At 38.2% G+C, this 72,089-nt stretch overlaps 1 protein-coding gene across 1 annotated transcript; it reads right to left on the bottom strand.

The window, feature by feature from the left end:
* Positions 1-3,653: 3,653 nt before the first annotated feature.
* On the bottom strand, positions 3,654-57,400 carry LOC127659159 (DNA-binding protein SATB2-like). The gene is made up of 13 exons (XM_052148830.1): positions 56,787-57,400; positions 39,671-39,886; positions 35,782-35,964; positions 26,007-26,133; positions 25,146-25,269; positions 24,418-24,520; positions 23,519-23,560; positions 22,779-23,356; positions 21,927-22,139; positions 21,311-21,397; positions 20,356-20,508; positions 17,700-17,894; positions 3,654-8,508 (listed from the first exon to the last, which is right to left on the bottom strand). Exons 2-13 carry the CDS (start codon positions 39,840-39,842, stop codon positions 7,888-7,890), a joined length of 2,598 nt encoding a protein of 865 aa, XP_052004790.1. The 5' UTR covers positions 39,843-39,886; positions 56,787-57,400; the 3' UTR covers positions 3,654-7,887.
* Positions 57,401-72,089: the final 14,689 nt, after the last annotated feature.

Consider the following 72,089-nt stretch of genomic DNA (forward strand, 5'->3'; position numbering starts at 1 on the left):
AGACCACAGGTGTGTGTTTGCGCTTTACCCCACTGAATTCTGGGTAATAACAGGCATTGGTGCACCTGCGTCCCATGCCGCCCCCTCTCTCTCACCTCTAATGGCCCCTAATCATGCTGCCATCAGGCCCTAATACCCCAGCAGCAGTGTCCTGGCAGCTGCCCCCTCTCCCCTGGCAGAGGACTGTCAATCTCTGTTCATCTGTTCTCTGTCTATCATTCTCCACACTGTGTCTAACAGCTCACAACACATCTAAAACACACTACATCACTCTATAACTCTCCTGAGCTGAACTGAAAATAGATACGTATTTGATGTCATGCGATTCTGAAGTGTTTCGAACCATTGTTTTTAGGCTGTTTTTGTCACTTAATCAGGAAATACTGTCCCTGGCACAATTTAAAAAAGCATTAACAAGGGCTGATACAACAAACAGAATCCAGCTATTTGTCAAAAAGGCCACACACAGATCTGCTCACAGACACATTGATGTAAACAGAAAGCTACACAGGGAAACCGCACACAGCCACAGCCTCACAACTCTATGTCACACGCAGTGCTACATCTAAACCTTTCCCACAGAAACAATGATGCCTTTTATTGTGTCCGCTTAAAGCCCTTGGCCACATGGGCCCCTTGAGCTTCCTCGCATGCACTTTTCTGTGGTTTGATAATTAAAAACAGACAGCACAGTGTTAGAAAGTTTGGGTTGTGCTTTGGTGGGCCAATATTTATTCAGGGGTGTGTGCTTCACTCATGCCCAAGTAATGCCCGCTTACTCAGAGGCCCTTACCTAATTTCCAAACGTATCTATCAAGCTGAAGACATTTCCATCATCACCTCTATAAAGTGCTAATTTGAGTTTATAGAATTTACAGCAGGTTATAGGTTATGTAGAAATGTATTCAAGACCCTCTAGGCATGTATTTCATTTGTTCAAGCCACTCTGTCAGTCACTCAAGATGGCTTCATCAGTTGTAGGATGGTCCTGACTATGGTATAGAATCTAGTCAAAATTTAATTTTATTCTGGACAAGAACTGACAACGGCAGTTTTTTTTTTTTTTTGTTGTTGTGTACAAACGGGTTTATCTAAAATAAACTATACCACAATAACAGATCACAGTGGAAAAAAATGTATTCAAATTATTGTACCGCAGTCTCTGTGAACAGTTGTACAGAAAACACTGAAAATATAGTAGAAATTGTTTATAAGCTTTTTAATTGCAATTTCTGATTTTCAAATAAATAAATAAAAATTATTTGACATTATTCCATTAACCTGACAAACTTTGACAAATCCAGTGATTAGTTTTTCCTCAAAAGCTCTTGTTATATCAGTTTGTTACCTGGTAAACAGGTCTTTAGTTGCTTTTCCAGCATTGGGCAAAATGGTACCCATTCAGAGCCATTCCGATCCGTGCTCGTTGACACAATTATGGTTTATTTTTCCACTGTAGTGCTGCGAAATCAAGATTAGAATGGACTGCCTATGCACATGACCAATCGCGAATCGATCACTTTAGACTTTCCGCCAGCATGGTTCTCTGCTCTGAGTATGGTTAGATAACCATGTTGAGAATTGTGAGCCAAGAATTAAGTGCAAATGCTATTGGAACTATTACTCACTGAATCTGTTCTGCACAATCGGTGTTAAAGTGCCTTTTGTTTCCAGGTGGACTGATCAAACAAACCTATGTGTCCTTACTCCTGGAAGTTGAGTAAGCCAGCCAATCACATCAGTCAGTGAACGGACTCTGTGGGCTTTCTGTGAGCATGACGTCTGAGGTTGATACTATCTCATTACAAACTGTAATGGAAGGCCCATTCACGGTATCTATATGTTTTCAAGGTTTGCTTCTCAGGATTGTCTTCCTTTTCCCTGGACTTTAAGATGTTTTACATTCTTTTCACTGGGTGATGTAGTGTTTTGATTACTCCTAGAATATGTTCTCAAAGAGCAGGTGCTGGTCTTTGGCTGCGTTTTCTGAAACTTCAATGCCACTTACAATGCCACATTTTCACCTCTACCGTATCATTTGGCTTAGTATTTGGTTTAAATGATATCCATACATTTACGGAAACAACCACATCACATGGCTGTTCAAATGTTTTATAAAGATTTTAGTTCATATCAGAGGGGAAGAGACAGAGAATGAACAAACAGAGAGTGACCCAGGTCGCCAAAGTTATCAGCTGGGACTACAACTCAGCCAGAAATCAAACTGAGCCACACATCCCTCTCTGGGTGGTCCGGCTTCGCAGCTCTCTTAGAAAGAGCGTTGACTCTCTTCCAGCGGATGTAGCAGCAAATCCTGCCAGGGACCACGATTTTATTGCTACACCCCTCCAGCTCCTGATGCTCTGTGACTGAAAAATCCTTTGGCTAATGACATCCAGCCTTGGACCTGGAAGGGGAGAAAGGGTTAATGCATGCAAATTGAGCGAATAATAAGTTCAATTAGGAGATTGGAGGGCTGGTGTGGAATAAAAACCAGAGGACACCATTGCAAGCTGTTATTGGAGACAAGGGAAACATGGAAAGGAGGGAGGCCTGGCAAGTGGTCAAAGACCGGAGTTGTGGGGTGGCTTTATTGATGTGAGGTCAATCATTTTAATTTGTACAGTGCTTTTCACAACACACATCATTTCAAAGTAGCTTTACAAAAAATTATGCTCTAACAGATGTACCAACTTCTCTGGCTGGAGGACTACGTGAGGTCAAGGGACTGAAGGGCAGCTGATGGAAACATTTATATTGTTTTAACACTAAGAAAAATGTCAAAAGATACCCTGGTTCTACCTTCTTTTACATGTTACCAGTACTTTTTTGTAAGGGAACTCATTCAGTTTATTGAGGGCAAATGGAGTATTTAAATAAATCCAGTTGGACAGAATAATAAATAATAAAAAATAATAAAAAAAACAACTGTCATTTGCTGTGGCAATTCAATGGAGTTAATGGCAGTGAACATTTTTTATCGCTTGTATGCAAATGCACTAATCATAACCCACAATAAGCCCAAGACAGCACACAACAGAATGAAAGCAAAGAAGACTGCAGCAATATCAGGCTGTAAAATGCAATAAGGTGTTGGATTAGATGCAGGGAAGTCTTCCTCAATGTAGATCTTGTTTACTGTGTTGAAATGAAAGTCAGGTTTCTGATTTCAGTAGGGACTAAATTGCCATTTTGAAAACGGTTGATTCTAAAGAATTTACTTCTGTGAGTGTGATTTATATAGACACTACTGACAAAAGAAAATTGTTCATTACTCTCTATATAGCAGGACAGTGATTTATTCAAATCTTCATAATTGGATAAGTATGGAAAGCTACATTGTCGTTTCTGTTAACAGTCTTGCTATTATGGTTTGTTTGGTTGCTTTTATGTATGAATGAAACTGTATTGTGTTCCTTTGGACACATCACAAATGTGTCTCCATGTCTAATCCCTCTACTAATCATAGCTTTTTGAAGTAGTCACCCACTGATTTCTTTGACCTTCTGGAACTGTATTTCTTGACAAAAGGATAAATTGACTTGAGCCACCAACTTTTGGTACTGCCTGGTCTAGTTTTAGCATTTAGTCAATATGCAACTGACATTTTGCTGGTAGATCAAACACACAGACAATAGTTCAATTTTCCTTAAATGTACTTTATTTAAACAACAGCATTTGAAAAACAAATAAAAAAAACCAAAACATTGTCATACAAACAAGAAGCCAGTTGATGCACATAAGTTAATTATCACTTAGTGATAATGACAATGCATTCAATTGACAAAGAAAGTACCAATTCAGGAGTGGCAATCCTGATTCACATTGTAGGCTTTAATGAGTACAAAAACAATGAAAACAATTATACAAATTATGAGATCATCAAATTTTGCCATCTCCAAAGCAAATAACAGGAGCATTGTGCTTAGTTCAGAGGCACTGTTAGATAAACTGAAGTATTAGGCCTAGATACAAGGGCAAGAATATCCTTTCTCAGAAATATGTGGGGTAGGGGAATTATGGTAAAGCAGGCTTTTGCTTATAACATGTTTCTGCCAGATTTGGTCTTTTTCTTGTGTTCATGTACATTTCATTTCCAAGTCATACATTTATATCTAATTGTTTTTACAGTAATTATGTCTAAATAATGGGAAAGTGTTCATTAAAACAAATAAACGGAGGCCTTCAGCTTTTGAATTTTGTACCTAAATCATTCAAAATCATCCTAATGGTAGAATGGCTTTGTAGACGATCAGATACAGAGCAAATGACTGAAATCGGGCTACAAGATTCTAACCAAGCCTTTGTCTTAACCGCAATTTCACTTCTCAGACATGCCAATCTGTCTCTTAAGGAACTACTCCACAAGGAGACATATTCACCTCCACTTAACCTTGACACCACAGCGAGGGAGAGAATGATTACATTCCTGCCTAGAGAATGAGAAAATGAGGGAACAGAGAGATGGTATAGAGATCTGAAAAGACAGAATGAAATTGAAAGACATGGATAATTGGGAAGTGACCTTGACCGAGTGCTCATCAGGGACTCTTGGAATCTTCTTTGTTTTCTCTTCAGCTCCTCTATCTCCTCTAACTCTAACAAAGACAGAGAGGAGGAGGTGATGGAGGAGAGAACTGCGTGGTGTTCACTCATGCTGAGTGGGATGCCACCCCCACAGCAGGTTAAACACCAGTCTAGGACACACAGATACAACCCTGTACATGCTCTCATCATTTATGAGGGTTATTTGAGAAGTATACAGGGATGGACTCAAAAATGCTCCAGCTGATATAGGCTTGGCAGCGTGGCAGAATCTGAGAAGATGCTAGTAGAATTATAAAAGGGGTGGGACAGGCCTTGAAAAGTGACAGCTTGACAGCTTTAAGTAAGGTGTAGCTCAAGCAGGCAATCACTACCATATTACTAAAGACCTTTTGCAAAACCAGCAGGTATCCAAAATTTCATGACTCCATTATCGAAAGCAATAAGTGTGTCAGATTTGAAGTCTGCTGCATTTGTTCCATTTAAAACAAAGAAGAGATATGGAGGTGTTTTTGTGACTGTTTGAAATCTGAGAATTTCAACTATATGCCCAATATATGATGAATATGTTGGGTCAAAATAAACGATCCTGTGACTGTTGTTTTGGTATGATATTCAAGAAAACAGTCTCTACACATGATAATGAGACACATATTCACAGATTTTAGGGAGGCTGAAACGAAGATAAAAGTTGAGATGAAAGTCATAGGGTGTAAAATCACCAATGATTGAGTATAAAGTTTGCTTCGATTGATTAGGGTAAAAGGGACTACATTATATTGACATAAGAAAGCTACTTGATGCAGATGGGTGAGTTGGACAGAAAATTACTTGGAAAATTAAATCTTTCTGGGGAGGTGAGCAGCAGAGAACCGCATAATCTGAGGTTTGCAAGGTGTCAGTACTTGCTGGGTTTGAAACGCAGCAGGCTTTTGTGCAACAGCTTGACTGCTCTGTTAGCACAAGCACTTCAATGTGAATTATTGTCACTCCTGCATGCCTTGTAAAAGAGCTCCAGTCTTTGAGACTTTACACTGGTGTTTAATTAATTAGAAGTGAGGGTGGCGGCCTGTCCAAAGTCACACATCTTGGCCTCTGCTGGGTGCCAGAGAATTCATATTAATGTATAAATGATCCAGGATGACATGTTAAGATTTTATACTTACAAAACAACCACATAGACAACAGAAACCACATAGACAACAGAGAGAGAGGAGTTTGTCATTGTATTTGGGATGCCATCTTCTATTACTGTCTGATAGAAATATGTGGAAACCCATTTTAAAATAATACTCTGCTGGAATTCATTGATATTTATAGACATGTGCAGGTGTGGACAATGTCTATTTGAAGGATTCAGGATGCTCAAAATAATTTTAAGAACCACATAATTTTGCACATTAAAGACTCTAAATAAAACATTTCCATTTGTAATACACAAAATCTGAACATAGACCACAATTATCACTGAAATAAAAATTGTTTAAGGAATAGCATTAACAACAATATTTTTTTCTATTATCTGTGAAAGAGCAGGTAGCAGCTGATTCTCAAAAGCAAAATCAGAACCCTGGATCCAAGTGTTGCCATGGTGTCATGGACTTTTTGCAACAGGTGGCCATGTTGCCTCATGTCATATTAAGTTCATTATCATTTCAATCAGAATATGGCGTTCATGCTTGCTGAGTTCTGATTGGCTCAATAGAAGGATTGTCATTTTATGCACAATACGATCATAAATTCCAATGATTCTTTTTCTCTCTCTTTTTAATATTCATATTCTCATCTGCTAAGTGCTGTTCTCTTTGGAAAAGTACATAATGTTTATAGAATTGGCAGCATATATCACATGATTCACTCAGTAACTTCAGTAACTGCTTCCAATTCTTTCCGCTCTATTTTGGCAGTGTTCCTTTCTTTCAAAACGTCTCTCATTACCAAAACAACTGCTGCAAGCTAAAAGCTGATATTAGACCATGAACATAGAACTAAAAATAAAAGCAAGGACAACCATAATAACAATAATAAAAATAACAACAATAATAATTGTGGGTGAAGATAGCAATAAATAGTGCTGGAGGTCAGGACATTGTGGGCGCCAGTCTGTACGAAAGAGAAATGTGGGAGGTGACGGAAGAGAGAAGGACTACCACACTTCCACACAAGTGCCTGATTGTTGACAGTTGCTGGAAATCATTTGCATTTTCCACTAGATCAGAGGTAGGCTGATGCAGTTAGACTGCATCCTCACCATTGTCCTTTACTCTGTCCAAAGCAGTCTGTCCTCCTGCCAATATGTTATATTTTCTTCTCGCTGTCTTTTTAAGTGCTGAGAGAGCACAACTGGGACAAAACTCTATGATCTAAATGCATTTTCATAAAGCAAGCACTCAACCACTGGATAGGAGTGACAGATCGGGAGGTTTCAAGGAGTTTGAGTTGGGTGTGCATGGGTGGCGGGGTAAAGGGAATTATTTATTTAATGTGGGAATGCTTGGAATAATGTGGTTGGTTGTGGGAGGGATGGTGCAATCTTCAAAAGTGATATTGGGCTAACTGTGGACCTTTCAGCACACCACATGTGTTTATAGTAGGATTCATGGGCTGGGTTTATGTGTTCACCCAAGATTTCATCTGCACCTTCAACCCAACCAACCACTTTAGCAGTCAAGCACAGCCCCCAGTTGGTGACAGTCAGAATGCCCCATCATGGAGGGGAAGATGAGGATAGCCACAGCCACCCACTTAGCTCCCTGATCAGGCAAGAGTGAAGATGTTGGTGTAATGGAAAACCACGTCTCATCTAAAGCTCTGTCCCTGTCTTTCACCTTGTAGAGGTAAAGTGGAAGCATGGACAGTGGTCTCATGAAAAAAGCCCCTCAGGTCTCCATGTCAGATTATAAAGAATTTTGTGACTTGTTCTAAAAATGTATCATTAAGAACTTATTAAAAGACTGGCCACATTGGCAATGCTAGTTTGATTGCTTTCTTGATAATAAAAACCTGCCTTCACTGTAAATTTGAGTTTCTTTTAAATAACCAAATTATTTCCTTGTATTATGATATAGGGACTTCTTTTGGACCCTCTCATTCCCATAAGTAACTTGTGATCTACTCCTGTCACACTTGGCTCATACCTCACAGCTAATATTTCTACAGCAACAATGTGTGTGCCAACTTAAACAATATTCAAATCTTGTCTGGTTTGGTAGACAGGTCCTCAAAAAACACTGTCTCTTTGTCAGTACGTTTCTAAGCTGTCCGCTACTCACTCTCCTCTACAGAATAATTGTAAGTGCTCACTCCTACCCTTCACCACCTACTGTCTCTGCTGAGGCTCTTTTATCTATGATATTCTACTTGATCTCGGGGACTGGCGGATGAACCACATGGGGACAGGGAGTTGGACCTGGTTATCCCCAGAGGCAGCCCTTTGTCTTTACTCTCATCTTGGCCAGAAGAAGGAGCTGGAGTTGAGGCAGGGTTGGCTGCTCCGGCTGATAAACTCTCATGCCCAGTATAGATCTCCTCGTGACCATCTTCACTGGACTCTGCATCCTCTGAACTGGAGAGCAGCTCTTCGTCACGATATTCTGCCACATCTACGCCACTTCCTTCAGCTCCCAGCTCCTTCAGCCGACCATGATGCTTGACATGATAGCGCTGGTTCTGGAAGAACTTCACAATGGTGTGTTTGGGAAGATCCAACTGGGCTGAAAGTGTGTGGATTGCTTCCTGGTCAGGGTAGAGGCCCACATCTTGGATAAAGCTTTGTAAGATGCCTAGAGCCTCCAATGAGATCTTGGTGCGGGAGCGAGGCTTCTTGGTGACACTGCTAACCCCTCCACTGTTGCCTGAACCTGCACAAGACTGAGGGTTCTCTTCTGCACCAGAACTGGGCACGGGGTCTTCTTGAATTGGAGAGTGGTCCCTCAGTGGCTGCATAGGTTGTCTGTGAAGTGCCTGATGAGAAAGATAAAAGGTTTTTATTAGTAGGGCACAGTGATCTCTTACCTAAAGCGGTACTCAAGGGTTATCAGTAAGGAATAAGTGAAGAACTGCATAAAAGTTCAAAGTGTCCCTTCAATGAATGTCCTTTGGAGTTAATGTCCTCAGTGGACTTGAGTATGTAATTGCCTCTGGTAAAAATCCAACCAAACTGCCCCAGGCTATGATTGTTTAACTATGTATATTGTACACATATTCCACAAGATTAAATCTTTTGTCATTCCATCGTGCATTGAGACCATCAAGACAAGTAACAGCATCTGAATTAACATATCCATATGCAGCAATAAGAGAAGCCACATGAGGCTATCAAATACACACAAAACCAAAGTGCTCCAAATTACATCAAAATAATCTGTTATTAGGAAATATGTTTTGATTCTTGACATAAAGTGACAATTTTGGTTTTCATTTCTGTCATATTGACAGAACTTAATTTCATCCCTGTAAGCAGGGCAGAGTATTTTACTTTTCATTTACTGCTTAATTTAACAGAAAACGCAACCAAACACAAATATAGACAGCCAGATGTTGACACTTTTGACTCTTACATGAGATGAGCATAGGCTGTTGGCTTGTACAAGCCATTCCCATTTGTTTGAATTATTTTGCAGGCTTACAGAGCAATGCTATTGATTTTACAGGGGTCCCAAGACCCTCCATATGCCTGTCTCAATAAATCCGCCATTTTCTTCTACAGTTAGTGTGGGCGTCAAAAGAGGGGAAGTGGGAAGTGGAAGGGTTGACGAGCTCTGACACAAGGGAAGGTGCAGCATGTCACAGCTAAACTATCGAAATCTGTGGCCCTGTCCTGCTGGGTTTATGACCAGGGTGGGGTGCCCAGTGCCTCCACACTGGAATGCTAAGCTATAAATCTGTGGTGCATTAAAATTAAAGGACCAACATAAAGATAATAGTCTCTCTCATGCTCTCTCTTTATTCCCTCAATAATAACAGGGTATTTTTTTAAATAATATTGAGGGCAGGCCAGACCATGAAATTACTTTGGTTTCACTTGTGGGGGCTGTTTTGGGCTGGCGCTTTATAGGAAGTGTCTAGGTTTGTCCTTTTTTCTTTTCTATTTCTTCATAATGTATTACTTTCCATGTCTCAGAGAAACAAACAGAGGCCACAAGAAAGGATGGGAAAAACAAATGACAAAGTATTTTTAAGATGGTGAATAATTAGATTGACCAGAAAGAATAACACTGCAAAATATCAATTACCCCATCTAAAGAGACCACACACACATTCACAACCCATTCATCCTGTATATATTTGCTGCATATGTACAGCACATATCGTGTTCATGTTCTTTTGTATCATTGTTTTGGCAACCTTGTTGTAGAGCTGAGAGGATATACTGTAACTCATTTTAAAATTACTGTACTGTATGTACACACATCTGCACTCAAGCACACACACACTTTCTCAAGTATACCAGGTCTGCTTCTCAGACTAATGATTACATCCATGTGTCTTATCTAAGATGGAGAGTGAGTCCTCCAAGAGCTCATCCAGAGTACTCTGCTGAAAAGACCAGCCTTGCTGGTAACCAGTATATGTGCCATGGTCTCGATGAGTCAGCTGATTTGTTCCAGTTTGTGTTTACATTTTTCCTCTGAGGATTCAGGTGCCGCTGTCTCGCGTAATCAGCATTGCCATGGGAAACCTGATTGTTTACATGGGAACGCTGATCGTTCCAACTTTCAGCGAGCGAGTGGCACCTGATCGCTATTAGTTCCCTGTCTATATTTACCTCATTGTTTTGTTTTGTTTTTTGCTTGATTGTTGTTACTTACCACTCTCTCCCTCTGCCCTAGTCAGTCCAGTATAATATTTTCTGTATTGGTTGCCAGTCTTTGCTGTTTGTGCCTGGAATATGGTTACATTCCAGCCTGTTGCTTCGCTTTCCTATGCGCTTCTCCTTTGTTTCCCTCAGCAGTTACCTCTCTGCACTGGATCTGCTTCTCACATTACCATGACACACACAGACGTACAGACACACTACTCTCCAGAGGATTCCTCACGGATCTGTGCTCTACACTTCTACTAGGCACACAAGCCTACAAACACACTCTCCATCTCCATGCTGCAGTTAAGGTCACGTTTGTTATCACGCTCCTGACTGGGAGGGCCAGCCAGTGGGGAACCGCCACACTTGCTGCTTGTCTTTCCAGGAGTTCATGGTCATGAAGTTACTAGGATTCTGTCTGGTTTGTCTCAGGGTAACTGTTCTGTCACAGACTATGCCATTGAGTTCCGCACCCTCGCTGCATCCGAAATATGGAGCTCATTGGAGTCCCCTGGATGGCTTGTCAGATACGATCCAGGATGAGATTTACACCCTGGACTTTCATCCCCATTTTGACGACCTGGTCAATCTGGACATTAGAGTTGACCAGTGGCTCACGCGTCGACACAGCCAAAGTCGCTCTTCAATCCCTAAGTCGACTGACTGTTAACTTCCTCCCACTCCTGCGGCCAGAGCAACGGAACAGCAGTTTAAGGCGGAACTCATGCAGATCGGGAGAACACGCTTGTCACTTGAAGCGAGACAGCGTCACATGTCCAAGGGTCTTTGTCTCTATTGTGTTGTCCTGATCCAATTGCCCAGTAAAAGCCCACCCTCGTCTGTAGGAAAGGGGTTACTGGTCACAGCACAACTCCACTGAGCAAAAGCCCTGCACAATGACATCTTTTCCCAACCTGGCTGCAGCATGGAACAACCAGTAACTCTGTCTCTGCCTTGGTGGACTCGGGAGAGAGGGAAATTTCCTGGATGCCGCCACGGCTTCCAGATGGTGGATTCTGGTGGTGAAAATGGCCGTGCCGATCACAGCTTATTCCACCAGCGGCATGCCCCTGGCCATCATCACCCATTATACTAAGCCGCTTACCCTTATCATGGACCACCGCTCTGAACAGCTGTCCTTTCTGCTGGTGCGCTCTTCCGGTGGTACTAGGGCATCCATGGTTGGTAATGCACAATCCACAATTTGACTGGTCAACCAACTCTGTTCTTTCCTGGAGTCATTATTGTCTTTCCCATTGTCTTAACACTGCTGTTTTCCCTGTCCAGTCTTGTGTGTCTCATGATCTGAGGGTGGTGTTCAGTCGGTCCTGCGCCACGACCCTTCCTCCTCATTGCACATACGATTGTGCAATCGATCTGCTCCCTGGTACTTCTCCTCCACGAGGTCAGTTATATTCGCTCTCTGCTCCTGAGAGGCAAATTTTTACCATTGTTTCATTACATACTACAGCCAGCTTGCCACACCCCTGACGGATCTCACCTCCACCCGTACCAAGTTTTGTTGGTCCTTGCGGGCAGAAACAGTGTTTTCTAAATTGAAGGAGAAATTTACCACTGCTACCTTTCTTAATACTCTCGACACTTTACGTCAGTTCTTGGTGGAGGTTGATCCATCAGAGGTCGGTGTCGGTGCTGTTCTGTCACAGCGCTCTTCCTCGGATGGGAAGATGCACCCGTGCACCATTTTTTGCACTACCCTTGCCCAGATTAATGGAATTACTATGTCGGTGATAGATAATCATTGGCTGTCATGTTGGCCTTGGGGGAGTGGCACCACTGGTTAGAGGGTCCGGGAGTACCATTTTTGGTCTGGACTGACCATAAGAATTTGGAATATATCTGCGGAGCTAAGCATCTAAATTCCAGACATGTTCATTGGGCACTATTTTTCACTTGTTTTGATTTTGTTTTGTCTATCATCCAGGCTCTAAAAACACCAAGCCTGATGCCCTGTCCCAATGTTTTGAAGTTGGGACCTCTGCCACCCGTTTGTATACCATCCTTCCCACTTCTCGGGAGGTGGGCATGGTATCCTGGGACGTGGAGGCTAAAGTCTGTTCCATGCTGCGTAACACCACCGAATGCCCAATGGGTCTGTTATTCATTCCTTGTTCGGTCTGGACACATGTCCTCCGGTGGAGCCACTTGTCCAATATCACCTACCATCCAGGTGCTGCTCGTACTCAGGCAGTCATTAGACAGTGATTCTGGTGGCCGTTATTAGTGCAGGATGTTTGCCGGTACGGTTACGCTTGCCCTGTCTGTGCGTCTAACAATACTTCCTGTCAGCCTCCTCCAGCCGCTGTCAGTCCCTTTGAGACCCTGGTCCCACTTTGCCATGGATTTTGTCACCGGTCTTACCCCATCCCATGACAACACTGTCATCATGATTGTGGACTGGTTATCGAAGGTGGCTCACTTCATCCACCTTCCCAAAATACCTTCAGCGAGGGAGACAGCGGTTGAAGTTACTAATCAAGTCTTCCGAATTTATGGCCACCCGGTCGATGTGGTTTCTGGCAGGGGACCCCAATTCATGTTACAGTTTTGGGCAGAATTCTGCTGACAGCTGGGGGCTACTGTAAATCTGTCTTCTGGTTCCATCCCCAGATTAATGGCCAGACGGAGCAGTCAAATCAAGAGCTTGAAAAGACTCTGCGTTACATCGCTTCACGTAATCTGTCTTCTTGGAGCTCTCATTTAGCCAGGGTTGAGTACGCACTCAATTCCTTTCCGTTCGTCTTCTATGGGGCTATCACTTTTCCAGTGTTGCCTAGGTTACCAGCTGCCTCTGCCAAGAACCCAACTTCCTCCGTACCCATTCTGCCCCACCTCATGGAGGGCACCCGGCTTATTCCATTAAATGGTTACTTGACTTTTCAGCAGAGTCTCTGTGCTGTAATAAAGAGCATTAAGAAAAAGCTTTTTTCCAAGCCAGAGGAGTGAATATATTTTAAAATCAACCCCACTTTAGCAGTTAGGTTAGCATTAGATTTCCTCAAACATCCAATTCAACAACTCAGTTCTCAAACAAAGTTTTCTCAACCACACAAGTCACATTTGAAAAAAGTTTCCTGCCTTTTTTTTCTTTTCTTTTTTCTTGCTGTACAATTCAATAATCATCCCCATCGTCTCATTTTCTAATTCTGAGCAGGGATTGGTTTGTGAGTTCACTGCATTAAGAATGTTTTTCTTTTTTTTACACAAATTAAGGCAAATTATGTTGAAGAAGTATGAAAGAATTATAGAACATAAAAGATTCAGTTGATTCTTAATGAGGACTGTTCCTCATGGGGACAGAGACAGAACCAGGGTGGGTGACAAATAAATATGTAATGATGAGAAAGACACTTTCCTGTTGGTTTGCTTGTGCATGACTTAACCTTCCCCAATTACCATGAGCATCATAATTTTTGCCACATTGCAATACCTCGGGAATGGGTGAGTCAGTATGTGTGTGAGTGTGTCCTGATGTTCATTTAAGAATGTTTAGAGTTTAGTCAGTCCATAAAAATAACAGAGAAACTAAGTACAACCTAATATGACTAAACCTTATTTATCAACATAGCACGCAATGCAATTTGGCATTGGTAATTTGGTATTAAATCTTGAGAATTGGACTCCTAACAAGGCATTGATAGCCATATATTAGGGAGTCAGTGATGTCAGTTAAATATTTGCCATGCTGAGTGCTCTCTTCCTACCCAAGCACTCAATTGGGGTCCCAAGCCACATGGCAGGGTCTAGGGGGCAGTTCAGTGCACATTGCAGCAACCAATTTAGCAAAAACAAAGGAGAAATTATTCATAAGCAATGTCCTGTCAAATGAGCAGAGGGAGGCACTTATGACCAAGCGCATGAGCACATTGCAGAAGCATCGTGGAGACGACATGGGTCCAGGTTTGTCATCCAGAGTGTGTTAGTGTGTCCCTCATTTGAGGTGACTTGCACCCAGGGGCTCATGCAGAGCTCACTTACATGATGACATCTGACCTATCCTGGATTGCATGAAACGGTTATGCTACAATACCATGCACAGGACACAAACAAACATACATGCACAAACAATGACAGCACTCCCACATTGGTGGTGTCGTAGTTCATGTTGGTGCTACCCAGAATAAAGGCTTATTGCTCAAAATGTGCTCTTTCACAGCTCAGGAGACATAATGATGTTCTTAGGTATGTTTCATTTAAATTCAGATTTTTCTCCTAAAATTTCTAGGAGAAATTATACTAGAAACAAAAAAGACAATCATTAACACACAGTAAGAGTATAGAGCAGTTTATGAAATCTTTAACTCTTGATTGCAAATCTGAGCAAAATTTGTGGCATTGTTGAGATCTCTTATGAAACTGAGAGGAAACACATGCAATATTACTTGGGTCTTTCTCTTAGGAAAAATTTGGGACCTGCAGTATAGTATGCAAATCTCAATGGGCTCTTTTTTGTATTATCTCATTGCTGTATTGATCTGTTTCAGTGATGTCATTTTTGCCTGCAGCCACCATGTTTGTGACCATCAGCAGTAGAAATCAATGGTGGTGAATGGAAAAACACCCAAAATATGATATAAAAAAAAAAAAACACACAAATTGCTTTTGATCCATGTCAAGTCCCAGGAAAAGTTCTTACAGGTCTGAAGACAGCACAAATATTGCTAAATTGAACTTTCGCTGACATATGAAAATATTTTATCCACTATTCATCTCCATACGCCGGCAAGTCTGACGTGTGACTGTGCGAGTACACACAGCCACTGGCACATCACCGTAAACATCTCTCATTTAGAAATCACAAATGCTTTTGTGTTGTTTTCTGGTCTGAATTAGTCACAGTATTAAAAACCATTGTGATTACCCTGCCTGTATGAATGTAGGAGCTGCTTTTAACTCCTGAAGAAGGTTTTTGTTGCATCTCACAGTGAAGGTATATGGAATTTTGTTCACAAATATGGCTGAGCGGTGATACAGTGACGTCACATGAAACAGGTCAATAGGAGAATAGGAGAAACCATTAAGGTTTGTGGTGATTTGTCTGTCCTATATGTATTTATGAAGATGCCATTCTTTGTCTTAATGAGCATATCAATCAGGCACTTTATTTGGTTTGACATGTGAATGGTACAGGATTTCATGACTGAAATAGGGGGAGGATGTGATTATGTGCTGGATGTTTGACTTATATTTGATGATCATGTAAAAATGAAGTAAATACATCTACGGAGACTGTCAGTCACATTCATTTGATATCTGCTAAATAAACTGTATGTGCTGTGTGTTCATTAATTAATGTGCTCTTGTCTATACAAGCAGCTGGGACACATGTGCAGACTGTGGTGGCAGGCAGGCTGGAGCTGAGGGGGTATATTCTGAGTATTTTGATCTGAGGAGGGTAACTCATTACTACTACTACTACAAAAAAGTGACATATTAAAAAAAAGAAAACGTAACGAGGATACATGCCCACATACATTCTCATTTATGGTATTTTCACGTGACGACACAACACACAATTGCGAAACCTACACATAGGCTACCCTTTCTATCCCATCAAGTCCTGCAATTCCTTAATTTTTTTATTTTTTTTCAAAAGTATGCCCCATACACAAAGATGGGCGATACTTTTGACAAAGGGCAATTTGTTAAGCTTTAAGTGTTCTCAGATTAGGTGTTACAACTACTGAAAGGAGTACATTGAGTATTTTGATATGTATAAATATTTTAATATTTATAAATGCCAAATGCTGCTTTAGCAGCGTCTTTATGATCAATGATGTGCAAGAGTTTGTGGCCAAAGCCACTTTGGAGTAACCAAAGAGACCTACTGTAGTGAAATCCCATGAGTCAGTTCATGTGTGTGTGTGTGTGTGTGTGTGTGTGTGTGTGTGTGTGTTCTATCTTTTCCCGTAATTATTAATATCAGGGCTGTGGTGGCACTCTGTCAGGGTGTGTCCTAATGGGGCATTTCCTTCTGTGCCCCAAACACATAAATGAGAGTATTTACACTCACACACACACACACACACATGCTGCCAACCGACTGTTTATTCCACTGACATAAAAGAAAGCGAGAGAGAAAAAGAAATGGTCTAAGACAGTAATATAGAGTCACTCTGTCTCCATTTGTTAGTACTTAATCTTAATACTAGTGCTTAGCTAAAGTTAATAAATGTTAATAAATAGCAATCATTAAGAGTGAATTAAACCACAATGCTTTGATGTAAGGGTGAGAAAGAACTGTAGGTTAAAAACAGAAAAGAAGGTGGAACACATTGATCCAAGTGTTCCTAGATTTATGTGTATGCGTTTCGTGTGCGCATATATTTACATACAAGTTTTTGTGTGTGTGTGTGTGTGTGTGTGTGTGGCCACAGTCCATACTGTAATGACCCTGGCTGGCATAGGGGAAAGTCCATTTAATCAGTAGTGTGCTATTTGCAGTTCTGTGTGCGCACGTGCATGTGTGTGTGTGTGTGTGTGTGTGTGTGTGTGTGTGTGATTGGTTTGGGTGTGCTGGGTTATTAGATGTTGGCAGGAATGCTGCATAAATGATGCTGACATTAAAAATAAAACCAGAAAGAAGTGTGCATTCACACAATGAACAAGCAGCCATGTTATGCAAAGAGAATTGTGCGTACAATTTAACATCCAATAATAACATTATACCATAAATTCTGTTAATTGAGCTTCACTTGTACTGAACACGGAACATTTCTTTAAAGGTGTACTCAAAATTGTTTTTTTTCTCATTTAAAATGTTTTACTCCTAAAAACTAATAGTAATTTTAAAACATATGTATAAAATCATGACCACTCACATGAAATGAAGACTCCAGTCATATCAGTAACAAGTATAAAGTAATCTGTAAAAAAGTTTGCCATGTTAGGATCACATGAACAGCCTATTAAAACTCACTTAATCTATGAACCTACTCTGTAATTGAACATTTTAAGTCATGGATTAATTTATTCACATTATTAATAGTGCATTTTTACAATGGCATCAGTAACTGAAAAATATTGTGTTTGCATAATATGCTCCTAGGTGTTATTATAAGCCCAAGAAGACTGCCATATTGACTAGCCCAACATAAGACGAAAATACCAAGTGCACTTTTAAGACTTTTATGTAAATAACCGCTTTGCGTTTGAAATGAACAAGAGCGCTTTGCTGCACCGCTTACTTCCAAGCTGCAGGTTTGCTGTTGGGTCCAGTCCAGTTTCTTCAATTTCTCATTTAAGTATGCAAAATTCTTAAACATAAAATCATTTTCTATTTTTCTCTTCATATTTGAAGAGTTTAATGTTATTTTTAGCAAAAACTCACATGAGGATCAGAGGGCAAGTGTAGTACAGTGTGCAGGCGTTCGCTGTGGTGATGGCGAGACTCTTCCTCATACACCAGGTCCCTGTCACCTTGTGATAGGCCCAGAAACCTCCGGATAGTACAAAGGTTTTCCCAGAGAGTCCTGTTCTCTGGGCTGGGACTCTCTTTCCAGCGGAGCAACTCACACAGCCATCCCTAAATAAATAAAAAGACTTAACTCTTTTGGAAAGTTGGCAAATGGGAATATGTTATGTCAGACAGAACATATGCTGTGGTCTCCCATTCAATGCTATAGACGTTTACCCCACAATAGTTTACTTCCGTGTTCCAAACAAGAAAATCTTTGTACTTTACAGTATACAATTACCACAACAAGTGCATTAAGAGAACTGAGAGAGGTTGAGAAGAAACTGTGTTAAAAAGAGAGTGAAATGGTGAGTTTAGAAAGATTTGATTATCTCTGCTAGACTGGGCCAGTCTTTGACACCAGCTGTTGTGTGCAGCCAGCCTCTTCCAGCACACATTGTTAATGACCTGAGCATCTTTCTCTTCCTCTCTTTCTCCCTCAGCTCCTCCTGGCCAGCTGCAGCAGATGAGCGTGTTCAGCCATGACCCCCGTGCAGTGTGTAAAATCTCTCTCCCCTGGCCTCAAGAGGTGCACTAGCAACTGACACTTGGGGCTGTAGCCTTTAGCCTCCTCATTAGCACACCCACATCCCATGCAAGTTTGAATCCCATTTGGAGCAGGTCGAACAGGACCGGCTGAAGTGGTGCCATGACCCGGATGGGAGTGAGTCTTTGGGGGGTGATTGTAAAGGTAGTGTGCTGGTAGGAAGCTGTGCAGTGTGTAAAACATCACTCTCCTGGCCTCAAGAGGTGCACTAGCGACTGACGCAGGGGCTGTAGCCTTTAGCCTCCTCGTTAGCACGCCACCTCCCACGCCAGACATGCCGGTTCGAATCCCGTTTGAAGTGGGTCGAGCAGGACCTGTTGCACTATACATAAATACAAACCCCACCAGAGCACCACTTTGCTGACACATCTCATACACGCAAACATGTAAAGACACTGCTCCTAACACTTGTCTATATATGAGGTTGTCACACCTGCACAGTCATGCCCTTATAATGCAGAGTTCCTCTGTAGATCAAGCAGCAGAGACCGAGTCTCTCTCAGGCTAATAAATGGTAAGAATTAGGTGCAGCTGCAAGCGGGATCATATTTGACTAAATCATAGATCTCTTTTTGGTATAAAATGAGAAAGAAAAGAACAAATGGACCTATAGCTTTTCCAAAAATTTCATAATCAACACTCAAAAATGAATGCCATGCTTTTCCAGCATACAGTAAAGAAACGGATCACTGTTGTCCTTCGCGTTAGGACAATGTGTCCAACCTCTTGGTCCAAAATGAACTTTTTGCCTAGTGGGTGAACTAAAAAATATATACCATCCATATATATATATATATTTTACCGGTAATGAAAATGCAATTTTAAATGTAAGATCTTTCAAATATATAAATATAAATACAGTCTGAGACTAGACCACATTTTTTATTTATTTAAACATTATAAACAATGTTTTAGAATTTCGATAAATGGTAAACAAAACAAAACAAAGTTATGACGAAAATTAGGAAACAATATTTATTATTCTGCACTATTTCCTGGTCTCTATGCAAATGTGACATTTATCATGTTAACTTCTTTGTACAGAATATTTGTTTGCTTCTATTAAAGCACACAAAATTCTCTTTGGAACATTTTAAAATCATGCTGGGATAAAATTGATTAAACTTGTGGAATTCATGCAATCTTAAATACATGCAGTCAAGAAAGCCTAAGCAGAACATATCAAAGACTAAGAAATTCTTACGATTTCTCCAGTGTGATGTGTTCTTCATAATTGCCACTATGACTGTATACTTGTTTTTCAAAGCCTCTAAAATATTGACTATAGCTCTGCCATAACGTAGCCCTTTATACATCTACTCATAATATTTTGTGTTCTTTAAACAGTATATAGCTGTTTGGGAACAAGTGTCAATATAAAGTATGTGGACAGTTATCACATCTATCTCGGTGGCACTGAAAATACATTGGACAAATTTAGCAGTACTGATGCATATCTGTATCACATGACTCATGATTGGTAGAGAGAGATTGATAAAGACAGAGAGAAAGAGAGAGACTTTGGCAGCATCTAGGATGGTAAGACAGAGATGAATAAATGAAAGGCATTTATCAGGATATATACTCTTTTTGTTGTTGTTTATCAGTTGCAGAGATGTGGCAGGATCAGATATAGACACCTGCATAGAAAGACACTATCACTTCCCCTACACTGACTGAGGAAATACATTTACACTAAGCATAATTTTCGCATTTCCTGAAAAAAAAAAACATATCACAGTTAAAAACAAAAAATGCAGGTGCCTCAAATATTCTATTGCGAAACTTAAAAATTTCAAGTGCTGCAAAAAAAATTACGTTTCATTGGTCACTGGTGGAACCATCGGCAGTCTTTAAATTTCTTGCAGGAACTCATGGATTCAGATTAGTGCAAAGTTTATCTTTAGCATTATGTTATATGAAAGGGTGGAAAAAGCTCTAAAAAGAGAAAATCTTAATAGAGTTAACAGTATCAGTTCTTACTTGGCTTTTGTTGGCTGCAACCTTGGCAAACAGTGCCTGTGATACTTTTGCCCGTTTCATCTCTTGCTGGATTTCATCATATATGCCTGATGTGATGTTAACCAGTGACTCCAGTTTCAGGGGAAGGTCAGGGTTAGGACCAGAAGCCTTGGACTATGAGGGTTCAGCAGTCAAATTTGAAGTTAAGGAAACAGAAAAGACATTTTTATGAGATAAATATTCATAATTGCCAGAGATAGCACAATCTGAGGTGTATCCATAATATTTCAGATCCCTCCTTGTCCCTGCAATGTTTTGAGATTTTAGCATTTAAGTCATTAGGGCTTCCTCTAAATGCTTTGTAGTACATGTTTGAAGTATGGTGTATTGATTTTAGAGTGTGATGTTTTCTTATGCAGTGTTTGAATTTGTCCTGCAGGCACAGGCAAGTAATCTCACATTCCCCAGTAAAAACGATCATATGATAAACATATACAGACATAATAGTAGTGATAATACAAAACCACATTCCCCATAACTGAAGAATGAGAACTTTGTTCTCGTATCAGAAGGATTTTATTTTCTGCATGTTTTCATTTTACAATGGTCTTGGGTGGAAAGCATGTCCATTCATATCGTTCATACAAGCATTCAAGAAAGTATACACACTATGTTCCAGGTCATTTAATATAAACATGCCTTGACAGGAGCAGAGCAGTGCTATCCTACTTTTGTCACACTTTAGAGGATTAAGGACAATAGCTTGTGGACCTAAGTTTTAATGGGTATAACCCAGTAATCTCTTACAAACATTCTTAAATGTTTATAAATCTTTAACAATAGTAAATAAATAAATATGTCCTTCACCAATAGCATTTATTTGCAAAATGATCGCGACATGTAGAACAGACCTCAGAGGTTTCTGAATCAGGTATATTCTAAAAGGAAATGCAGAGAGTGTGGCTGTAATCCTTACCGAGTTTGTGATTTTTGTCTTGTTCTTCCAAATAGATGCCCACGCATCAGGGGTTAACTGTTCATCAATGCTGCGCTCCCACACTTTCTGCATTGGGTGGTATAATGTGAGGTTAGCAAATAAATGGCCATTGGCTCTTCACTGTAGTTTCAGTAAAAATAATCCACAATGTTTTTGTCAAAATGTCTATCAATTATTAAAATATTCGAAACATTATGACAAAATATGCTACGTTTATTACATAATACTAGCAGGCTAGTATAACAATCTGTGCCAGATATTTTAACTAAAGCTGTCAAAGTTTTAAAGGAACTAAACATCTGACATTGGTTCTATTTCACGTACTAAAGCAGATCCTTCATTTTTTTAATCTAGCTCTGTAACAGCCGGATATAGATTGCAAAGACAACAATGTTTAAAACAGCAAGACAAGTAAACAGATCACATTAATCCAGACATAAACCAAAGCAATCTCACATGCATACAGACAATTCAGAAATAGACACAACACAAGCTTTCAGGTATTTCTACACACAGCCATGCAAACACAGAGGCTCTGTAAGGGAAGAAGGAATTGTGATTGCTGAACCTGGTGATTTGTGGGAAAGTAGGGTACCTGAGAGAGGCGGGGTCCCCCAGGACTGTGGTTTGTGCTTGGGGGCAGACTCACAGGAGGGTTCATGCTGCGTTCTCGCTCTTCCTGGTAAATTCGGTCCCTCTCGCTCTCAGGTAAGTTGAGAAAGTTTTGCATAGCTTTGAGGTTCACCAGCAAGGACTGAGAGGCTGAGCGTGGGTCCTCCTCTTTCCGTAAGATCTCTGACAACAGGCCCTGGTGTTCACACATAAACACGCAGAGCCATTACTATGAGGAAGGCCCATTTTTGGAACACATCCATGCAGTTACACAACTAATGTCAATCGTTCTTCACCTGCGCCATTTAAGCCTCCACCCACTCTTAAGCTGAGAACTATGTTGACTGTAATTGAGCATAATTTAGGCCTGCAGTGACTCAATTCACCAGGTGCATTTGCTGCTGAGAGAGTGTATGAGAGAGGATCCAACCTGTGGATCCAGCTTGAAGACTAGAGCTGTCATGCTGGCATGCTCAAAGCAGAAGCCCACAGACCTTAAACTTCCAACAGAATTCTCTGCTCTGACACCATGATTATGCCCCTGCATTTGATTCAATGCTAAATTAACTTGTCTAGTCCTTTATTTATATGAACCTTGACATGGTCTGGACATATGGGGTTGAGTAAACTGAGGTAGTGACTATGTTGTATGACTGAGGTATGTTGGATGTTTTCAAGAAGCTCTATTCTTCTGTATGACATCAGTAAGAATATGGCCCAGTGTCCTAAAGGCTCATTCCTCTTGGAATACATCCTGAAGAGGTTTCTGTTTCAATATTGGCCATTCTGTAAACATTTGTTCCATTTATTTATCATGTAGTCTGTGTCACTGTACCTGTGTACGGTTGAAGGCAACTCGGGCGAACACTGCTTGTGAGACACTGGCCCTTTTCAGCTCATCTCGCACCTGCTGGTAGATTTCAGAGGATACTTCTGCTGCTGAGGTGTTGGATCCAGGCTCTCCAGGGCCACCGGACTTACTAGGCCGAGGGATGGGTGGGTGATTGAGAAACTGCTGGTTAAGCGTCTGCGGGTGCTGATGCAGGAGTCTGCTTACTGCCAGCTGCTGGTTGATAAGATGAGCCATGGCTAACTGCTGTCTCACCAGCTGTGGGCTGAGTTGGGGAGAGAGAATTCCCCCTGGTGGCAGAAGAGGCTGCAGGGCAGCAGGTGGAGGTGGAGGAGGCACCTGTGCTCGTAGTGGTGGACTGTGATGGAGCTGTCCGTGAGATGATGGGGTTTGTGGCTGCCCTTGGGTTGGAGGCTGAGACTGGGCTGAATTCTGAGGTTCACCAGGACTGCCTTTTAAGAGAGAGCTGGCACTGTTTAATGGACCAAGTTGTACAAGTCCAGCCAGATGAGGGTGTGGACGCTGTGCTGATATACAGAAGTCAGCAAGACTGTCCCTTTCAACTGTGAAGGAATGGAGAAAAGAGTTGCATATGATGCACTAGAAAAGACTCTATAGTGTTCTATACAGGGTAGATAAGTTACCTACCCTAAGGGAGTGAGAGAGACATTTCAAAGACAGCCCTACACAAAAAGAATAATCAAGAGCATTCTGTAGATACTCACCCTTGATTTCAGAACTTTCCCGGCCTTGCCACAAATAATCCCCTGAAAAAGGAAGACATAACGTTGGGAATCATGGTAAGTGACATATACAATCACTAACTAACCTAGTCATGCTAACATTGACACTGGGGGTTAAAACAACACCATTCTTTCAGTAATAGAAAAGTTTCACAACTTTCACGATGATATGTGAGTCATCCAATGGGGTCTCTCGGCAGTGGCACACACATCTGGCAACGCGGGCTGAGTGTTTAGCTCTGGGAGGCAAGGAGCAGAACTAATGGAGGGGACTCAGTGTAACTCAACACCACTTAATCTGTCAACATGGAGAGGATCTCTTTATTCTCTTTCGGCTCTCTCTCTCTTGCTGCATTTAGGGTCTGGCCCCCTCTTTGATCTGTCCCGCTGTATAATTATTGTGCTTTTTGAAGGGACATGGAGAGGAGGAAAATTGTCACAGACATTTGGATGCTAAGAGGCTTAAAGAATGTAGATGTGGGACAACCCTCTGTTAGACCTGCCGCTGGGAGACCCCCTGCAGCATTCTGGGGGAAGGAGTGGTGGTTTCTATTAGGTCACGAGGAGGCTTGGGTTTTCCCATCCCGTGTAGTCCTTAAGAGATAATGTACAATATAATGCAGCACAGGACTTTTATCCTTCTTGACTCTGAACACCTCACCATACTCCAGAAAGGGGTCATCTAAGGAAAACAGATGATTTTCTGGCTAGAAAAAAGTCCTAGTGTCAGGTTAGCACTTTACCCTTTCTCACTCAATTCAGGATGACACCAATTAACAGAAGAGGAAAAAACTTATATGGTGGATTTTGGTTGGTCAGAGTGAAAACCATATTGGAAGCAATGCAGTGTTGGTGAGCATCAGCATCAGCACAAGCCTTACCTTTAATCTTTTTGTACTTCTTGTACCAGCGACCAAACTCTTGGCACTTGGCAGTTGAGATATTAGCATAGTAGGAACTATTCACAATAGAGGAGATCATACTCTGGAAAACAGAAATTAACACACATGGTCAAATACATAAAATATAAAATTGCGATGATAAATGGCCTATAAAACACATTACTTGGAAAGCCACCCAGGAAAGGCAGATAGTGAATGCCACAACAAACTCTGATCCACAGTGACACAAGTAGAAATGAAGAGCCACACACATATACAAACAATTGATATGAGAATCAACAACCACACAGAGTTCCACTTAAACACAGCATGCGCAGATACATAAATCTCCAAGATTGCTCGTTTGCTTGGAAATGAGCTCAACGAAGATCGTGGATATACACCCACATAGACACACAAACACATAATCAGTCTCACACTCTCTCATGTTAAAGTCATTTCTGGGTTTTAGAAATGGCCAATGAATGCATGGAATTTTGGAGGAAATTTTGAATTGGAGAATGAAACACAGCCAAGATTATTTAGGCTACATTAAGCATGAACTGACTGCATTGATTAGAACATCTGCATGGGCATGTTGTTAGCTTTAGCACATAGTTTACCAGTGGTACAACTGTATATTATTTTTACAAAACTATTTAATTGGCCAAATCTAAGTGTGAAAATCTAAGTAAGAAAATCTGACTGTAAGCGGATAGCGAATGTACCTGAGAGAGTGGACAATCTTTTGCCAATGTGCTCTGGTTCTTCTCTTTCAGCAGTTCTTTGAGGGCGTTGCGCACTGTTGCATGGTTCCATTGCTCAGATGGGAGGTCCTCCAGCTTGGCAAAGCTGTTTCCATAAAATCATCATTACTAGACCCCCATAACTCAACAGTAATCATCTTCAATTCCTAATCAATAAACACTGCAGCCGGCATGGTGCCAGGTCAACAATACCATCACCATGGAAACCCAAGAAAACAAACCTGGATGGTACATGACAACACAATGACTATATCAATCCTCTCATCTGGAGCCTGTGTTTATCTCTCCAGCATTCAGAGGTAAACTGCAATCAGTGGGCATGAAAGGGCTCATTGAGCAGTTCTGATAAAAGTTTAGCCTGGCCTGTCTGCTGCTTTTTTGACATATCCACAAGCCCTCCTTAACAGTCCTTTAAATAAAATTCACAAATGTATAATTTATCATTGATAGGCAAAATAATTCCTTAATTATCTAAACTCTACCTGCAGAGCAAATATACTGTACATAATTTAGTCAACCAACATTTTATTTTATTTATTCATTTAAAAAAAAGTTTGACCATTTGAGAAACTTTTTAAGTTACACATAACTTTTTACTCACTAATTCTTCAGAAAACTAGGACTAGGACATGGACTTGTGCTTGAAAGAGCCAAGAAAACAACATACTGAACTGAAGAACCTATAATGATTATATAAGATTATACTGAGTTAATAAACCCAGTGAGAAACGTTTTTTGATAAGAAGAGGGTTCTCTGCTGAGCCTGAAACAAAGTACTTCTGGAAAAATGTGTTAAGAGTGTTGGATCCCATGGGGGATTACCTCTGTAGTTGAATACGGAGCGTGACCATGTGATAAACGTCCAGCAACATATCAGCGACCGTTGCCTCTGGAGCGTCTGTTAGGCAATGGATGGGCAACGGGTTCCAAAGGCCTACTTTTATGATGCCTTTTGAAAGAAAGCAGAGAAAGAGGGAGAGTTCATTATCCCTACTTGATCTCATTGTGACACAAATTTGTGTAGCATCTTTCCATGGCATCATCAAGAATGGCCTCAAGTCAATGATGACTGTAATGAAATCTAAAGAAAAGTTATGAGGGGCACCATTCTATTCAGTAAGTAGCTCCACCAAACCAGAACCAAGTCTGAATACAGCACATTACACCATCATAACAGCAACTTACAGTAAAAAAAAAAAATATATATATATATATATATATATATATATATATATATATATATATATATATATATATATATTTACTGTAAGCTGGTGCTGGTATGGTATATACCCCCGTTTTCAGCAGTGGTTCATCCCGTTCTATAAAAGCAGACAGCGAGGAACAATATTAATGATAAGGCTTTATCTATTAAACACTTATCGGGTCAGGAAGAAGCACCTAACACATAGGCTGAAGATCGGACCATTAAGCGTGGGCCCCAGGGGCGCCTCTGTCTCTTTTACAACCATGCAAGACATGTAGGAAGCAGCTGCTCATCTAGAGCATCACAGTCTCAGACAATTACGTCAACCCCCCCTCCATTAATGGGCCGTCATAAACACACGTCAATGATTGTATGATTAACCCAAATTGACTGTTATAAATGCCTCTCGTTGTGCAAAGGATGCGACGAGTATTTATGGCTGAGGAGTAATCTGTAATCGGGGTGTCATGGTGAGACAAAGCCATTTTACTGAGCAATACCATCTGATTGTTTTGTAAATACGGCAGGTAACTAAGACCATCCCAGACTGAATTGGGTGAAAAGACGCACAATGCTTCATCTTCTAATGTTTTGCGGAGGTTAATGAGAAATGTGCAATAGGTTTGAACTATTACTGATTACTTTTAAAAGACAGAAAACAGCCAAGCAATATAGCAGACACATCTACTTAAACTTTTAGAAACTACTCAAGCGTCTTCTAGGGCCTCAGGCACTTACAGTGTATTTACCTCCAGTTTCAAAGGCTACATTAATGTAACAATGTGCACAACAGTATGCAGAAATATATCCTTTTTTAAAAAGTACCTCTTTTAATTACACCGAAGCTGAACAGGCTTACAGATGAATCCGAGTTCATAATTTGAGTTGAAGAGGACAAAATCTATTCCATGTTGCATCAACGGAGGGTGCCATAGTTTTTTCCAAGAACCACACTGTGCTATTAAAAATGAATTAGCTGAATCTATTATGCCCTCCGCTCTATTTATTTCCAGATGTCGCAATCATTGTCAAGATACGCTTTATATGTAAACTGGACCCTCTGCTCATTGCATTATTAACTGTTTTCCAAACACAGCACACGTCCGTAAACACATTTTAACACGCACTGCTTATGTAAATGTGCACCCAATGTATATCCCTTGTGTGAATGTATATATTCAACATATCCGACAACAGGAAGAGCATATAGATGACCAAAAACCAAGAGCATACCATGAATAGATACAAAACACATCCACGCACAGACACACACACAAACATATTTCCCATGGTCTTATAAGGGACTGGATGAAGCTGTGAAAACTAAACAATGGTAATCACATTACTATCCATTAAATTAGACCCAGACACTGCCCAGCTTCGCTCTCCCTTTTTCTCTCTTTTTTGTCATATTTGGGTGCTTTAGACTATTTTTGTCATCTGAAGAGCTCCAGCTGCTCAATCACACACAGATATGCCAATGGATGACTTATCTACATCATAACACAGCACTGCCACTGTCACTAATCCCTAATTGAACAAGTTAACTTTGGAGAGATATTGCTTTCACAAATTTGTGTTTATGTTTTGACTAGAGAGAAGCTAATGAGACATTTTATGTGACCTGTTCCAATGTTTCCTTTCACTGTTGGCTAATGGCTCCTTCTTTGGAAGCATATCAGTGTCACCAGATCTGGTGACCATGGCTGGACTTTGCGTTTGTGGTGCCCCAGCCAACATTATGAAAATGGGCCTAGCTGGTGTAAAATATAATATACAGTACATAATACAAAAAATTATATAGAATCACTGCAACATAATAAGTAGTTTATTTTTTAAGAGAAATCAATATAAATATTCAAACTGTACACAACTATGAGTATAAATGTTTATTTAGTTCAACAGACTCAGTGTAAACAAACAATTGGGGCTGAACTATGTACAAAAGTAAATATTCCTATAAATTAAAACAGATTTGGTGCAAACAAATAAAAGTTTGCAGTGGAAATTGGGTACAGCTATACAGAGCAAAGTAAAATTAAAATAATGCATAAATAAGCTAAATAAAGATTAAATAAAATGTGCACTTGCAATGTGCTTTTTGCTTAAAGTATGTTTCTGTCCTAAGAAGAGCATTAAATGTATTCTACACTGTTAGTGAGCTGCTCATCTGAATTACATCGTTATGCTCATTGATCATATGTGAATGGATATAGTTATAGTTTTCACAGCATGCCAACTGCTTCCAGTGTTCATTGGGTGCTAAGTATCTTCATGCCAGACATTATGATCTACTTGTTTATTATGGATCTCACAGAATCTCTTCTAGCACGTCAGGGCCCTAAACGACCACCTATTTTGCCTATAGAACAGGCCAATCCTATTTCTATTGGGCAGAACCTTCTGCCTCCTGAGCAGAATATTATATAATATTATACTGTATATACACTTTTATACAGCCTAATCTGAATCTTTATAAGCCTCAGCTTTCTGTTCTTGGCTGGCAGAAGTGGAACCTGATGGGTTCTTCTATTGTTGTAGCCCATTCTCCTCAAGTTTTGACATGTTGTGCATTCTGAGATGCTATTCTGCTTTCTACAATTGTACAGAGGGCTTATCTGAGTTACTTTCTGTCAGCTCAAACCAGTCTGTCTATACTCCATTGAGTTCTCTCATCAACAAGGCATTTCCATCTGCAGAACTGGATTGGATGTTTTTTGTTTTTGGTACAGGTGTACCTTATAAAGTGGTCACTGAGTATACCACAGTAAAATGTATAATATGCTATTATTATATTAAACACACTCCTTTATTTATAAATATTATAAATAAAACAATGGCATTTTGCCTTAGTGTTTCTCAATTAAGTAAACAAAGCTTTTGTTGAGATTTGTTTTATTATTCAGGTAAATTGTAAATAATAATAGAGAATAATAAGAAGTAGCCTAATTAGTAAGTAAACAAAAAAAATTGCAGGCTAATAATAAACAAATAAAGAGCAGTCAGTGTATTTCTTTTCAATATTGTTTTTTGATTAATATTAACGTCATAATAGTTCTGATATTTTGACACATGCCTGATTTTTTGTGCCTGTTTGCATTCTCGTAATACGTAAGTCACTGTTTATGTTAATCACACGGGGTACGGGAATGGACCATGAAGCACATTTACCCATTCAGGCGCACAGCCGCCTTTCGGAATAGCGCTCACGCCACAAATGAGGTTATATGTATCCCACTGTGTACGAATATCTATACTTCCCTACTATATAGTATGCCAACAGTATGCCAGTGGAGTAGTATGTCAGAATTCATAGTATTCATAATACAGTAAGCGAGAAATGCCCGGATGACCTACTACATCTGGCGAGAATCCAAAGAGTGGATCGGTTAAACACTTTCCTATCCCACAATGCATCAGGTGCTGAGGAGATTTCACATTCAAATGCTGGATTTAAAACAAAATGGCAGAGAACCACGGGGCAGAAGGCTGTTTTCAACAGTAAGTGCTGTATACACAAAGAACTTTGCTCATTGTTCTTAAATTGCATTATTTTCACGGTTGTTGTTGTCACGTCATATAGTCTGGTTATTGGACCATGCGTACGTTCCTGGATGTTAGCATGTCCGAATTCTATTCATACTGCTTCTCGCATATCTTAAGAACGTACCATTTTACTGGCCGAGAAGTGCATTTCTCATCAAATACAATATATACTGTGACAGTACACAGTTTCGTTGTTTCACAAATCAATAATGTGTATTTCCACATTGTTAACACAAAAGTGTCAATCAAAGCTTCTGCTCTATACTTGAAAGAATTTACATTCAGTTGAAACACAGAGCAGGTCTTTAGCTCTGAATCAAGAACACCTCTTGGTTTTCCCAAACACTTGAGTCCACATCTGCGCGGGTGTTTTTTCGTCTGCATGGAAGCAAATTCAGAAGAGCGTGGCCGTGCACGTACAGCTTACAGGGAACAGTCCTACTGGTGAGACTTATAACTACACAGTACTTATATTATATGATACATAGGCCTCAGAAATGACAGGGGCGTCTGATTTTTGTTCCACTGTTTCAGAGGTATTTGTGGAGATATGTTCCCCAGACAGTGAATTAAAGATGAGAGGCAAGTTAGACAGATGAAGACAACTTGTGAGCTTGTGCCACTCCCCCCTTTATCACTGTCCTCCTTCTGCGAGTGAATGTTTATTTTACTGGGTTTCCTTTGATTTCTGAGTGTCCCATTGTTCAATGCTGAAAGTATTAATGCCAACCACAAACGTCCTGAGCCTCAAGAATGTATAGAACCCATGATTTCTGCTAACAGCTCTCAGTGTACAATGGAAAGTCCACATTCAGCTGAGGTTCTTTGAAATTGCTGTAAGATTTGAGTTTAGACTTCGAACACCCCACTTCCCAAACATGCAATTTAATCGACTGATTCATATTCACATGTTCAATTTTGAACAAACAGCTCACTGGAACCAATTTGCAAAAAGGACATGTTCCTATTCCAGTAAATGGCAGTTAAACTCCTTTTTACAGTATGAAGTATAGCATCATACAGAGACTGTGGTAATGTCATTAATTAATAATTCTGATCTTGGAAAGGCTCTTTTCCTTGTCATTTTTTACCCCCTGTACAAACCATTGTTCCCATTGCCACATTAAAATTCCTCGTCCCATTGCTGGCCTTTCATGTGGTCAGCTGGTGGCTTGGCTGTAGCTTATGTGTACTCATCCATACACACTCACACACAGTCTGACAATGTTCCCTAACACACATATTAATACTCAGAATGTGTACTCAGCCATCCATCCACACACACACACACAAACGCAACCTCACACAGTCTGAAAATTATTCCTAACACACATATTCATACTCAGAAGTGTGAGTTTGGATACACTGAACTCCACACGCTTGGTGTTCTGAACAATTTGGCTGTGTTGAAGGGATGCCCCAGTCTTACTATACTGCCACAGATTACTATACTGTTACAATGAATCATCATTAAAACAGTACTAAATCAATATAAACAATAATCAATCTACATAGGAGAATAAATCACATTTTAAAGGCAGGCCTGAGAAATGCTCTCTCCCAAGAAAATACTATAGTTTTACTATAGTAACATTAATACTTTGTACATAATTTCTATTACAATTATGGCAGATGTAGTTATAATTTTTAATGTTTAGGCTGCAACATTCCATACTCAATACCAAAGTTAGTTTTTTAGAAACCATAGTTTTAATGACAAGCCATCTGTGTGGTTTACTATGTGTAACTACAAATACAGAAGTTAAACTATCATTACAATGCTAGAACTATGGCAGTTTTGAAAAGAGTTAACTGTTAATGTGAAAGCTTATCTGGGAAACTTCTAGATGTGGCTGTCAAAAATGACCAATAAGATTACGTGGTAAAGATCCCTGGATACAGCTGATGAACTGACTTGTTTCTAACTGGCTCCCAGTTGTGTCAGATTGCAAACTGGATTATGTGTTTTCAATATTCAGTTGAGGACTGAGACAGGCCTTAAAAGGAATTGTTCACCCAAAAATTAACTTACCTTGATGCCATCCCAGATGTGGCTTACTGTCTTATATGATATACGATGAAATATAATTTGTTTTGTTTGTTTGTTTTTGTCAGAATTGTCACCAAAACAGTGCCTACCCGTATCTTAGAAGAGCATTCTGGGATGTTATTCTTCTCACCACAATAGTACAGAGCTCCTGGGATTTTCACGCACAACAGTCACTAGAATTTACTCAGAATGGTGCCAAAAACAAAAAACATCCAGTGAGCACCAGTTCTGTGGACTGAAATGCCTTGTTGATGAGAGAGGTCAACAGAGAATGGCCAGATTGGTTCGAACTGACAAAGTCTACAGTAACTCAGATAACCGTTCTGTACAATTGTGGTGAGAAGAATAGCATCCCAGAATGCTATTCTGAGATGCTGGCTGGCGCTCTTTTGGTGGCGCGAGGGGTACCTACACAATATTAGGCAGGTGATTTTAATAGTGTGGCTGATCGGTGTATAATATCTAGATTCGTTTTCATTTGCCATTGTGCAAAGTATGTGCAATGACTCTTTGGCCCTATCGGGATTCAGGTAACAGAGTGTATTTTAATAAAACTGACCCATGGTGGCTGCATGTCAAACGTGGCAGTGCAACAATGTGCTCGTGCTGTAATCTCTCACCACTGTTAATTGTCTGAAGCTTTAAAGTACAGGTCTGTCCATACAATTCTATAAAAGTACTCAGAAACTTATAATTGAAATAAACAATATCTCCCAGTTAATTACTGGCCAGGCAAATTAAAGAAAGGCTGGGAGAGGAGCTTAAATATACCACTACGAGGAAGCTATGCAGGACACAATTCAAGCAGGGAGAAAATAGATGGGACTGTGTAATTTTGGTTGTGAACCACAGAGGGAAAAATGTATAATTTAAGCCAGAAATTATTCATTTAACATAAAAAACTAAAAGTATTCATTTGAGAGGAGAGCTCTCTCTCTCTCCATCTCATTTTCAGTAAGGTCTATGGAATAAACTAAAGTCAGTGTACTTCCCCATAATGGGAGAATCTTGTTAGGAATTGTGACCAAGTATGGGATAGTTAATTTAGCCATATTCCTCTCCTTCACTTTTATCTGGGCTGAACTGATGACAGTGAGGGAGTGTTGATTATATTGTGTCCAAATTGTTTTTTTCCACCGCTGCCCAGTCCTCCTCCGTGTCCTTTTGATATTGTTTTGTGATGGGCTGCTCTGATGTGCAGAAGTGACCTCTCTTTTTTTTTCTCGGAGTAGCATCTGGGACTTGCTCACAGATGTGGTGCCATTGTGTGGGCCAGACAGGGCTATTTGGCCTTTCTAATCATAATGCCGCTTCTATCAATTTGCATAGTTTTAAAAATGTATTTAAATGTACAGAGAGTTACACAAATGGCTTAAGGAGTTACTGTGTGGGTAAGATTAATCCTGTTTTAGGTTATTCAGAGAATCTCTAAAAGGCATGTTGAGTAAATTTAAAGACAGGCTGTTGCCCTTTGAGTGATGTACATATTTTGCTATATTTTTGTTGCTGTGAATTTTATTTATTCATTTCATATTTATTATTATTATTATTTAGTAAATTCATTATTTATTTATAAAAGCGGTTGATTAAATGCATTAATGCATATCATTAATTATGAATTATATAAAAAATAACACACAACAAAATTAACAAAATTAATCATGTCCCCAGACCATAATAATATAACCGAAGAAGTAGATTTGCACCCTGTTATACTATCCCTTTTTATTGACTAATAACAACAGCAACATTTCAATATATTCTAACAGGTCTTCATCAGTTTTTCAACAGGGGGCAGTTAGAGAAACTCCTGCTGTATAGGCAAAACACAGATGTACAGACAACAAACCACACTCAGGCTTGCTTGGCACCAGCGATAGCACAAGATGAGGACACATTCTTGCGTTCACAGATAAACAGAGCATGATTGTATATATAAATACAGTGTATATATATACATACATATATATATATATATATATATATATATATATATATATATATATATATATATATATACATATATATATATATATATATGTACATACAGTCTAACTTGGAAACTTGTGTGGATATCTTCATTCATTTCGATGAGATACAGGTTTATAGTCAGTAACAAACATTCACTTTTATTAAATAATATTCATTAACGAGTCAAAGTTCTTACATTAAATGATAATAAAATGTGTTTAGCAAACATTTTGCAGAGACAGAATCGTATATCAATTTGGTTGCTATGAGACATCTCTGACAATCAATGTACCCCTCAAAACCACAATGTAATCAATCTCAAATATATATACTTATATATTTATGTAACTAATTTGATTATAAATTTTCATGAATTGACAGCCCTAATATATATTCATCAAAAAAATATAAGGATGCTTATTTTAGAATTATTTTGGATGAATAAACATGTTGCAGTCACACACATTCATGAACAGACAACGTTTTCATTTTAAAACGGCAGTCTCGGCACTACAATAATGTAGCAACCATTTAATCAGCCTGGCCTGAAGGATAGTTTAAAAAAGTTTGAAATGTGACCTTCAGTTTTCGCTCTCTCTTTTCTGTCTGTATCTCTGCTGGCAATACTTTTTAAAGTACATCAATAAAATGCACATCATCTCAACACACAACAAACTTTGGTCTAGACAGACTTAGAATGTGAACTGTGAATAAAACGTACAAAAAACAACATGAAAATAAATTTACAGATGCCAAACGCTGAACCTATTATGTAAACTGTGATGTATTATGTTACCATGCATCCACGAAGTAATGGCTGTTTGAAATTTTCTACATACAATACCAGTAAACTTCACAGTCTTTTGAGAGATGACAAGCATGTGTACAGCAATAAAGTAAAGCATTGTATTCCTTCTTTTGGCCCATATAAACATTCTCTACATACATACATACACAAACACACACACAGTAAAATAGACACATATTATGTGAGTACAAAGACCTTAAGCACACGCATACTTGCATTTCCACAGACCACACACTCACACTCACACTCACACTCACACACACACACACACACACACACACACACACACACACACACACACACACACACACACACACAACAGTTCACACACCTCTTTTTGTGATGTGAACGTACCACATTCTTTGCCTTTCCATCTCCTTTGTTCATTTTTAATGGGATTTTAAGACTGTTTTTGATTTGGTTATGTTGAACAAATGTCCTTCATCCTCAGAGTTCTCAGAGGCACAAGCACAAAACAGTATATCCTCCTGTCAACATCTAAACAGCCAGACCTCCTCCTAGTCCTCACTCTCACTCTAATAGGTCTGAACTGTAATGGAATACTAGTGTACTGCTTATTGCATACTATGCAGATTTGTACTTTATACTACTATAAAAAATATATATACTGTATATAATGTAAAACAGCATTGTTCAATAAAAAGCATTTCAAATATTTTTGGAAGAATGATACATGGCTGTCACATTAGCTCAATATATTGCATGTTTAATTCAGACATCCATTTATCATATTAGAAATATATCTGGTTATTTTTAACCTAGATTTGGGAAGAAAAAAACTTTAAGTAGTCCAATTAAATATTCAATCAAGTCAAAAATGTTTCTTCTGATTTGTTTTTAATGAAATGGAAGATCAAGTTGAGCAAATTAACGTATTAGGTCACTTGGGTATTTTATGTGTGTAGCAAACTTGCAAACAGTGAACAGTACACGTACTGCATACCACTTTCTTTCAAAAATAGGTAATGTGCACTTTTGGTGAATATGAACTCACCATGTGCTTGGGCTGCAGAACTGTGAGAGTAGCCCAGGGCTAGAAGTGCCGTCTCAACCAGCTGAGTGAAAAGGATATCCTTCCTGACCAGCACAAACTCTGCATGTTCCTCACGGCTCTCTCGTTCTGATATCATCCCTCCATCCACCTGCTCCACCACACAGAAGACTGGAATCATCAGTCCTGCAATATAGGAGATGAAAAGGGCATGAAAATCGGTACAGAAACAGATGCCAAAAGTGAAAAGCTTAGTTACTGAATTTATAAAGCAATAAGCCACAAGAGGCTGTGCATTAAAGTGATTTACCTTTCCCCATAGTAATATCACTCGAATGCTTATTACTTTTGTAAAACAGCGGCAACAGCAATATGATAAAAGACACTAATGTTCTATACATATTAATATTTATGAATAATAATATCATGAAAAAACAATTCTTCTGCCAATTCATATTCATATAAGTTCAGAAGTGTTACTGTAGGCTGTTGTCAAGAAACATGGCAACCTGGTGCACTAAATGTGCTGTAAGTGATTTTAGCGCTCTTAAGCAGATTAGCCTCGTTCACATTATTAAAAAACCCTGCCCTCCAAAGATAATTTTGAGACTAAAACTGAGCAAAAGAGAAGAATTGTTTTTTCCAGTGGCTGTCAAATTCAACCGTGGCACAATAGCACCCTCAACTGACAAACTTTATAAATCATATCCTCAATGATCCGCTTCAAATACAACACTATGAGAATGAGCAAAATGATTGAGGTCAAAAGCATATCTCAGGACACTCCTTTCATTAATATTTTTAATGGAGTAGGACTTTTTTTTGCATACGTTTCCATGAAATAAGGCTTACAGCACCTTTAATATAAAATTTGTGCTCACAGGTGTGTTTATTGTAATTTTATAATGGCTTCGGCTTATCAAATAAGAATTTAAAGTGAGAACTGCAGTATGTAACACCACAGTGATCTGCTGAAAAGACATCCCAGTAACTGAGTCGATATTTTACAAATGGAAATTAGGCTCAACCTCATTTTCCTACAATGTTTTAAGCATTTCCATAAAAATTCTATTTATGATAAATAAAGAATAGCGTTAATTTGAATAGGCACCGTGTGCTGTTTGCAAGAACATTCTATTCATTAGAAACCATTAATGATTAATAGGTTAATCAACTGCATTTTAATAAGAAGGCCAGGGTCAATTGTTTGTCCTAGCTTTCCTGGCCCATGCAAATATTCATTGTGGACAAACCGTCAAGATTCTGTATCAAACCAGCTCTTATATACTCCATTAAAGCTATCATACTTTATGGTACCTCCCTACACTTTGTCAGGGCAGCTGAGTTGATATCTCCTCATGTCAACCAACTATGCGCTAACGGCAGTGTAACTTAATAAAATTTGTTTCATGAGACTTCAACGGATATGCAAACCTTTGTGCCTTCTGTGTTTGAGTTACAGCTCATAGCTCTGCAATTTAACACATTATTTTAGGCTTTGTTAACATTTTAGTCTAAAACGTTTATGATTAACTCTTAATATGTTGGCGATTATATCGGTGGGTACAGAGTCCCATCTTTTAATGGGACGTTGGGATGCATAGTCATCCTTGGCTTGTTGAGAAATAGTATGTAGCACCTAATGATGCCTAAAAAACACACATCCCACCCAAGTTTCCTCTGGTTAATCTGGGCTTAACCTGTCCCTGCTTGATTTATTTTCTTTCCAATTTTCCTCAAGTGCTTTGAAATTTACAGCCTTCTATCCACTGACTATTAATTAATGCTCCCCGCAGAAATCATAGACTAAAAGCATTAAGCAAAAACTCAGTTTTGCTAATAAAAGCAAAGCGATACTCTATCTCGCCTAATTTATACACACACACACGCGCCACACGCACACTTCCAAATACATACACATTTACCGAACGCTCCCAGAGCCCCTTGGTTTAATCAGTCAATTCCTATATTTCTATTTCCTTTCCATTAATCACCCTGGCTTGCAATTCAGAATGCTCTTATGGAGTGAATTACAGGCCAGGGGCCAGTGCCAATCCAAGTAAGTGAATTTCCCCCAACAGGGAAATATAACTGTCAACACACAGCAGCTCCCAACAGTCCTTTTCTCTTGCTCTCTCTCTCTCTCTCTCTCTCTCACTGGTTAGCTACCATGGATTCATCCCTATACCTTGTATAAGCACAGTTTCATCATAAGATAATAGCAATGTGTATGCAGCCATGTCTGATTCTTTTTTCTTTTGCATGTGTGAGCATTTGTAACATTTGTTCTTATTCTTTGTGTCTGTTTTAATGTGTATTACTGCTGTGCATTGAACATGGTCTACACAGATGCCTTTAACAGTTGCGCACCGTCTCCATGCCTATATCTGCATCTCCCACTGAAAGCATTTAGACACGCTCCTCCCGCAAACATGGATAGGGGAAAATGGGGTGGCAGAAACTGCGTGCTGGGCCCCATGGGAGTTGTGGGCCCCTGGGCTTCAACCTATGTAAGACTGTATTAATGCACCCTAGTATTTATGTTGAAGTGTGTCATAAATATACTGTAACTATATACGCTTAAATAATTTCCATGGACTGTACTGTTATCATAATCAGTGCATTTTTCTCCGAACAGTGTTTTTAAAGGATTACATTTTTATTGACTGAAGAAACAATAAGTACAATAGACAGGTGGATCTTCCATTGGGGGCTGGATGGACAACAAATACAAGAGTTTTAACAAACATTCATTTTAACTCTACATAGTTATTTGCACAGTTAGAGCAAAACTTTGTGCATGCACATACCCAAACTTTTTTGATGGATTGAAAACACAGACTTAACTTGCAATTGTGGATTTAAGTAATAATCCACAAATTTGAATAAGAGGCAATATACAGTAGTTTGAGACCCCTGAATAAGCATGGCATTTGTGATGTGTGTGAGAGAGTCTATGTTTGATTTGTGTGTGGCCCACTCTTTAATATTCTATTGTGGTTTGGATAAGACTGATTAATGGCAACCTCTCAGTAACCATCCAGCCTTTTCCACCACTTTCCTCTTCTGTCTAAAAAGTCCCAATCGTCAGCCAAAAGACCTTCTCTGTCTTTAGTGCCATTCCCGTGAAGTGAAGTTTGAGATATTTTGATATTGTGTCAAATCACATCTGCTCCAGAGGTGTATAGCAAGCAACTGATAAGGACACACGCACTTGTACAAACACACAATATGTGTTGTTAAGGTCTTAGCCTCTTAAAAATATCTAATCTCTCTCTGATATGTATCTTTATGATTGGCTACACACATTGCTCGCTGTCTAGGTAAATTACATTAACCTTGATGACTTTTTTGCCCAATGCATAAATTCAGGGAGTGCAAAGTGTAAGTGATGACAGAGTATATACTTGTTTTGAAGCTGCCTGTTTCTTGATACAGGTTGTATTGTAAGTCTCTTTTGAGGAAAATGTGTATTGGCTTTACAGTCAGGTTCCAATGATGGTTCATGTGTAACAGTATGTGGGTTAATATGCAGTTTTAAGCAAAGTCAGCAGTGTCCTGCAGTGTATACTTCATCTAAATCTATTTAAACATCTTTTTTCTTGTTTAATTATTTGTGAATAATAATTTATGATCTCATATTAATTGAGAGGCTATATGATATATTTGTACTTTTTTTAAAACAAATGTCACTCAGGACTATTAAAGTGAATGGCAAATAAGCTAAAATGTGATTAATAATTTAAAAATACTAACAAAAGAGTCAAAAGCACAATAATATATATTATATTATTGTGCTATTATTGTGCTTTTGACTCTTTTGTTAGTATTATAAATTATATATAAATATTTTATATATTTATAAATATAGGGGCAGTTATGAGAGTCTTACCTCCAAGAGGTCTTTGTGGGGCCCCATTGTGGCGACTGCGGTGTCCGGTGGGACTGCCGTTAAGTTCCAGGCGGCCCACCTTTTGTGGCGGACCACCAATATCAGGACTGCTGCTCCCTCTTCGCTCTGGGCTCTCCCGCAAATGAGGGCTCTCTCCTCCACATCGCTCCATCCCCCTCCACACCACCGGGGGAACACCAGCCAGAGGATAAGGACCTGTGACACAGAGATGGAGAAAGCGGTCAAAAACAGTCAAAATCTAAATACATGCTTTTTTGTTAAACCTAAAAGAACTGTGTATACAACAATACAAATATAATTAAAGTGGGATGACCAAGAGAGGGAGGGAAAGAGTGACAAAAAAAACTTCTGTCACTCAAGAGAGAGATGGAAAAATTTGAAAATAAAAGGTATAGAACAGAACTGGTTTCCAAGTCAGATAGCACAGTAAAATAAAAACATAATATATATATATAAATTATCCAGTTGTATATTGTATATTAACCAAGATCTGTCACCCTGTGAGACTAAATTGTCAAAAAAAAACAATTAAATTCCAGTGGCATTCCTTGAGGACTTATTTGAATAGGACTCTTGGCTCCGGAGTCAGAGGATTCCCCATCGCTTGATGCTTAAACACAATTGAACAGCTGTGTCTAGCAGACCACAAACAGACATCAAACTCAAGGCTGTGTCCTAAAATACAAGTCATTGTTTAAGAGGATGCTAGCATCTTATCACCACTATCAGCAAACAGAAAAGCTGAGGCCCTGTGTCTTGTTCTGCTCCACTGTCTGTGGGGAATGTAAACTGGTGTGAGTGTATGAGAAGATTCACTTAGCTATAGTATGGGGACATATTTGTCCCCAGAAATGAGCTAAACATAACAAAACTTATGGGCATTTGGAGATGTCCTCATTTGGGGAGGATGCAAAAAATGGAGAATGCTAAAAGTTTTCGATTAGGGTCATTTTAATTAGCTTTATACAAAAACAATTTAATTTTATTGTGTGTTCTATTGTGTGTACTGTTATGTGTTAGTGTGCAGCATGGGTAGACAAAATGCCAGACCTCTCGGCAAAAACAAATACTATGAAGGCAAAAATGCTAAATATTTGTATTAATTTTATTTAATTATTAAGTCACCAAGAAAGTGATCCTAATTGTATCTGCATGCATTTGTATGCAAACATAATAATGTAAAATGCATATGGATGACTGTACATTTTTATCAGAGCCAGGGTGCTCCATGGGGACAGTGGTTTTTGTTTTCCAGCCAAACATTTAATATTGGTTATGTCCATCAGAGTCAATGCCAGGCAGTATCCAGTCCATGTCAAATGTTAAAGAGTGTGAACATATTCCCCACCGGCCAAAAGGAACATTTGATTTGCATATCACTACCTAAATAAAGAGGAACTGTGATGGGTCTAAAACATTGATTCTCCTCCCTGTATGTATACAGAAAACATCACACCTCCTTTCAGGCCTTGACGACAAAAACACCATCACAGAACAAAAAAGTCCAAAGAGAATTATAAGCTGAGGCTAAATTTTTTAAATTAACAATAAATTAAAAACATTAGCCTCTGTGTGAATAAAAAACTAACAAAAAGCAGGTATATGTATTCTTTAGAGTTTAACAAGCGGGTGGGAGAAAAAACACTTTAAGGGCATTTTGATGGAAGGAAATGTGTTAGAGTCCTGCCTATAGGGGACACAAACTGATGATCCAAACTGTAAACACACACACACACACACACACACACACACACACACACACATATTAGATTTACGGAGCCTTTAAGACAATTTAATAGACTTCAAGTTTGAATAACATACTACAACAATAGACATACACGCTTATGAAAACACACATCACATATCCAGTATGTACAAAATGACAATCCCTTCTCATTCCCTAAGCATCCAATTTTGATGCCTGTGCAGAAGCCATCAGCATCTGCATGATGACCCAATTGTTTTCAACAAGAAAACTTTGTCGTCAGTAATCAATCTTTGAATATTACTTTGTGCTAAACCTCAAAGTTTTATTATACTTATGAATATATTAGTGTGATATTATATTATACAATCATATATAATATATTAGATCCCCTAACCCAACCCCATTTCTAAACCTAGATAATCAACACTGTAAAACATGAGACACTCTGATATAGGCCTACACAATATGACATAGGCCAACATTACACTATTGATATAGGGACCAAACCGCACATTTATGATTAAACCTAACCAGTTCTCAACAATAGAAAATATGTAACAAACAGATAAATCACAGTCACAATCATTTATTTCTAAAAATGCACATTTATAATATTCCAAATCATACGCTACCATTGTTTGAGTAGCGCAGTGAAACTGAAGGTTTTAAACGGTGAAAATATTCTACTTCGTGAAGGAACTGTCATCCTGATTCTACCGGCACTTCTTATTAAAAAATGAATACAACCAAACATGAGCCACATCGGGTCTCAAGACACGCGAGAGCCAATGGTAAAATCGATTGAGTCTCTGACATCAAACCCGTGTCATAACGCCTGAGGCGGCAATGTTTGAATAGGCTCGTTTGAGATGTCAAATGCATAGCCTTGAAAGTAGATGAGAGCAGGTGGCTGCAGTCTGGGGAGGAGTGAAATAAACGCTGTCACGTCGGACAATTCCTCACTTCTCGTAGTGGATTAGACACCTATGAGATCCAAGGCAGATATCGCGGGATTCACATTCACGCGCTTTGTTGTCAATAAAGTGGATGCAATTTAAATTCTGTTGCTTTTAAATGAAAATAAATATGATGAACAAGACACACAATGTATCTGTTATTTAATTACCTCAATAAAACGTGTCTTCAAATCCATTTTTAGTTTAAGAAAGACACATATTTTAGATATTTCAAAAATCACATATCCCATTCAGAGATTGCGCGGGAAGAGTGTCGGGAATAATTAGGGCTACATATAATTTATGCACATAAAAACATGATATTATATAGCATATATATATATATGCTGTCTATATATATATATATATATATATATATATATATATATATATATATATATATATATATATATATATATATATATATATATATATATATATATATATAGACAGCTGAAGACTATATAAGCCCCCTATGAAATTTCAATGCTTTTTCAAATATTTCCCAAGTGATGTTTAACAGAGCAAAGATTTTAACACAGTATTTCTTATTATATTTTTCCTCTGGATAAAGCCTTATTTATTTCAATTTGCCTGGAATAAAAAATTATTTAAAAAATGTAAAAAACTGCTAAAGTCAATATTATTAGCACTCTTAAGAAATTAACCTAATTAATCCCCTAAGCCTTTAAATTGCACTTCAAACTGAGGATTAGTCTCTTGCAAAACAACTAGTGAAGTAATATAAAACTGTCATCATGGCAAAGATAAAATACATTTGTATTGTATAAAAATAATGTCTTGCTCAAGGACACAATGGTGGTGGCTGTGGGGATCAAACCAGCGACCTTCTGATTAACAGTTATGAACAAGAACAAGACTGGCAGAGGCAGGAAGCGAAATATTTCAAAAACCTTGGAAATAAAACTGGTGAGAGAGGTTTCTAAAGACCCAAGAACAACTGCCAAGACACTATTGAATGATTTAGCCAAGTCTGGGATTGATGTCTCAACGAAGACTGTCACTAGAGCCCTACACAGGAATGGACTGCAAGGTTGCAGACCAAGAAAAACTCCACTTCTGAAGAAGAGACACCTCCAAGCTAGACTGAAGTTTGCCAAGGACAACCTAGAGAAAAATGATGCATACTGGAAGCATGTCCTTTGGTCAGATAAGACAAAACTAGAACTCTTTGGCCATAGAGATGTTGCCTATGTTTGGAGGAAGAAGGGAGAGGCGCTCAACCTAAAGAACACCATTCCCAAAGTGAAACATGGCAGTGGGAGTATAATGCTGTGGGGATGTTTCAGTGCATCTGGAACTGGGAGTCTCTTCAGGGTTGATGGAATCATGAAAAAGGAAGACTACAAGAAGATTTTGAAAGACAACCTCAGGCAATCTGCTACAAAACTTGGTTTGGGTCGACATTTCGTCTTCCAGCATGATAACGACCAAAAGCATACCTCACTTCTGGTGAAGAACTACCTCCAAATGAGCAAAGTGAACGTCCTTGAATGGCCTGCACAAAGCACAGACTTGAATCACATAGAAAATCTGGAGGAGCTTGAGAGATTTGCTAAGGAGGAATGGGCTGCGACTCAGGAGAAATGCCTGAAACTTGTTGAGAACTACAACAAATGACTAAATTCTGTTATCAAGCAAAAGGGATACACTATTGACTATTAACTTCAGAGGGCTAATAATTTTGACCTGTATATTTTTTTATTCTTGGTTATAATTTTGTTTCTATTTGTATTATAAACACTGTAAGTTGCCTAAATAAGTTTGCTCCATTAAACAGCACTTGAATTATTTGAAAAATAACTAAATATTTCAAAGGGGCTAATAATTTTGTCTTCAACTGTATATATAAAGAAAATCAAACATTTTAGAAGAGAACGAAACATCACGGTTGTTTAAGCCAATGAGCATTAAGCAGTATATGAAGGTAAAATAGTGCCTAAATGATTTGCACACCCAGAGTAAGTTTGTAAAAGCGTAAATGAAGTTGCAAGCCTGATAGAAAAATTGTAATGCACAGAGTAAGATTTGTGAAAGTGTAAATCAAATTGGAAGCGTAAAAATAAATTACATGTGCACAGAACATTTTGTGTAAATCAAGTTGCAAACGTAAGAAAAAAATATTAGCAATACTTTAATGCTTTACATGAGTCTAATTTGTGTGTTGTGAACATGTAAATGCATATTAACACAAAGTGGTGGTGGAGTAGTGGTCTAAGCACATATCTGGTAATCAGAAGGATGCTGGTTCGAGCCCCACAGCCACCACCATTGTGTCCTTGAGCAAGGCACTTAACTCCAGGTTGCTCCAGGGGGACTGTCCCTGTAATAAGGGCTCTGTAAGGCACTTTGGACAAATACATAAATGTAAATGTAAGTCAATTTTGTGTGTATTCTTCTGTCTTTCTTTTTTCGTGCTGACACATTTGGAGCTGTTTTTGTGCCTAAACATGGCCAAAAACATTTAAAATCTGCAATCATCAATAATGCAAGCAAAGAAAGGTTGTCATGAACAACAAAACAGATTGAACGCGTAGAATCAGTCTGTATGTGTACAATAAGCTACTGCAAACGTGTAAATTACTTGTGTTTGTGGCATTAGTTTTGCCCAAATTGGCCCGGTTGCTAGGGAGGGTAGAGTCACATGGGATTATCTCCTTGTTGTCATGATTAGGGGTTCTCGCTCTCAAAGGGGCGCATGGTAAATTGTGTGTGGATCATGGAGATTAGCATGAGCCTCCACATGCTGCGAGTCTCTGTGGTGTCGTGCACAACAAGCCACATGATCATCTTTTCAGTGAGAAATTCATCCCAAAAGTGTGAGTGCAACAAAAGAAAAGACAGAACAGGGTATATCAGATTATTTCTGGAAAATATTTATACCACAAACACAAGTCATTTACAAGTTTGCAGTAGTTTATTTTACAAATACAGACTGATTTTACGCAGTCAATCCAATTTTGTTGTTTATGGCACCCTTTCTTTGATTGCATATCGCTGATTGCAGGTTTGGTATGGCCATGTTTAGGCGCAAAAACGGTGCCAAAAATGAATGCGTGAAAAAAAGGTCAGAAGAATACACACAAAATTTACTTTGTGTTAATATGCAATTACCGATTCACAAAACATGAATTACACTTATGTAAAGCATTAAAGTATTTTAAAAGCAAAAGTAAAGTTTTACCCTTGCAAATCGATTTACTCCTTTACCAAAGATTCTGTGTACATGCTATATATTTTTACGCTTGCAACTTCATTTAGCTACGCTTTTACAAATCTTACTATGGGTGTGCAAATCATTTAGGCACTATTTCACCTCAATAGCTGTGTGGTTAGCAACTAATGTTTCAACGTGCTTGCAGTTCGCGCAGCTCGAAAAAAGCAACTGCGCCTCCTGACTTCTACAATTGCGGCAGCCTCGCTCTCGCAGGAGATTTTTTGACATACGTCGTCATGACATCACAGCAACTTTTACAGATTTCTAACCAGCATGCACCTACCGCTGATTACTGATGATTGGTTCTGTGCAGAACTTGCTCATCTAAAACGAGCCTATTGTGTTAGAATGAAACTTGTGCAGGATGTGTTTCGGTTGATGCCGGGTGACCGTGATAGGTGACTAAAAACATACATTTAAGTTTGTTCTTCACATAAAACGATTGTAAGACTCGGAATACACCTGAAATGAAACTTCCATTAAAAAGACAGTTTAATAAACAGATAAACAACAGATTAAATATTAAGCACTGTGAATACATGTTGCTGATTTGAAATTAAATTAAAATCATTCTCCCCAAAGATGTCACGATTACAAGATGAAACCCCAACCTATCCTTTAAACTATGCTAAAATTCTGATGCTCTTTGCGTCAGTCAGTTGAAAGGTTTCTCATCGAAAAGAACACACTTGCCAGTTGCATCAGAAATGTTGCCATCTGTAGATTGACACGCTGGGCTCTTGCACCAGAGTCAGTTTTTGATGCATTGGGAGTGAGAACAGTGTTAGGCAAGCTACTCCTAAAAATATAGCTAGCTAAGCTACAAAATACTCAACAGAAAGCTAAAAGCTACTCTTCAAAGAAAGTAGCAAGTTACACTACAAGCTATAAGCCAAAAGTAGCTTGCTACATTTAAGGTAGGCTAGTTCATATTTTTTTTCAGCTGCAGATGCACTGAGCATACTGTCATATACAAAGCACCTAAAAGACATATTCACATGATGTTTAACAAAGCCTTTGTACAGTATATTACAGTTTAATGCAATATACAGTATTGTGCAATACGTACAGGTGTGCACATAAAAAAACATATAAATTAATATTTAGACATGCTTCTTACAAACCCATGTGTTCAACATTTAAAGTCACTATTTTTACATTTTATTTTTCAGATTTAGACTACTACCTCTATCCTTACCCATTTAAACATAATTTCATTTGCACATTCCTGTATAAAATCTCTGAGTACATACAGTATACAATTCATCTATATATTAATCGATACAATACAGAAATACAGCCGCTAGACACAGAATTACAGGATATTTAATCAGAGGCCAAATTTGGTGTGTGTGTGTGTGTGTGTGTGTGTGTGAGAGAGAGAGAGAGAGAGAGAGAGAGAGAGAGAGAGAGAGAGAGAGAGAGAGAGAGAGAGAGAGAGAGAGAGAGTACATCTGGGCAATGACAATGTGATTTCTGATTGTAACAAATGGTAATACCATTGTAATTTGATAAAAAATTAACATATGTACCATTCTGAATTTACATGGTGCTTCAAAGTCCTTCAAAGAATACCATATTACCACCATGGTAAATTGATATATGATTACCATGTTCATATACTACATGACACTTAAAGGTAATTAAAAAAATACTATGGTACTTCGCTATATGATTACCATATTCATATAGCCTACCATTGATTTAACATAGTGTGTCCAGGTAATGGGACATGTCCAAAAAACATGGTAATGCCATGGCACTTTTTATGTGTTTTCGTGTTGGCTACTACGTGTTTGGATAATCTTTTGGATGGAAAATTGATTTACCTGCAAAAGTAATTTACAAGCTGCAAACATGTTAAATGATAGGACACATGTAGCAGGTTTCATTTCCATTGATTGTAGATCCACTGCAACCAGCAGTATCTTTATTTGCCGTGTTATAAAATACTCCATGAGCTTATTAGCAAGTGAGAGCGCTCACAAATGATTCAGCAGTGCACACTTTCTGAGGCATTCAGATTGAATCGCGAACCGATTCAGATGGTTTTCCTTTCACATGTGACCAATTCATTTTAAAGAACCGACTCAGATGAATGATTAATTTGTGATCGGACATCTTTAAGTTTTGATTAAAAACGGGCGATAGTAAACACCGTGTACAAGGCATGATGAAGCGGTGTAGCTTTTCTCAATGCTACCTAGTCAAAAATATGGCTTCGCTACTAAAAAGCTACTTGATATAAAAACTACTCAGACATGTAGTTAAGCAAATAACTTCGCTGTTTGTAGCGAAGCTACTGCCTATCACTATAGGGATAATGTGATAAAAGTAACGTGCTTTACGTAATCAGAATACTTTTTCGTGAAACTAGTTATTTTGTAAAATTAGTAACGCGTTGCTTTTGTACACCTCTCAATTCCCCGTACTGTAATAAATCAGGAGTAAAAGAGTGCAAACTTCTTGATGGAGCATTATGGGCATTGTAGTTCTAAAGATTTGGAGGCTTACTAGAGTTATTCTGTGAAGTTGTAGAATGTGTGTGCATGATGGTATTGTAGTTCTTGAGAGTATGAACCCACCCTGAGATTTATGTTTTGAAAATGGCAAAATATTGCTGGTAAAGGAGTGTAAATCTGAACGCTTCAGTGGAATCCAGTTGTACTCATTATCTGCAGCTGTGGATTTTTTTGTGCACTAGAGCTTAAATGAGCAGCCGTCATAAACTTTGCCATTGTCATGACAATAAAAGCAACAGTTAAGAAATGTGTTCTCATAAGGCAACATATTGTCAAAAATGTAACATTCGGGTAAGTGATACTTTGATTCTCATGATTGATTCATGTAGGCTGCATTTAAAAATGTGCAAACACACATTTTTGCGTTATAATAGAGCACAGGCAAGCCGGAGAATTCTTCCCATGATGACGGCATGATTACACAGATACATACAACGTGGAATGATCGGTGCCTGTTTGTGCATAAGAATTGCTTTGCTTTAAAGCTGCCGGAAAATACTTCTCTATAAGACTAGTCTTCCACTAGCCACGGCATGATATACAGGGTGAAATACATGCTCAATTCACTGATTTATGCAGCTGAACTGCTCTGTGATACAGCTCCCCTTAACTAGGAGAATGGGATGAGAAAAGTTGACTTTGGATCAGCTGCTGTGAGCAACGTACTTATGGCTTGTGTACGCAGACAAAATGTCTTAATTTGTTTAAATATCCATAATTTTTGTTCTATAATAAACAAGTAATTTAATTTGTGAAACATAAAGTTTTGAAGACATTTTGGTAGCAATAAAAATGATTCCATTCAAGTTGTATCAACATGCGCATTTCCAGTTGTATGCAATCAACCAGTGGTGTCTGAACGCACCGTGGATCAACTCAAAACAAGCGTTCACTGAGATAATATTTATTTATTCATCAGACTAATTTCTTGAACATGTCAGGTTGTCATTTCCCACTGAATATAATCCTGACTTCTGAAAAACATCTCAAGTTGACTGGCATTGTCGATGGGCACCGCATATGATGACATATAAGATGCAGGTTCAAGTGTTGGACTTTGCTGCTTTAGGTTTGACAGTGGTTATTCTTCATTATTAATGTTGGCTGCCATGTTAAAGGAAAGACTAATCATGCATATTCCAGTTATTGAGTCTTTATTATAAATATGATGTAATTTATTGACTACCACACCTGGAGTTGCAAAATCGTACCCAGGGTGTGCTGAGTGACTCCAGTCAGGCTTCCTAAGCAACCAATTGCCCTGTTGTTGGGTAGAGTCACGTTGGGTTAACCTCCTCATGGTCGCTATAATGTGGTTCTCACTCTCGGTGGGAGCGTGGTGAGTTGTGCGTGGATGCCGCGGAGAATAGCGTGAGCCTCCACATGGGCAACGACTCCAAGGTAATGCGCCAAACCAGCCACGTGATAAGATGCGTGAATTGACGGTCTTAGACACGGAGGCAACTGAGATTCATCCACTAATTGAGGTCCACTGAGATCACAACAAGGACTTAGATCGCATTGGGAATTGGGCATAACAAATTGGTGAGAAAAAAAAAAGAATATATATATATATATATATATATATATATATATATATATATATATATATATATATATATATATATATATATATATATATATGACTTGAAGACCTACTGATTGTAGATTTTCTTAATATATGTTTGTTTAGAATGTTGTTTTGGCATGTAATGTCTCTACATATCTCTTGTATTTGTATTGAATGCACTGCAGAAGAAAGAGTGGCGGTGAGAAAAAGTTACGCAAAAGTAACGTAATGCTTTACTTTCCATAAAAAGTAACATTTTTATTAATTTTGTTATTTTAAACCGTAACGCAATATTCTAACGAGTTACTTTTAAAAGTAACGTTACCCTACACTGCCCATCACTGAGTGAGAAAGTGTTTAAAATGAATAGCACCCATTAAACATAACATTCCAGTTAAAACTGCCATTTCCCCAGTGCATTTTTGTTGTGCTCATGCCCATGTTCAAGTCCTATTAGAAAGCTTAATGGCACAAAGTTTGAAAATATTGCACCTCACAAACAATAGAGGATAAAGTCCTAAAGCACAATAGATAAAACCCACTGCTTGGTTTAAGATCACTGAGATCCACTTCAACTCTATGAGGAGAACAGATCTGTTTTTAATTAACAGCTCGTCTACAAAGTGGGCTTGCCCATTAGACTTGCAGTCCCAGGGGCAAAATAAAATCTCTTCACAAAAAGTGTCTTGCATGGAGCTGAGGGTGAAAAAATCTGAAGCTTGTAACCACAAAAGGACACAATGACCATTATGCTTGAAGTTTTCTAACTGCCATCATTGACAATTAGAGTTTTTCCTTAGCTTGCCTCTCTACACCCTATAGGCTCCCCTCCATTTCTTTGCTGTATTATCAACCCTTAAAGTCTTTTATCTGACTCAGTTCATCTCGCTCTTCACAGGTCCAAACCTGCCTAATTCTAATGAGTCCTTCGATCCCAATCAAGAGCTTGTCTGAATCTCTCCTTCCATCTCTATACCAAACTCTCCCTCTCTTTCTTCCTATCTGATCCTCCTCCACCCCAGCTCCAAATATTTGATGAGGAGATAAAACCAGCTCCAGTGTCTGCTCATCACTTATTTACAAATGAAGATGGCACTGTCTGTGCAAAGAAGGTGAAAGTTTATTTTGGTGAACTTGCTTCTTTTGACACCTAAGCCAAGCCTGATGAAGAGTTGCACTAGTTGTGATACACTGTTTTAGACACTTCTGGAATATGCTGATGTCATTAAATGTTGAGAAATTAGTATTGTGTGTGTGATTATACATGCTGCTTTGCACTTTCGGGGAAAATCTATGTAATTCAGCGCCATAAGAAAAAAAAACTGTTGTAAATGTCTTCTTAAAATAGACAGTAGTCTTCTATTTCAACTGATTGACTGGAAAAAAAATGTGTATATAATGTGTATAAATCATTAAAATATCATAATGCATAAATGGTAGGTAGTGGTCAATATTTGAATGCTGCCATTGTATTTTCATCTTCGTATTCATCAGGGGAGTTACGGTACGTTGTTGAATTGAATGAATCATAACAGCGTTAATAGTCATGTTTAAATGCTATCTCTCCAACAGAAGTATTACACAAAAGAGATAAATGTCTAATCAGTGCAAGTTATCAGGAATAATCTTCATAGATTGTGAAGATAACTGAAATTGAAAGCAAGATTTTGATTCATATAGTGAGATTAAGAAATTGCATATAATAAAATGATAAATATTTGGAATCTAAGGGATGAGTTGAACTAAGTCGTTGTAATATAGCAAAGTATTTACAAATATGCATTTTTATCAGTGTTATTAAAAAACAAACATACTAATTCACCCTCTTGACAACTTCCGCAATTCCTACAATTTCTGTGTTTTGCCTATAGATATTTATTACCAAATACATGGTTCCATTTTTATTTGTAATTCTTGCAGCCACACATTACAAACATAACTAATGACTGTTATGTTTAGTGGTAGATGAGAGAAGCCAGACGAGGGAGTGGAACAGAACTCAGATCCCATGAGACTCAAATTTCCAAACTATAACGACCACACTGCAGAGACTCTCTCTTAAGCATGCAATATACATTTTCTGCTCTTTCCCTCACTAACCTTCTTCTTTTCTCCACACTTCACTCTTTTCTTTGGCACTGAGAGTGGCCTCTGCCAGTTTTACCACACACAGGAAACTGAGGGCAGTAAACGAAACACTACTGACTATCTGACTATGCTCACACTGTCAGTCAGTATACACCAAGGAGAACGATAAAGAGACACTGAGAAATAAAGGCAGTAGGTTGGTAAAAAAGAGAGAGAAATGCTGCCTATCAAGATGCAAGAGCACATACACAGGACAAATAGCAAATGACATAAAAAGAAAACTGCTGTCAAGACAAAATACAGTCAGCAAACGGGTTTATATTAAAGTGAAGCAGGACAAAAAATAAACTCTACTTGCCCAATTTTTTTGCTTGTCTCCTAATCTGGTAATAAATCTAGCCCTTTACCCAGGTAGAGTTAATAACAACTAATGGATACATAACACAAATGAGCGATGAGATAATGTTGTGTCATGATACAGAAATAGGGTGGTATCTCTGTGTTGACAACGTGCTAAGGCGTTCACCTTATTGACCAGGGAATAGAGCAGTGATACTCATTTATTGCAGGGTTATTAAAGCATCGGCTCAGTGAGGGTACAGATAAAGCTGGTGAAGATGGTCGAGGGATACATATTAAAGGCCCCCGTATTGTCTCTCTCCAGCACAGGTGTGTGCATTGGGAAAGGAAGGATAGATAGATAGTACCTTATCACCCATGAATTTGATGGCAGATCAAACTGTAACCAAGACAGATGATTACAGTATAGATGGAATACACATTACAAGGAAAAGCTCAATACTTGGACTTCCTTGGATATATTTATCATACATATGACTAGTGGAGTACATCTGGTCTGAATACGTAGTTAGGGCACAATAAAACCATCAAATTGTGGTATACATAAGCAGTAAGAATAAGTGTTAATTGGATATCATTTAATTGATTAATGTGTGACAGAGAGAGATTGCATTGCCAAACAGACTGATGAAACAAATGTAGTCGCCATAATGTGAGTGAGTGTTTAAATGTTTAGGACATGTGTGGAGAAGGTGTAGATTTAGATACAAAGAAAGTGCGAGACAGACCTTGTGGAACACACTTAGTTGGCTAATAAACATCTTAGACAGTAAAAGATAAAGATTTAGTAGCAGTTTATTATGTTCTCCTTCAATATCTTGCTCTCTGTCTCATAAATAGACAAAAGTGCAGAAACACAAGTGTACACAAACACTCACACAAACCACAGAGCAGGCATGCAGCTCTGACACTTCCATGGACCACACATTGACATTGACAAAAATCACACATGGTTGACAACACTAAGCAGGGCTATAAACACATGAACATACACACTGAACCTATAATGCAGAAGGCATGACTGTGGTCTGGATTTAGGTATGTAGTGTAATATGTATATCAAATATAATGTGTATCTGTGTGTGTTCCATTTTACAAAGGCAGGCACAACAAACTCCACGTTCCATGTTCCCATGCACCTTTTTAATATGTGTGTGTGTGTGTGTGTGTGTGTGTGTGTGTGTGTGTGTGTGTGTGTGTGTGTGTGTGTGTGTGAGAAGCCATATTAATTAATGTAACATTTAATAACATCCTAATAAAACAAAGATCTTCATCTTTATGACGTAATACCTCTTAAAATAAGCTAATTCAATTAGCAATCGTTTTGTTAGTAACGAGCTGAGATTTGTTTTAAAATGTGTTTTATATTCGGTTGTCACTATAAGTGTCGTGTGGCGGAAAAGTGACGAATGGCACACAGTTATTTGGCTTTGATCAACTATGTGCTGCTAATTTACATTATGGCACAAGTTCAACCAGCCCCTGTACTCTGCAGCATCCGCATATGGCCAACAGTCAGTTTATATTTTAGGGACTATATTTTTAGTTGAAGAAATGTGAATACAATTATAAAATGAAAGGCTAATGTTTAAATTAAAATATGTGTCCTTAATTTTTGTGTAATGCAATAATAGTTTTATAAAAGCATTAAGGTATGCTATGCTATATTGTCAATATAGTCATGGTTGAAGGGGTTGCAGGCAGGGTTACGTCTAAAACCGTCAGTAAAGTGCCACTGTCAAAGCCGAACCGATATATTTACATTTTTTTAAAACTCTTATTTTATCTTGACATTTCGAGTCATTGCAAAATAAAGTTGTTGAACCTGTCTTAACTATTTTTTTTACTACATAATAAGAAAAGTCTAGATACAGGTGTCTTGTAGGCCTAGAAAATATTACAAATTAGGCTACATAAAAAATCAGCTATTTTAAATAATAAGAATTAAGGTCTACATGTAGCTAGTATAAGGTAAAGAACTCCTGACGCTGAACCAAAACGCTCTCTAAAGTCACGGTTTACTAATAGTCTACTACTAAGGAATGGGCTGTAGGAAACATGCCGCGAATTAATGCAGGATTTCATCCATTCTGATGTAGGCTACTCCACCAGGCGAATCCTTAAAATGCTTCCATCTATTGCAAATTAACTGAGACTAATAAAACATCTCAGTTACAGAGATTAACTTTTTTTTGCCTTTGCTCTTGACTAAAAAAAATATATAGTTTTTTTATTTTGTTTACATTATAAACTTCTGTGCCAATTTGCCAAGTGAATGGCGCATACATTAATATAACTTTAAAAACAATTTTAAAAACAACTTTAGAAACAATGATGGCAGCTATATTTAGCAAGAATACGTTCTCTGTCATTGGAATGATTTTGTGACTGACTGTTCAAATACTTTGCTGAAAAGTTTTAGAGTTGTGTAGCCTATGCCTAAATCGAAGTTTGAACTGACAGTGGAATATCGCATGTAGCCTAATATAATAACAAATCATATGTACTCGGTGTGTCTTTTTGATTTTATTTAGTTACATAGTTCAATGTCTAATAAGAATACAACTGTCTTTTATATTGTGGTTCTATTTACATTGAATGTGCATTGTTTTTGGCAACGGAAGGATAGGGATTTAATTACTTAATTTAATTTTTATTGTCTTATTTTATATTTATTTTATTTTTTTCTTCAAGTTAAACCTTTTTCAAAATGTTGTTTAACTTCATTCATCCGTACATTTAATGTAAAATATAATTGAACGTGCTCTGCGAGGGAAAATCACATCCATGTTAAAGGCGTGTGCCATTTCTTATATGAATAAACTGCAAACTACTTTTATCGAGTTTACATGCAAACATCTCTCTAAGTCCGACGTATTTGATTTATTTCGTCCCAATGTTAAATTAGGTCTGACATAAGAACTGAAATCTCTCGAAACAACCAGATTTAATTCTTGATGTTTCATTCTGAATTATTTTACGTTGCATGTTTCTCTGTGTGTTAGGTTTTACTCCAGAATTGCCGTCTTCATAAAGTTTCTAAACCGGCTATTTCTATATTAAACATAAGATAAATATAATGTAATTGATTCAAATATATCAATATTCTCCCCTCTTTGAATACAACTATCACAGACCTAACGATTTAAACATGGACCGCAATGTTTGTCCTTCAGTTATTGTTTTGCAAAATTCTTTTTCTCCTCATATGTCCTCATATTTTACCCGAATGAACTGAATTAGTAGCTAATTGTTTTACATCTAAAACACAAAACAATAGATTTGTACAAATCATGAATTATTAGTTAAATATTATGTCTGTACCTGCATTGTCGCATCTGTAAACACTATTTTATTGAAAACCTTAATTCTGAAAAAACATAAAAAGAGCAACATAATAATAATAATAATAATAATAATAATAATAATAATAATAATAATATAGGCATATAAGTAAACTGTTGCAATTAAACAACTCACGGGTGTAGTTTTCCAGGCTTCTGAAGGATTTAACAGATTAAATAGCATATTTATATTTATAATTTCATTTTATTATTATATAAGAAGATGTACATAAAATCACATTTTGGATATCAAGCCTCAGAATCCTCTCAAACTTTGAACAGGTAAATTAGGCTAACACGTAAACAAAGGTAAGAAATGCAGAAACATAGCTAGGCTATACACAAACCCAAACACACACACACACACACACACACACACACACATGCGTACATAAAGGCGATGAGACCGCAGACAAAAGTCAAACACGTGTAAAGCTAAACTTGAGGCCTAAGCTCAGGAAGAAAAACAGGATTTCCCTGAAACGCCTTCCAACATTACACTATCGCTTTGAAATGTTTCAAATATATTTAAAAATGCTTTTATTTTTAAATGACTTAGCATACACCTTAAAGACTTTAGAGCACTTACTCGTGGACGACACACTCTTCTAGCAAAAATAATTTTCAGAGAATTTCGACAATCTGCTGAAATAAATGGTAGGCCTAACATATTTAGCCGAATATACATATTTATGCGAAATGACCTAAAGAAACCATGATCAATTGTTAGATGTCGCAATAATGATCGTATCATGTTTGAAAACACATTTACATATACATTTAAATAAAATCTTCAGTAATGTATAGAGTGATTAATTATTATTCATATTATTATTATTATTATTATTATTATTATTATTATTATTATTATAGCAATTATTATTCTGGTAATTATCGAAAATGTAAATGCCCAATTGTGCTCATATAACAGACTCTGGATTACACACTTTAACATCAATCACTGAATAACTACTACAGGTAAATTGCATCACTTTCAGACAGATTACTTGCTTATTAAATTAGGCGAAGGTGATGAATGTGTTTTCAGAAGATTTATCAGTAGTCATATTCCATGTGAAACATACATGTGCTTCTAAATTGCTTAGTGGGCCTATAATTGTTTTGTTGTATTGCGGATATAGGGACTAAATGTTAAAGGTAGCCTATTAAAGAATTTACTTATAGATAACTTACTAATAGATATTCAGAGCAGTAAATCTTTTTGAGATTTAAGTAGGAATAAAATAATAACTGTGAACATGAATGTGTACAGCACTGGATGAAAGAAGACGAAAGTTCTTGTACTTACTGCTTATGGCGTGTCGGTACCTCGGTTGGCCGTTGAGAGGGATCTGTCCATTGATTAAAAGTATTGAATCCAGGGCTGGGCTTTCCGCTGCCTTGCGGAGGACTGAAAACGGCTGGTTTCGGTGGGTTTAGTGTTGGACGCTTGGGCTCCGTGCACTGTGCGCTGTGAATGAGCCACTGGAACTGAGAGACTCCGAGCTGATGGGTACAGGTATAGCAGGAAACAGACAGCATGAAGAGGTAGAAGGGTGCTGGGGTGGCCGGGTGGGAGAGAGAAGACAGTGCACGGGAATGAACGCAGCACAGAGATCCCAAAAGCAAACGACACAAGTTCCGACAAGCGACCGACGGCAATCTGTCCGGTAGTACGCAATCTTGCTCACGCTTTACCGCTAGTTTGAGCTACGAGTGTCCGTGGCACAAACCGGGCAGAACTGAAAGCCTCTGCAGCGGGAGCAAAGACAACGCATTAGAAGCTCAAAATGTCCATCTATGTCGCATGCACAAAATGAGAAATTAAGCAAAAACACACGTTAAATATCGGCTTTGTGCGATGCGGACACTACCTACGGCGGTGTTAAATCTCAAGAGCAACAATGTGAGTGTCACTTTCAATCTCTCCCTTGCGCGGCGCGCGGACTGACGGAGAGGGGGAGCAGTGAGAGGAGAGGGAGTGGGAGGAGAGGACTGGAGAGAAAGTGTGACAGGGAGGGAGGGGCGCCTAAGGTAAGTAATTAATTCACTCCATAAGTTATCAATAACGCCATTCCCTTAAATATCTTATGTTTAGCTTTGTAGTTGGACTTGAAAACACAGCTTTTTATTTATTTTTTACAGGTGTTGTCTGCACTGAAATTATTTTTTAAAGTTATACTTTATTCAATATAAAAACTGCATTATTATTGAGAAGCTGTTTGAGATAAAAACGCATGCCAGTATGCTTATTTAATTTAGTGCATTTTCACAAATCAAATACATCGTTGTCCCGTAACGTTCATTTGTTCAGTAAAGTCAGTGTCTGTCTTGAGAAGCAAGTTCCGTACAGAAATTATCACTGAACTGCTCGACCCACGTTAAACAGTGATCAAAAAGCCTTCTTCTGAGGCTGCTTGGATATCCTGTGGGGGAAACTACACTGGTGGATTTGAGAGTTAATTCTAAAACGCAAAATGGAAAAATCTTGTTTGGAATTAATGAAATATAAACTCTCAATAAACAAAAACTAGGCCTACTTAAAATGTGATTTGTCTCTGTAGATATATATGCTTTTTTAAGCGGAATCTCCTAATGGCTGGTCTCTAAAAGCACATTGGAAGTGACAGACTCGTATTTGGTGGTCCTGACTGAGACGAGAGACTCTAAGCACAAAGGACACCATCTCCAAGTGTCAACAATAATCATAGATGTAAGCTTAGATATATGTTGAGGCTGCTCAAGTTGAAGAACATTTGCCTCACATTTTGTTATGAGACTAACTGAGCTGTGGTGTCCAAGAGGAACAGGCAATGCTGGAACATAGAGGGAAAAAGATCAAATGTGTGGACACGTGAAGCTCAAGTTTTCCAGGGTCTCCCTGTTTTCATTGTTGCTTTAACCTCTTTCAAATCACCATTGATGCTCTCAATTGCTCAACGGTTACGCACTCAACCCGAACAAGCAATGTAGCCGACTTGAAAATAGTACCAACGCAGTTCCAACAGATCCTTCACAGCCTGCACTTAAAACTACAGTACAGCCTACACGTTTTTGTTCACTACAGTAGCCTGAGCTTTACTGTCTAGATGTAATTACATTATCGCCAAATAAAGATGCATAATCTAAAGGTTAAAACGCATGCAGAAATTCTGAGATCTCTTTGGTCGTTGAACAAAAGTATCTTACCTTTATCCAGGAGTGCTTGAATGGGAAATCATGAATTGCTCAAATGTGTGTGCAGTTGGCCGCTCCGCTGGTTTGAGACACTCTAGGATGTGTGAGCGAAAATTTGCCTAATTCGTTGCTATTAATAAACAAGATAATGATCACGTTGACTATGAAAATATGATGCAGTGTTGCGTGTCATTGACAGGTAAAATTAGCTGAACTGTGCTGCTAATAGGGATATATATAAGTATGTGGAAATCTGAGAGAAAAGAGCGAGCGAGTAAGAGAGTAAGAGAGAGGGTGATTTTTTTTATTTGCACAATATAATATTCAGAGCTCTGTGCTTAATACACAACCTCGATGCAGGTACCTCCTGGTCTGGATGAAACCATAGCAAATATGTTCAGAACTGCAGTTGTTGCTGGTTCGATCCCCACAGCTGCAACCATTGTGTCCTTGAGCAAGACACTTAACTCCAGGCTGCTCTGGGGGGACTGTCCTTATAATAAGTGCACTGTAAGCCTGCTTTGGATAAAAGAGTCTGGCAAATGCATAAATGTAAACGTACATGTTCTTAAACGTGTTCCTGTGAGACAGCCACAGACAAATGTGGGGGTGGGGGGGAGGGGTAATATGAAATAAAACAGGCTACTTCCTAATACCTTTTGGACTCGTGCAATATTGAATAGGCAAATGCAGTTTTAAATGCAGCATTTACTTATGCATAAATAGCATAGACGTTTGTGACGACTGACAGAACTGCTTCCCGTCAATTAAGTTGTGCTTATTCAACCAACAAATAACATATACATTATATTTATAGGAATCTTAGAAAGAAAGACCTATTATTGTAATCTATAATTAATAATAATAAGTCCTGTATTATTATTATTATTAATTATAATTATAATGATGATGATGATGATGATGATGATGATGATGACACTATGCTTGTCAATGCCTTGTTCACTTCTATATGAGAAACGAGATAATTGTATTCTCTATTCTTTAAAAAATCCTTTGACATTTTTAAGGGGAATAGAAAGACGCAGGCGACCAAATTATCGACTAAAATATGTGGTTTAAAATTAACGCAAATTATTTGGTCAGGTTTTCCTTCATGCCTGTTCAATAGATTTTCATGACGTTACAGGAATGGATGAACCATAAAGCGCGGTGTCTTTCTCAACGAGTTGTTGCTGCTGGTGTGCAAAATAAACTACTTTAGTAGCCTATAAATACGTCGCCCGTGAGAAAATGAATATTTCATAGCGCCTGTCCCATGCAGATTTTCAGATGAGTAAATTATAAGACATACTAACTAAATAATTAAAAAAAAAAATAAGATTTCACATGAATGCATGCAGATATATTATAAACGAGTAGCCTACTCTAGAAAACTGTGTGAAATTACATATGCCCACGGTTAGATTATTACACTTTATTATTTACACATTATTACACTTGTTATTTGACATTTCCAATTTATTGCAGTTTTAGTAGGCCTGGTATAAATAGAGACTTTATTAAATGTACAGCATAGTATGAATATATATAAATTTAATCAATTGTAATGCTGCCCTGAAAAAACAATTAACTTCCACTCTTTTAACAATTGTAAATGAGCATTGTATTTGTCAAGGAGAATGTTACTCTAATTGATGTGAACTTTTTGCATGCTTAGTGACTCCGGCATGCACATTTAAATGATCGAGCTCTGGTTTTGGGAACCTTTCCTGAGCATTCTGACTGTCCCCATAAGCGCTCCCCTTTCCATTTCTTGGTAACTGGGGATTTAAAATTTGCTGACTAATTAGAGACAAAACAACAGAGTCTTCAGAAACAAGAAAACAATTCAGGTTGATAAAGTAAATAATTTAAAAGATGTAAGCTCATCAAAGCATTGGTACAAAACGACAATAATTGCGCGGCAGTTTGGAACGCGCTGTGCGTGCGGTAAATCTGAACACATTTATTAAATGGACCTTTTCAACAGGTTGGATCAAGAGTGTAAGCACATTTTCAAGAAGGGGGACGTGGAAGCCCAAACGTAAAAGTTTAAGAATCAGTCATTAAAAAACCCATATCAATCGACCACTAATCTGGCTATAGGGTCTAGAGTTTGTGTTTAGGGTCTTGTATTAAATGACACTGGGTTGCTTTTCTGGGGAACAATATGCAGTCTATTCAAATGACAGGGTTGTTTGCTTAACAAGCCTTTGTAAAATGTCGTGTATGTAAAAAAAAATACTATTTTTTACGGAGAATGATCACTTCAAAAGCCCTACAATTTGATCGTTTTTTTATTATTATTTTTATTTTTTTTTACTAATCTTATGCTGGCCGACACTGAAAATGCATTTATATGCAAGGAAATGCCTGGAACAATTAAGAGACTATAATGGAGCAGCTTTTTATTTTGCTGTATAGCTGCTGGTTATGGATATAGGATTTTCAATGACAAAAAAGGTAACATCATCATGCTGTGTTTGAATCAAACATGTTCATCGTTTTATTATGTGTTGTTATGTGTTGAAAATATATATATGACTGCGGGTTATGGTGACTAAAGCGTATGCGCAGTAAATGTGGAAATGGCATCGTCTAGTGGTCGGAATCAAACATTGCCCTACACACAATACCTTACATTCCCGATTTAATCAATAAAGTTGTATAGAAACTTATTTGTGTTTGCTCTTTAATTGTATCTTCAGGGTAGACAGAGTGGAAGGGTGAGGGGTTCAATAATGATCACTGAATTCAATAATTAACGCACAGACACGGATTTTATGAAGCACAGCCCACCTGCATAATGCAGATAAAAACCTTAGTGAAGCATCTGAATTCTGAAAGGTTAGGACTACGCGGTGAGAGATATAAAATAAATCAATATAAAAAAGGCGTGTCAGCGATTAAACTCGATATGTTTATCGGGAGCCATTCTTCTAAACTTTTTCAGGTGTTTTAGGCTATAATTTACTAGACACTTGGGAGCATGTAAGGTCGTTGACTTCAAGTAGCGTAGCCTATTAATTATCCCAAATAGTAGGCTACAATTATTTTTGCTCATTCTATTTGTGTTTCACTACTACATAAATACATATTAACACTGTACTTAACACTGTAAATAGGCATATACGCCTATATTTTGCGTTTCGCAGACCAATGAACAAGGCTATGCTTTACATTAAAGCTATTCCATCTATTCCATCTTTTATGTTTTAGTGCTCTCCTGGAGCTTTTCTGCGGGAAATTTCATCCACAAGTCAAAAAGTTTGTTCAAACCGAACAAACCCGATCTTTATTGGGGAATTTTAGAATAGTTCGTGCTATATATACATCGATCAGCCACAACATTAAAACCACCATCTTAATATCATTTAGGTCCCCCTCGTGCCGCCAGAACAGATCTGACCCGTGGATTCATGGACTCCACAAGACCTCTGAAGATGTGGTATCTGGCACCATGACGTTAACAGCAGATCCTTTAAGTCCTGTAAGTTGCGATGTGGGGCTTTCATGGATCGACATGTCCAGCACATCCCTTAGAAGCTCAATCGGAGTGAGATCTGGGGGATTTGGAGGCCAAGTCAACACCTTGAACTCTTTGTCTTGTTCCTCAAACCATTCCTGAACAATTTTTGCAGTGTGGCAGGGCGAATTATCCTGCTGAAAGAGGCCACTGCCATCAGGGAATACCATTGCCATGAAGGGGTGTATGTGGTGTGCAACAATCTTTAGATGATATGGGTCAAAGTAACATCCACATGAATGCCAGGACCCAAGGAACTTTGCCCGGAGCATCATGCCTCCGCAGGCCTGCCCTCTTCCCATAGTGCATCCTACTGCCATCTCTTCCCCAGATAAACGATGCACACGCACCTGGCTGTCTACATGATCTTAAAGAAAACGTGATTCATCAGACTAGACCACTTTCTTCCACTGCTCCATGGTCAAGTTCTGACGCTCACGTGCCCATTTCGGCGGTGGACATAGGTCAGCATGGGCACTCTGACCGGTCTGCGGCTACGCAGCCCCATACACAGCCACATTCACCGCCGGTTCACCGGTTGTCCTCCCTTGGACCACTTTTGGTAGGTACTAACCACTGCATTCCGGGAACACTCCACAAGACCTGCTGTTTGGAGATGCTCTGACTCAGTTCAAATTCAAGAACTGACTGTTCACTTGCTGCCTAAGATATCCCACCCCTTGACAGGTGCCATTGTAACGATATAATCGAAGTTATTCACTTCACCAGTGGTTTTAATGTTGTGGCTGATCAGTGGATTATTATTGTAAAGGTACAACGGGGATAAAGTCTCCGCTGGGTAAAATATTTTATTGCAAACACTAAATATTACATTTACGCATTTGGCAGACGCTTTTATCCAAAGCGACTTACAGTGCACTTATTACAGGGACAATCCCCCCAGAGCAACCTGGAGTTAAGTGCCTTGCTCAAGAGCCCAACAGTGGCATCTTGGTGGTGCTGGGGCTTGAACCCCAGACCTTCTGGTCAGTAACCCTGAGCCACAACCACTGAGCCACCACTGCACCGAGTGCACCAAAAACTACCACAGAACGTTCCTAAACACTTGTTTGTCACTGTGCACTTCAACATTTTTATTTCATATATTTTTATATATATATAGGCTATATTTATTTTTCTTATGTTGCAAATGTATTTACAGTAGCTAATGAATATCCTGGTAATTATCACATTTATTTTGAGACAAAAAACGTATTTATAATTTTCAATTTGGTTTAAGATCACTAAATAATTTTTAATAACTGTCCAATAAGTGAAAGGATGATATTTGGGGTAAAAGGCCCACTGTTGCAGGTGCTAAAGGCCCCTATTAAACCTATCGTTTCTTGTTTGTTTGTTTTATCAAGTGGGGCGAATAGATTTGTTCTGAAAAATGTTCAAAGTGGGTTCACAATGTCTCATGTAATCATAATGGAGATTATTTATACTTGAGATGTAATAAAATTCAAAATATTTTGGACATTAACAAGAAATGGTTGACTTAAGTATCATCTTACTTTGCTACTTAAAAAGCATCTTCCTGTCTCAAAACCATTAGCATTATTTGACAAATTGTGTGGGGTAAAAGGCTCGCTCACCAATTTAAAAATAATAAAAAATAATGTTAATCAACAAAACTTTCGGTCATTATTTCTTTTTCACACAAATTATGTTGCGCCATCAATTTTCAATATTTCGAATTTATTTCGAACTTGATACATTTTGTGACCAGAAAAAACAGCATACCCTTAAGTGTTGCCTTTAGCCTTTAACCTCGTTGTACACATAGTAGCCTTAATACTAATAATAATAATAGCATAATAATAATAATAATAATGCAATATTCATTACTTATTTATTTTACAATCGAATTATTATGGGTTTCTCGCATTAAATAAAATGTCATTAGCAGAAATGACCGTATGTGTGCAACTTAGATGGATTTTCACACAAAAGTGTGAAAATCGTCTTTAAAACATGCCACGTGATAAGCATGAACTTTGCACACAATAAGGTAGGCCATTTATTGGCCTACTTTAGCTAACTAACTAACTAACTAACTAACTAACTAACTAACTAACTAACTAACTAACTAACTAACTAACTAACGAAGGCTGCGTTTCCAGATGATGCAACATAAGCTTTAACGATCATCTTAACTAACATCGCTCGTTATTTTACGATGAAGTAAGGCCTGTTTCCCAAACCAGCACGTAGATCGCTCCTTAGGCTATAAAGTTTAACTTACGTGCTTCTTTATGGGAGCTGTCCAGTCCAAAGGTGCTGATCACTTTAGGCAGTATGTCCAGGTGTTCGTCTTCTCTCAAAATGAAAATAATGTGGAAATGCTGACAAACGTGGAAGTTGTTTGTAACCTAGTCGAGGGGCCGAAATGTATCACCTAACTTTTACAGGATTTAATTAAAAAATAATTATATTTGTATTAAGACAGAGTTTCAGATGTATTGATGCTGAATCATAGAGATTAATGAAAGTGACGCAATAAATGCATGTAAGGTGAACGCTGATGTGAAACATACGGATCACTCACATACCCTAAAGTTTTGTTCCTTAGGCTGGAAACTGAACAATTGCACACAGAACAGGATCAAAAATGAAGGGCGTCAGTATTTAACTACTCATAGACCTGTCTAAATATTGATAGATCATCTTAGAGTTCAAGGTACTGAAGCCTTACAGCCATTATTCATCATGCGGTTTGTTACTGCCTTGTAAAAAGACTAGGCGCTGATTTGAACCAGCCATTGGAGGAAAAAAGAAGAGGAGGAGGATGAAGAGAGAGAGAGAGAGAGAGAGAGAGAGAGAGAGAGAGAGAGAGAGAGAGAGAGAGAGAGAGAATCTGTCATTGCACACTCTCGCTCTATTCTCCTCTGTTAACCATATTTTAATTATTTATTAAGGCATTTTTACTTAAGTTTTAAACTTAACTTGTGTGATCTTACTCATAGACCTGTCTAAATATTAATAGATAAGCTTAGAGTTCAAGGTACTGTGTAATTGCGGCCTTACTGCCATCATGCATCATGCAATTTGTTACTGCCTTGTAAAAAGAGTAGAGGCAAGCCGATTTGAACCAGCCATTGGAGGAAGAAAGAAGAGGAGGCTAATATAATGTTACCATAGTAGGTGTCTTGTAAATTTAGACCTATATCCTGTCGCATGCGCAGACTGTGGAGACTGCCTTGTGATTTTTTTCAACGTTTTTTTATCCTCTGAAATAGTTTCAAATGGCTTTCCAATTATCAAAACATATTAATACAATTTATGAAATGTCCCATTGTCTTTAATAAACTTGGAAAGATGCCAGAAAGATATGTTTAACTTGCAAATAATGGATTTAAGAGCGGTTCAAAGCTCGTACGGTAAGTTAACAGATAACGATGCTTTTGGGAAAGAGATTTAGAGATTAAGGACTGCCTAAATGCTGCTCGCATAGTGCTTTGGGAAACTCAGCATAACTCAGTATATTAAATAGACCTAACAGTTGTGGCTCTGCAAGTTATTTTTTAAATAAACAAATGTAATTGTAATTATGTAATTAGTATTCATATTATTATAACAAAGGACATATAAGTGAGTGTGTGATCTCTCTCTCTCTCTTGTCTCTCTCTCTCTCTCTCTCTCTCTCTCTCTCTCTCTCTCTCTCTCTCTCTCTCTCTCTCAGTTTCACCGTCAATTCCTTGCTCAATGAGGTTCAAATCTTTAGTTGCCTTGTCTGTGTCATCACATGGGCTATCACGTTACATAATGACAGTAACAAGTAGGCCTGACTATTGTACTGTATTGTATCTTTCTCTGTATGGAGATTTGTAGGAGTTAAGTGCGGGTGCGGAAGCAACCGTACCCGTCATTGTATCCGTGTTCTGTATAGCACACAATGATCCACATCGCGTGTAATCATATTATATGCTACTATTTTGGCCACTTACATTGGCCATTCATCTCGCTGTAGGCTATGAAGCATTAATATTTTGTCTAACCTCAACCACAATTTTTGTTTCCATAATTGGTAGCAAATATTTAATGCCAGCACCTCGGTCAAATAACATGCGATTTCACTCTATTTTCGTAGGCTACTATTTTAGTGTTTGGGAAACCCTTAACGTAGGCTACGACGTAAATTAAAGATGAGCTGAAGATTCGTTATCCGAAAACGTATTTCCCCTTTCTAATGGGTGTACTTTGTGAGATGTCTGCATTAGATGATTTTAGGTCATAATCTACTACGAGTAACAAAATGCTCACTATATGCTAAAACTAATAACTTGAAAAGTATTATTAGTAGTAGGCCTATTATCGCTATTTGTTTTGGCCTATGTTGTTGTTGTTGTTTTCTACTGCTGCTATTGTTGGAAAGTTGTCATGTGAGGTGGAAACACTGGTGATTATCACGCACCAGAAAAATAATAAATAAATTACTATAATAATAATAATAATAAAATCATGTTATAAATACCAGGTCAAGAGAACTTCCAAAAATGACACTGTACAATTTTCTGTATATCAAATAAATGTACGTATTTTAAGAGAGAGATAAAAAAAATCACACCTAGGCCTACATTTGTAAACTGAGGTGTCATGCCCATTTAGACTGAGAGGGTAAGTGAATGGATTTTGAACGGATTATTTGAAATTCCAAAAAACACAGAATACCATAGGTAATTAAATTAACTAATCAATACATGTATAAAAAGAAGATGGGCTGGCGACCTTAGTCCCCCCTTAAAAAATAAATAAAAGGTGCTGGCATGACGCCCCAGCTGAAAAGCATGTAAGCATCGAAATATAACATGTTTTGCAAAATTGTAATCTTCTCTGGAGCCCACGATATCTGTTATAGCCTAAAAAAAATATGGATTTTCTTTTATGGGTTACATGGTGAATGCAACATATTTGGATGTCTGTCTGGCCCTAGCTCTTCAGCTCCTCTCACTGGTTTTTACCTGAAATGAAATCCGCCTGATTCAAGACATTCAGGCAGGGGCTTGGAAAGCAAATGCGTGTTGTTAAGCGTGAGCACTCTGCACTATGTCATTGGGCAAAAGTATTTGACAGTTGGAATGATCTGTAAATACTTCATTAGACTGTGTATGTGTTCCCCCTTGTGCCTCATGGTCCATTTCTGGATAGATTTACAAATGATAACATAAACAGAGAAAAAATAATTGATCCAGAGTTTGAAAGCAGAGGAGGGGCCCTTAAGAATGTGATCTGCCCACTTAACATGAAAACCAGGCAGTCAGTTATGTGTTTTGACCCACCACAAAGCTCACGTAGGGTTTTTGCTAATGAATTTATTAACTCGACGCTGGTCTGTGCTGAAGGTATGTGTACATTTGTAGGTTTTCTCAGATCTAGCAACTGTTGCTAAAACGTAGTCCAAGAGTAGTCCAATGGACAGTCCATTTAGGCCTATTATGTGAAAACAACTTCAATCAGATGGTTACAATTTACAACAAAGTTCCATTTGTTAACATTAGTTAATGCAATAGGTTTCATGAACAAACAATTAACAATATGTTTTTACAGCATTTATTAATATTTGTTAATGTTAGTTAATTAAAAAAAATAATTGTTAGTTTATGTTAGTTCATATAGTACATTAACTAATGTTAACAAATATGTTTGTAACAAATATGTCAAATGGAACCTTATTGTAAAGAGTTACCAGAGTATCTTTTATATTTGGCAAAAGAACCCTTGTGCAATACAGTATATTTAGCACATACAAGTCTCCCTCCAATGGACGTTGTTGAATGTTTCACAAAATTATTAGTAACAAAGGCACTAAAGCTTCAATCATATTTATGATTCATCAATTTTGATGTCAAAATAATACATTTTTATATAGAATATTACAAAGGCTAAATCAATGCAACAATGTTATTTAACACAGCTGGGTCTAGTTGAGGACTTTGTCCAATCCTGATATATTTAATACCAGCACCTCCTTATTATATTTGTGTAGTTTGTGTGTGTGTGTGTGTGTGTGTGTGTGTGTGTGTGTGTGTGTGTGTGTGTGTGTGTGTGCGTGTTTTTGTGATTTACGAGGACAATTTTGTAAGTTACAAATTAGTAATTACAAGGGTATTATGCTATAAATGTGATTTATGAGGACATTTCTAGTGTCCCCATAATTTAAATTGCTTAAAAATCATACTAAACAATGTTTTATTGAAAATGTAAAAATGCAGAAGGTTTTCTGTGAGGGTTAGGTTTAGGGGTTGTGTTAGGTTTAGAGGATAGAATCTATAGTTTGTACAGTATAAAAGTCATTATGTCTATGGAAAGTCCTCATAATGATAGGTAGACCAACATGTGTGTGTGTGTGTGTGTGTGTGTGTACATTGTAATCAACACACTTGATATCTAAGGGCAGTATAAAACCAAACCTGAATTCTACAATCTTGTTACATCAATCCACTGGTCCATCCTTTTCATTCCCTGACAGTAGTCTCTAACCCCAACAAACAACGTGACAGCCATTTAAACATGCTGATTTTTCCTCTCTCATCCCCCCATAAAACATCACAGGTTTCAAAACAAGCAACCCAGTAGGCGTCTAGACAATATGTCTACATTGACACAGACATACACATCAGAACACACTGAGAGGGAACAACTGAGCTTTTGCCAAAGGACCGTCTCAGGGACATGGGTGAGGTGAAGGACGTAAGGGAGTTGATTAGAGCTACTGATGCTGATGCCATTTGCATCATCACTAACTTAATAGGGATCAAAGTCCACTTTATTTTGTCTTAGAGACCAGGACAATAAACCAGTTCCTAAGACTGAGGCCCACTTTATTAAGAACAAACGCAATCACAGATACACATCTAAAACACAGTCCTGAGTAAACAACAATATATTACTTCAGACATGATTTATACCCATAAGTGCTAATCATGGCACAGGAAAATCCATGGCCCCAGGAGAGTTCTTGTAAATTTGGGGTTGAGAGTAATGCAATGCAAGTATTGTGCTCATTTATTTACAACATTCAGACAGACAGATATCGAAACTAAATGGTCTTACTGATTATATTCAATTGTTACAGCAGAATGCAAGGGTGGATGAGACTGGCCATCTGGCTTTTCATCTGACAGCAGTTTGGCACAAGAACAGCCTTGTCAATCAATGAAAGTAATTCGCATGCACAAGTTTGGTTTTACAAATGGCATAAATATAACACTTAAATCATTTACTACCACTCATCAATGAAGAACTGAGCCACTGCAGGTACTATTAATTGACTGGCTTGTCATCTGTCAAAGAGTTTGATTAATTATTTGCTTTCAGTAGTAAATAATGACTAGATTTGTTCTTAATAAACTTCAGTGTAGATGTAGTAGTTTAGGCCAAAAGTGTTTTGCATTCAGAGGTTTGGGAGCAGAGACCCTGAGGATGCAAGATTTCTGTCAAAAAGTACTGTGTGAGCTGATGTGTTTGTTAAAGGAATATTCCAGGTTCAATACAAGTTAAGCTCAATCAACAGCATTTGTGGCATAATGTTGATTACCACAAAATGACATTTTGACTCATCCCTCCTTTTCTTTAAAAAAAGCAAAAATTGAGGTGACAGTGAGGCACTTATGGAAGTAAATGGAGATGTGGACAATCTTTTGAGGGTTTAAACAAATGTGAAGCTTATAATTTTATAAAAGCACTTTCATTCATTCTTCTGCTAAAACCTCTGTATTATTTGAGCTGTAAAGTTGTTAAATGGTCAGTTTTAACAGTCATTTAGGGTTTTAGGGTTTGTTGACATTACATCATCATGGTAACAAAGTTGTAAAATTGGCTATAACTTAACACAGGAAAGGTATATGATTTTATCACACTTAAATCATGTTTACACATATTGTTTAGGTCTCGTGGTTATAAAAACTTTTAACCTTCAAAAAGTGTCCCACTTTCACTTCCATTGTAAGTGCCTCACTGAAACCAAGATTTTAGATTAGATTTTTTTTCAAGAAAAGGAGGGACATGTCAAGATTAATTTTTGTGGTAATCAACATTACGCCACAAATGCTGTTGACTGAGCTTAACTTGTTTTGAACCCGGAACATTCCTTTAAGGGAAGTCATTGTCAGTGAGCTGTGTTCAGTATTGCACATCACTGATCCACCTTCTTAGTTCTAAATCTTCTTTGGCTTTGTGACATTTTCCAAAGCTGGAATAGATTTCTGTTGGTCTGATGCACTAAAACACTAAGTGAAAGGACAGAGGGAGAAAATACAAAGAGCGGGAGAGAGAAATGGGGACTGGAGCCAGGTCATATTACTCGTACTTATTAAAACCTCAATCAGGTCTGAGAGCTCTGGACCAGAGCATACTGTCAGACTTAGCTCACAGTAGTACCACATAATTTTAACCTTTTCTTTCACTGTGACATGTCAGCAGTCTATAATTCAGGTTGTTTACAATTAAGATTCAGTGGCATGCACCAGAGACATGTTTTAATGCAAGGTATCTATAATTTTCTCACAGTTGTACAGTTTTTTTACTTTATTTTATCCTTTATTTTGCAGAGTTACTAAAAAAGAAAGAAACTTAAAGACCTGTCAAATAGTTTTTCAGTGATTGCGATTTAATCACTGTAAGCATGTGGTTTAAGTGGCTGTGCAAATGTTCTCATCCGCTTCAAAACTGTATGCTTCTTGTTAGAATATAAAATTCTGCAGAGAAATACATGTTTTTCAAATTGAATAATCTTTTCTTATTTTTCCCTGTGTGTGTCTGTGAGCTCTTTCCTACTGCCTTGTTTGGGGCTTTGAAGCTATTCTGTTTGATAATAATCTATGTGGTGTTTGGCAAGGGGTCTCAGGTCAGGGGTCACACTGGTTCTGTGATCATGTGTTTGTTATTGCTTTGCTGCCCTTGGCCAGGTTAACACAGGGCCGTCATCTCATACTACTCACTGTGCTGAGGGGGAAGGGTGAGGTCACCCTCTTAAATGTGTTGATGGGACATGGGTGGTTATTCTAAAGTGGTGAAATGTTATCCCACTAAAGCGTTTCAAAGTTTCAAATAACACTTACCACTATTGCACCCTTCTCCTTGTCAGAAAGACTGCTTGCCAAACAAGCATGTTGCTCTGTTAAGCAGGATAAGTGACAGCTGGAGGGAGCTCTCACACTTCAGAGGGTGGCCTTTAGTACATAAACTCTGCAGTGTAAAATCATTAGAGTGAAACTAAGAGTTAAAAGTTGAATACAAATAAAATGGACCTACATTTTAATTTACAGATGAATGGATGCCATATTAGTCTTCATATATTTTCATATCAAGTGACGTGTAAGTAAATCTTTGTTAACATGGCTAATGATTAGGGCTTTCTGTCTGGACATTGTTAATGCAAGTTTTTTCCACTCTTTTTCCACTTCATTCAACACATGCAACGTTACAGGTTCTCTCCATAGAATACAAACTGCTCGATTTTAAACAGTCAGTAAAAGTAACCATAAATATCCATAAAAGCTCATTTGGATAACTATATATACAAAGTCAGCGACCTATGTAAATTTATCCTCCAACAACAATGGCTGCCACGTCACTAATGCCAGCTGGGCCAGGGATGCACTCTGTTAAAAGTGGCTAACATAAACACAGAGCAGTTAGAGTGAATGTAGCATCTATAAATATCAGACTTATGTATAATGAGTTTTCTTAGTATGGCATGTTTATTGCCTTTTCACATTTATGCTCACGGCATAAGCATATCTCTGCCATGTTTCCACCGAATCAAGCCACTATTAGGGTCTTTTTGAATATTTAACAAAATACGTTTTAATCTATTAAATTCTCTTTCATTGAGGGCTTCCCCTGTACATGGGACCAGTACCCCTGCATTCCCAGTCCTATTCAGTAATACTAATGCAGAACACA

Source organism: Xyrauchen texanus, chromosome 18 (genome assembly GCF_025860055.1).
Source record: "Xyrauchen texanus isolate HMW12.3.18 chromosome 18, RBS_HiC_50CHRs, whole genome shotgun sequence".
NCBI classification, from domain to species: Eukaryota; Metazoa; Chordata; class Actinopteri; order Cypriniformes; family Catostomidae; genus Xyrauchen; species Xyrauchen texanus.

Bases quoted from the DNA above. Each gene is read 5' to 3' on its own strand.
- LOC127659159 (XM_052148830.1), bottom strand. From the start codon at position 39,842: ATGGAGCGATGTGGAGGAGAGAGCCCTCATTTGCGGGAGAGCCCAGAG. The intron at 25,270-26,006 runs GTAATCCCCCAT...TTATGGAAACAG, and splicing joins CTCCGTATTCAACTACAGAG to CTTTGCCAAGCTGGAGGACC. The intron at 8,509-17,699 runs GTGAGTTTTTGC...CTTTCTCATCAG, and splicing joins ACTTGCCCTCTGATCCTCAT to GCACTTCACAGACAACCTAT.